This window comes from Elaeis guineensis, chromosome 10 (assembly GCF_000442705.2).
Source record: "Elaeis guineensis isolate ETL-2024a chromosome 10, EG11, whole genome shotgun sequence".
In the NCBI taxonomy this organism is placed as follows: Eukaryota; Viridiplantae; Streptophyta; class Magnoliopsida; order Arecales; family Arecaceae; genus Elaeis; species Elaeis guineensis.
In genome coordinates this window covers 80,064,930-80,129,088 of record NC_026002.2, presented here as the reverse complement: position 1 = coordinate 80,129,088, position 64,159 = coordinate 80,064,930, and the positions used below count along the sequence as shown (strand labels likewise).

Sequence of the window (64,159 nt, the reverse complement as noted above, 5' to 3'; positions counted from 1 at the left end):
ACACCGATGCCTCCGCGCAAGGCGTCCACCCGGCGGTCCACGGCCTCCCGCGGCCAGATCCCAGGCTCCGACCTCCCCTCCGTTTCTCAGCCTCCTCCTCCTCCCCCTCCGGCAGCGGCGGTCGGCGCGGAGCAGTTTGACTTGCTGGCGCAGCAGGTCAAAGGCCTCGTCGAAGCCGTACAGCAATGCAGCAGCAGCAGCCACAAGCGTCGACGCTTCCGGAGGGGCATCTCCGGAATGCCAGAACCTGGCGGTGGGGTGGGCCACCTGGGCCAGCCACCCCATCCTTCCTGGGAAGGCGAATCCGAGGGTAGAGAGCCCTCAATCGGACCACGACTCCACCCCTGGAAGATCCCTGCCCCCATTCTGCCAAAGGACCCTCGAGACGCGAAGTCGAGAGGATTCCTGGACTGGAGGCTCCAGGAGATGAACCGGCGGATCGAAGAACTCTGCCACACACCTCCCGCTTATGGTGAGGATATTTGCACTGACCCTCCCTTCTCCCAAATGATTATGCAGGAACCGATCCCGCCGAATTTCAAGCTTCCCCAGTTCGAAAGCTACGACGGGACGTCGGACCCGGTTGATCATCTGGAGGCCTTTCGAACGATGATGCTGCTTCACGGTGCTCCTGACGCCATCTTGTGCCGGGCTTTTCCGTCTACTTTAAAGGGAGCAGCAAGAAACTGGTACTCGACTCTGAAGTCGGGTACCATATTCTCCTTCGATCAAATAAGCCACCAATTCGTGGCCCATTTTGTCAGCAGCCGACGTCCCCGGAAAGGTTCGGAGTCCCTCATCAACATCAAGCAGAGGGAAGGGGAGTCCATATGGGCCTACGTCAACCGCTTCAACATCGCGGCATTGGAGGTCCGGAACTTGGACCAGTCAGTTGCCATGGCCGCCCTGAAAGGTGGCCTTCAGAAGAATGATCTCTTGTACTCCCTGGAGAAGAAGTACCTCAGAGATTTTGCTGATCTGCTGGCTCGGACTGAAGGATACGCTCGAGCGGAAGAGGCCTTCAAAATGAAGGACGAAGAGACTGCGAGGGAGCGTCAGGCGGGAGATTCTGGTAAGCCCGCAGTTGAGAAGAGGCCAAAGGAAGCCCGGCCTCGCTCCCGATCCCCTCCTGGACATAAGCGTGCCCATACTCCCCCCGGGCACGCAGGCAGAGAAGCCCGGACAACAGGTTTCGGCGGAGTTTCCCGCCAGGGAAATTCCGCAGCTACGCCCCCATCAACGCCTCGAAGGCCCAGGTACTGATGGAGGTCAGGGAGCAGCTCCCTAGGCTGGAGAGGATGCGCACACACCCCGAGAAGCGCAACCCCAACAAGTTCTGCCTCTACCACCGCGACCACGGCCACGACACGGAGGAATGCATCCAGTTCCAGGATGAGATCGAGGAGCTCATTCGGTGAGGTCGACTCGACAGATTCATCCACCGCAGGCCTGAGGATAGAAGAGACCGGCCAAGAGCCCTCCCGCCGCCTGAACCGCAGAAAAGAGAGGAGCAGCCCGGGGACCGACCGCCCATCGGGACCATCGACTCCATCACCGGAGGGCCTCAAGAAGGAGCGGGAATACTGTAAATGTATCGCTTACTATTTCGCTTTGAATCTACTTTTTCTTTTTAGCTAACATGCTCCTCCCACCTAGCGTGGATGTATTATGACTGGATATGATTCCTCCAAAAACACGGCCATGTCAGGAACAGGAGGAGAACCTCGTCCTGACATGAGCAAGGTCAAAGGCCCGATTCTTTTAGATCGGATGGGGGGAGAGGCCTCACAACGTCCTAATGTGCCCCCACAGCCTTGTTAGGGACAGGAGGAAAACCTCGCCCTAACATGAGCAAAGTCAAAGGCCCGATTCTTTTAGACCGGATGGGGGGAGAGGCCTTACAACGCCCTAATGTGCCCCCACAGTCCTGTTAGGGATAGGAGGAAAACCTCACCCTAACTTGAGCAAAGTCAAAGGCTCGGTTCTTTTAGACCGGATGGGGGGAGAGGCCTTGCAACGCCCTAATGTGCCCCCACAGCCATGTCAGGAACAGGAGGAGAACCTCGTCCTGACATGAGCAAAGTTGAAGGCCCGATTCTTTTAGACCGGAGGGGGGAGAGGCCTTACAGCGCCCTAACGCGCCCCCACAAGCCAGGCTGATAACGAGAACCTCACGCCGGCTCAAGCAAAATGGAAGACCCGGACTCCTACGGGAGCCGGGTTCCGCCGCCAAGGAAAGCTTCACCCGGACTCCTACGGGAGCCGGGTTCCGCCGCCAAGGAAAGCTTCACCCAGACTCCTGCGGGAGCCGGGTTCCACCGCCAAGGAAAGCTTCACCCGGACTCCTACGGGAGCCGGGTTCCGCCGCCAAGGAAAGCTTCACCCGGACTCCTGCGGGAGTCGGGTTCCGCCGCCAAGGAAAGCTTCACCCGGACTCCTACGGGAGCCGGGTTTCGCCGCCAAGGAAAGCTTCACCCGGGCTCCTACGGGAGCCGGGTTCCGCCGCATGGGAAAGCTTCACCCGGACTCCTACGGGAGCCGGGTTCCGCCGCCAAGGAAAGCTTCACCCGGACTCCTACGGGAGCCGGGTTCCGCCGCCAAGGAAAGTTTCGCCCGGACTCCTAAGGAAGCCGGGCTCCATCCGCTACTTCGCCAGCAAGGGTTAAAAATGGTGGCGAGACTTGGCCACATGACGAGATCGGATGGAAGGGAAGAGCCCCTTCCCACGACGACCTCTAAGCCAAACAAGCCAAACGACGAGAAAGGGTCAATGGACGACAATATCGGTGCTACGCGTGGGCAAGGTAACACAAAGCACTTTTTCTTCATTTCCGATATACGTACTACAGGGCCAGGACGGCCAGGGAAAGAGGGACAAAACGATAAGAAGAAAGCAGCTACAAAAAGGGGGTGACTACGAAAGAACTCTAAGGAGGTCATGCTCCCTCCGACCTTGGGTTATCACCTCCATCCCTCAACCAGGACTGCCTCAGGTTCTCCACTGCTTCTTCTAGTTCTTCCTTCTTCCACAGCGTATCCTGGAGCGTCTGACGAAGATGTCGGCTCTCTGCCTCCGCTTCTCGATGCCGCTTCCACAGAACTTCAGACTCCGCCTCTGCATCCGCGACAGCCTTCCGCTCAAGCGCCAGTTGGATTTTCACTTGCCGAAGTTCGACTGTCTTCTCCCCAAGGGAGACAGAAATCCCCTCGATAGTGCCCCTCAGGGCCAAGAGCTCTTCGGTATCTTGGGTGTTAGCAAGCTGTGCCCTAGTAACCAACTGCCTCTGGAGACGAACGACCTCGTCCGCCGCTTGACAGAATCTCCCTTTGTACTCTTCTACCTGCCGGCGCCAGCTGGCCCGCTGCACATCGTGGCTCATCTCAGCATCTTGAAGCTGCTTCTGGAGGTCGGAAACCTTCTGTGACCATTTCTGCTCATCCTCAACCCGCGCTGCGAGCCGGGATGAGTTCCCCTCCAGCTGGCCGATCCTCCTCTTCGCAGCTGATAGCTCCACCTTAAGGGTGCTGATCCTGGCTTCTTGAGCCCAAGTACGATCGCTGGCGCTCTTCGTACATTCCTCGAGCTCCTTTGTGAAGTTCGCCTTCCTCCGGCTGTAGTCCATGATTGCCTTCACTTGGAGACTCCTGAAGTGAGCAACCTCAGCGGCGGCCTCGGAATAGCATTTTTTCGACTTGCGGAGCTCGCCCTCCGACTTCTTCAACTTCTTCGTCAGGTGGAGGACCTCCTTTTTCAGCCGTTGGATAGTTGACTTCAGCGGGACCCCCAGGGGCAAGGAGAGCGCTTCGGCAGGGCACTGCCATTGGAAGACACAAACGTCAAAGACCGACTCATTACAAGAAGAAAGGCAGAAAAGGAGGAGCAGGGGGAAGGAAAGGTCGTCCACAATAAGAAATTCGACTTTATTGATTAATTTAGAAGACAAACGGAAAGGAAATATGACGATAAAAGAAAGATACAAGATCGGAGGTCTCAGACCTCGGGGGCAGGGGGTGGAGAGCTCGGTGCGGGGGGTACGACTGCAGTAGCGGCGGACGCAGGGCCGGCCTCATCGTCAGACTCCTCCAGAAAGCCGAGATCAAGGTCGGGGTATCTACTGGCCACCCTCTCTCGACAGAGCTCGAATCCCTTGGTGAACGCCTCCAGGCCGAACTGGACGTTCAGTTCCCTCATCTCCGTGGAGGCCTTGAACTCCTCCACCGCAAGGGTCCTGGCCTCCGAAACCAGAACCGGAGTCTGCTCGGCCAAATGGGCGACCTCGGCCTCCGCCTTCCTCGCCGACTCCTCCAAGCTTCGTCTCTCCTCCTCCCGGGCTTGTCTTTCCTCTTTCCGGTCTTGCCTCTCTCTCTCCAGGGCCTCCCGGAGGGCGGCTACCTCAGCCGTCTTCGCTTGAAGACGAGCAACCTTGTCCTGGCAGCGCTCCTCCACCTGAAGGAGGTCCCTTCTCATGCAGCTCGATGCCTCGACATAAGCGAAGAGCTGGTGCCCGATCTGCAAGGACGGATAGAGAATTACAACAAAGACCGAGCAACCATGCAAATAAACATCCGCTTACCTCAAGAAAGGACCCCAAAGTATCCCAGGCCCGCTGCTCGGGATCGACGCGGTCGATCCTCTCCACGACATCGGACAGAATGCAGCCATCGAGCAGCCGCCTGATCAGAGCCTTGTCGTTGAAGGGGTTCTCCGATCCCCCCTCGGAGCAGACAGACTCGTCTACAGCGGCTCGGTGGCTGCTCACCCTGCGGGCCACCGATTTCCTCCTCCTCCCCGCGGCGGGTGCCTCCGTGGGGCAAACCCCCGGAACGGGGACCCCAGTCGGCGGGCTCCTTGAGGAGGCCCGAGGGGCCGCTGGCTCGGCATCCGAAGGAATGTCGATGGCCGGGGTCGCCTGGACGGGCGCGGCCAAGCTCGTCTCCTCCACCCTGGCCCTCTTCGCCGAACCAGAGGTCGTCGCGCCCTTCCTCTTCTGAGCTCTCATAGCCTTGACAAGCATCCGCGTGGCTTCGACGTCCATTGCTAAAAAAAAAAAAAATAGAAAAAGAGAAAAAAGAAGAGAGAAAGAAAGAGGAAGAAAAGAGCGAAAAAAAAAAAAAAAAAAAGAGAAAAAAGAAGAGAGAAAGAAAGAGGAAGAAAAGAGCGAAAAAAAAAAAAAAAAGAAGAAGAGAGAGAGAGAGAAGAAAAGATAAATACTTGCTGATCTTGAGGGCTCAGGCCGATGTTGAAAAGAAGCTGCCCCCTCAGAAGGTTAGGAAGGGAAGGAGCGGGATAACTCAGAAGCTTCTGGGCAGCCTGGAGGTCGTCCTCTCCCAGGCTGGGAGCCCGGCGGACGGAATCCCTCAGAGACACCCAAGGGGGCAAGCCCAGTTCCAGGGTCGGGCAGTAGACGAAGAGAAATTTTCCCTTCCAGTTGTGAATCGAAGAAGGGGCGCCCTTCAGCAACCCCTTCTTATCGAACTGGGGGGAGAAGTACCACCAGTCCTTCGCTGAAGGATGGCGTTTGAAGGTGTAGAAATGCCTGAACAGGGAGAGGGATGGCTGGACCTCGGCTATATGGCAGAGAGAGAGAAACCCTATCAAAAACCTAAAGGAATTCGGGGCCACAGAGGCGAGAGAAATGTCTAAGAAGCGAAAAAAGGCGGCAACAAAGACAGAAAGCGGAAGCCGGAGTCCAGCACGAAATGCCTCCTGGTACAAACAAAAGCGACCAGGAGGGGGAGCGCTGGCCCGGTCGGAGGGGCCAGGAAGCTTCAGGTCGTACTCCGAAGGAACCCCGTACCGAGCCCTTATTAGGAGGAGTTCGTCCGGAGTCGACGAACATGGAATGGCGCCCGGTGCGAAAACCGGGCGAGGCCCTGCCCCGGACGCGGGTTCGTCTGCAGAGACAGGGGCCTGGGGGTTCGAAGCAGAAGAACTCCCAGAACTGACGGGGGCAGAAGAGTCGGAAGACATTTTTCGGGGGGAGAACCTAAAGGATCCTAGAAAGGCAAACCGAGAAGGGAATGAGACGCCGAAGGTCAACTCAGAAGAAGACACAAAAGAAATGAAAAGAGGAAAAGCCCCTAGGCGGTAAGAAGAAGGTGGGCACTAACCTATCTTGCTCTGAGGACCTGGGGAGCGAGAAACGGGAGGCGCCTACGGCTCGAGAGGGCGTTCACTAGAGCAGGCTCTCGGAGAGAAGACAGACGCCAGCAAGAAATCAGAAATGGAGTAGGACGCCTGAAGGGGGGAGAACGGGTTTAAATAGACCCTGGGATCCGGCGCCATAATGATCGCGAATCCCCCCAGGCCAGTCCGCATCCGACGCGTGTCCCACTCCCCGTGGCAGACGGCTAAAGGCGGCTGGCAGTTGGCAGGGTCATAATTACGTCGTACCTAGGCCAGCATACCTGTGGGGTTTTCGAAGCGTCCCCTCGTACCGCCCCAATTCGAAAAGACTCCGGCACGCGCTCATTTAATGCCAAAATATCTGGGAGCGGCAGGGCACAGAATTCGAAGGGATGGTTCCGACTGTACCTCTGTGTACTTCCTTCGTTTGAAATTCAAACTCGGATGTAGGGGGACTGGTGTTGGGTATAAAATACCCACAGCCGAAACCCTCAACGGAATCGGCATCAGCGCAGCTCCGCCCGGACTCCTACGGGAGCCGGGTTCCACCGACGACAGCAAGTGCAGCTCCGTCCGGACTCCTACGGGAGTCGGGCTCCACCGCCGACAGCATGTGCGGCTCCGCCCGGACTCCTACGGGAGCCGGGCTCCGCCGCCAACATCAGAACAGCTCCGCCCGGACTCCTACGGGAGCCGGGCTCCGCTCTTAGTATCAACTGCTGGTAAGCTCCATCCGGACTCCTACCAGAGCCGGACTTCACCCTTAACTTTGATTGCAGTGCAGCTTCGCCCGGACTCCTACGGGAGTCGGGCTCCACCGTCGACAGCAAGTGCAGCTCTGCCCGGACTCCTAGGGAGCCGGGCTCCACCGCCGACGGCAAGTGCAGCTCCGCCCAGACTCCTGCGGGAGCCGGGCTCCACCACCGACAGCAAGTGCAGCTCCGCCCGGACTCCTACGGGAGCCGGACTCCACCGACGATAGCAAGTGCAGCTTCGTTCGAACTCCTATGGGAGCCGGGCTCCACCGCCGACAGCAAGTGCAGCTCCGCCCGGACTCCTACGGGAGCCGGGCTCCGCCGCCAACATCAGAACAGCTCCGTCCGGACTCCTACGGGAGCCGGGCTCCGCTCTCAGTATCAACTGCTGGTAAGCTCCATCCGGACTCCTACCAGAGCCGGACTTCACCCTTAACTTTGATTGCAGCACAGCTCTGCCCGGACTCCTACGGGAGCCGGGCTCCACCGCCGACAGCAAGCGCAGCTCCGCCCGGACTCCTACGGGAGCCGGGCTCCATCGCCAACATCAGAACAGCTCCGCCCGGACTCCTACGGGAGCCGGGCTCCACTCACGACCCCTACCGCCAGGAGGACCTCTCCCGGACCTCAACAGAAACTGGGCTCCGGCCGTTGCCGAGCTTCAATCGACAGATCCACGCTCCCTGACAGGCCCTCAAAACGGCCACGACCCTGCTCCACTTCCTGTGGCAGACTCCGTGCAGTACCATCATTCCCTGACAGGCCGCAGTAACCATAGCCACCCTGCTTCACTTCCTGTGGCGGACTCCGCACAGCTCCACTATCCCCTGGCAGGCCACAGTAACGGCCACGAACCTGCTCCACCTCCTGCGACGGATACCATGCGATTCTCCTATCCACTGACAACGGACGCTGCTCCACCCCTCATAACAGATTCCATGTGGCGGGCCGAGGTGATGGCCACGTGTCTGGTCCATTATCTTTCGCAATTAATTCCCCTGACCATGGGCGGCCCACTACCAGGCGGTTACAAACGTCGCCATCAATCTGTTGCCTCCTCCGTCTATAAAAGGGGGATCCAGATACGTTATTCTTTAAGCTCATTTTCCTTATCTCAAAACTCTGCTAAATTCTCCGCTCGAGCACTCCATTCTTGTTGAGGCAGAAAACTGACTTGAGCGTCGGAGGATCTTGCCGGAGCAACCCCACCTCCGGTTTAGACTTTCCTTGCAGGTCCCGGCGGCGACCGCGGCTTCCCCGATTCCAGCTTCTCCGGCGCAAGCGGATTTTTGCACCAACAGTACCCATCCAGTAAACATCCTAAAATAGATAATGTCAGTAAATCCTATCTTTGGCATTATAGGCTTGATCATGTGAACAAGAATAGGATTAACAGGTGAATCAAGGAGCGTATCCTTGAAATAGATGATTGTGAATCATTACCAACTTGTAAATTTTGTCTACTTGCTGAGATAACTAAATCACCTTTTAAGAAAAAAGTGAAAGAGCCAGCGATGTCCTAGGTCTAATACATACTGATTTATGCAAATCTATGAACATAAGTGTTAGAGAAGGATACTACTACTTCATTATGTTTACAAATGATCTATCAAGGTATGAGTATGTCTATCTTATGAAATATAAATTAGAATCATTCGAAATGTTCAAACGATTCAGTAGTGAAGTAAAGAAATAGACTGAAAAGAATATTAAGATCCTTTGATCAAATCGAGAAAGTAAATACCTCACCAGTGACTTCCTGACATATCTAGAAGAGAATGAGATTCTCTCATAGTAGATCCCTCCTGATACACTACAACATAATGGGGTGTCAGAAAGGAGAAATTGAACCTTATTAGACATAGTCTGATTAATGATGGGCTTTGCGAGTCTGCCAATCTCTTTTTGGAGATATACTCTAGAAACTGCCTGCTATATTCTGAATAAAATATTGAGCAAGTCTGTCAATAAAACTTCGTATGAGATATGAACTGGGCATAAGCTGGTGCTCTCACATCTTAAGGTCTAAGGGTGTCCAACCTATATCAAGCATTTAAAGATAAATAAGCTTGGACCTAAGTTCGATAAATATCTGTTCGTAAGGTACCCAAAGGAAACTAAAAGGTACTACTTCTACCTCACTGAAGAATAAAAGATGTTTGTCAGTAACAGGACAGCCTTTTTGAAAAAAAAATTCTTTAGAGAAGAAATTAATGCCTGTAAAATTGAACTTATGAAGTTCATGAGGTGGAAGGACTGACACACATAGAATCAGATTTGATTGGAGAATCAAATTTGGAGCCAGTAGAGGCACCATTAAGAAGATCCGGTAGAGTACCACATCAATTGGATAGATACTGTGATTTTTTGATCCAGGATGGTGACCCCATCGAACTAGATGAGAACGATGAGGATCCGATCACCTATACGGAGGTCATGCAAAGGTCTGACTCTCAGAAATGACTTGAGATCATGAAGTCCGAGATGGAGTCCATGGAGATCAATGATGTATGGATACTAGTTGATCCGTCTGAAGAGATAAAATTCATAGGGTGCAAGTAAATTTGCAAAAAAAAAAGAGGAGCGGACAGAAAGATAGAGACTTATAAATTTTATCTAGTTGCCAAAGGTTACCGTCAACGTTATGGTATTGACTATGACAAAACATTCTCTCCTATGGTAATGCTCAAGTCCATCCAGATTATGCTTGCTATAGCTGTACACTTAGATATGAAATCTGACAAATGATATCAAAATCACTTTTCTTAATGGGAAACTAGAAGAAGAGGTGTATATGATACAGTATGAAGGGTTCACATCCACAAATGAGTCTAAGGTGTGCGAGCTGAATAGATCTATTTATGGACTTAAGCAGGCGTCTAGGAATTGGAACATGTATTTTGATAAGATGATCAAAATATATGGCTTTGTTAGGAACAGAGAAGAGCCTTGTGTCTACAAATGGGCTAATAATTCTATGGTCATCTTTTTTGTATTGTATGTGGATGACATACTGTTAATAAAAAATGACATCTTGACTTTGCAGAGTGTGAAGTTGTGGTTATCATCATAGTTTTCGATAAAAAATTTAGAAGAAGCATCCTACATCCTAAGGATGAAGATCTATACAGATAGATCTAGAAAGTCACTTAAATTATCTCAATCCACGTACATCGATACTATACTGAAATGTTTCAACATGGAGAATTTTAAAAAAAGCTATCTTTCGATAGGCCATGAAATTACTCTTTCTAAAAAGGATTGTCCGACAATCTCTCAGAAGAGAGAATGTATGAGTAGGATACCATATGCTTCGGCAGTGAGATCTATTATGTACGCTATGATGTGTATGAGACCATATGTGGCCTATTCACTAGGGATAGTGAGTAGGTACCAGTCTGATCCGATTGAAAATCATTGGAAGGTTGTGAGATAATCTTAAAGTATTTGAAAAATACTTTATCTATGGAGACACTAATCTAAAACTTGTGGGATATACTGATTTTAATTTTCAGTCAAATTGTGATGGTAGTAAAAGCATATCAGGCTACGTATTTACTCTGAATGGAGTTGCTGTTTGCTGGAAGAGTTTCAAGCAACATACTATGGCCCATTCTATATACGAAGCAGAATTTATTGCTGCATCTGATGCTGCAAAGGAGGTGGTGTAGTTGCAGAAATTTATCATCGATCTGGGAGTTACACCTTCTATTAATGGCCCTGTCCTGCTGTACTATGACAGCATTGGAGTCATAGCTCAGGCGAAGAAACCAAAGTCACACCAGCACACCAAGCATATTCTACATCGCTATCATCTGGTAGGTGAGATCATGGATCGAAGTGATGTCAAACTTCAAAAGATCGATGGAAAGAAGAACCTAGCCGACCCCTTCACTAAAACTCTCAGGATCAAAGAGTTTGATGATTTCAAATAGAAGATGGATATTAGATACTACTCCGATTGACTTTAGTTCAAGTGAGAGTTGTTGAAAAATATGTCATAAAACCAATCATATGACGATTGAGTTTCTTTTGTATATGAATTATTCATTGATAAATAAAAGTTATTCTGACATTATTCATCACAAAGTTACATCTTCCTTGTAGAATTCTTGTGTTGTGATGAAGTCCTTAGCACTATATTAGTAATTGATTAAAGAAGATTTATCGTATAGTTCTTAGACATGTTCGCGATCAAATGATACGTCATTATAGGATGATGACGTTTATTGAATGAAAATCGTTGTGTGCCATATAGATTGGTTGTTTTTTTAACCAAAGAGTGTGGTGACACTGATATGACATACAAGTGAGATGTAGAAGTATATCATCACTGAATAAGTAACTCACCTGCTCAACATTTTACTGTCAAGAGCTACTCATGAAGCATATGGACATAAGTATCCCTCAAATTTGAGATCACCATAGTGACTTGCAAGTAACTCACTGTACTTTGGTGTCAGACTATCTACATTTTTAATGCAGTGATAGAAGGCAATTAGGTACAGTCAAGTACTTGCGAAGTCTGTGTATGGAACAAGATGAGATTGACCCCTCCAGATTATAGGAGCCGGTATATCGTTGTATTTCAATTTAGTAAAATCTTAATCGGGATAATTCATGAGATGAATTTGAAAAGTTGAAATATAATGTAGATGAAACACTCAAGGTTGATAGTTAACCCTAGATCATCCTAGAATATTCAGGGTCAAAGAGATAAATTATGTGGTAACTATATGCATAGGTTTTGAAATATTTTTTTACGATTATTTGACCTATCCAGATGTCGAAAATCATTGCTAGATGGTATCTTCGATTAGTATAGAAAATAATTTCTGTGCTACCGACTTAATATTCGAACCTAAAGAGTCACGCACAAAAGTCAGATGACGTAAGAATGTATTGGCCTGTATTTATATGTCTAATTTAGAAATACTTGATTTGATTGAACATATAGACTAACTTGATTGAAAATTAAGTTATGGATCAAACAGGATTGAAGAGTTGACTATGTCTAGCTAGCATTATACATAAGATTCAGATTCAATCTCAAAAATGAACAGTTTATGATCTATAATCCAAGAAGCCTATGAGAGATTGAATTTAAGTGTTAATTAATTTTAGATTAGATCTAATTTAATTAGACTTAGTTAGATTCAAAATTTTAAGTTAGACTTGGTCCTCAATCCTAAACAGTTTAGGATTGACAACCTTCCAAAATTATTTCAAATCAGCTTCGAATTGGATTCGAATTTATCTAATTTTAGATGATATCTTTAGAGTCTATTTTCACTAAGACTCTCTCACCTTTATGACCGACCAACACCTGGTATAGTGCTAGTTGTGGGCTGTCCCACATGGGTATGGGCATGGGTGCAAAGTAGATGCCATGTTGGGCACCAATTCTTTCTTATATAGGAGTCTTTTGATAAGTTATGCACTGATTCAAAGCTTGTTTGAATTAGGAGTCCTATTCTTATTGGATCATGAAAATCATCTATAAATAGAGAGGGTCCCTACCTATGGATGTATAGAAATCAAATTGAGAGGAAGAGAGAAGAGAGGCGTGAAAGCTCCATGGGCATCCCTCTTGGCCTCCCCCTCTTGCCGCCCCTCCTCCTCTTATCGTGGGCCCTCCTTGGGCATCCCTCTTGCTGGTATGAGGTGTTACACCAGATCTTCTCTCTTCTTCTTTGGTTGCCTTATGAAGGTGCTTCAATCTAAGACTTCATCTCATTTTTCTATAAAGCCTGACATGCGCATGAAGTAAAGGAAGTGCAGATCCAGGCCTACATGAGTGTTTGAATCCAGATTTCAGAGATTTGATCTCTATTCCACTGCTATCCAAATAAAGATTTGATCTTTAGTTAGTTGAACATGTAAAAAATTTTTAAATACAACCCTAGTAATCTGCTAGAACAAATTTCTTTCCCTTCAATGGGGACACTAACTTGAAACTTGTAGGATACATTGATTTCAATTTTCAGTCAGATAGTGATGATAGTAGATGCATATTGGGCTATATATTTATCTTAAATAGAGGAGCAATATATTGGAACAGTTTCAAACAACATACTGTGGCCGATTCTGTATGCGAAGCAGAATATATTGCTGCATCCAATGCTGCAAAGAAGGCAGTGTAGTCACAAAAATTTATCATTGAGCTTAGAGTGACATCCTCTGTTGATGGGTCTATTCTCCTGTACTGCGATAGCACTAGAGCCATAGCTCAAGTGAAAGAACTAAAGTCACACCAACGTACCAAGCATATTTTGCGTTGTTATTATCTTATACGTGAGATCGTGGATCGAGGTAACATCGAGCTTCATAAGATTGATGGAAAGGAGAACCTAGCGGACTCTTTTACTAAAGCTCTTAGGATCAAATAGTTCGATGATCACAAGTGAAAAATAGGTATAAGACAGTGCCACGATTAACTTTAGTTCAAGAAGGAGTTATTAGAAAATATGTCCTAAAACCAATCGTTTGGACGATTGTGCTCTTTTTGTAATATGTATATGAATTATTTAATCATTGAATAAAAATTATTTTGATATATTTTATCATAAAGTTACATCTTTTTTGTTAGAACTCTTGTGTTGTAATGAAGTCCTTAGAACTATATAGTAATCGATAAAAAAAGATTTATTGTATAATTCTTAAACATATTCATGATCAAATGATACGTCTTTAAAGGATGATGATGTTTATCGAGTAAAGATTGTTGTATGTTATATAGGTTGGTTGTCCTCTTAACTAAAGAGTGTGAAGACACTGGTATGTTATACAAGTAGGATGTAGGAGTACATTATCACGGAACAAGTGACTCATCTGCTGAGCACTCTACTGTCAAGAACAGCTCGCAAAGCATATGGACAAAAGTGTCTCTCAGACCTGAGATCAGTATAGTAACTTGCAAGTAACTCACTATGCTTGGGTGACAGACTATCAGTATTTCTAATATAGTGATGGAAGACTATTGGACATAGTCAAGTACTTGCGAAGTCTGTGTATGGATCAAGTTGGGATTAACCCCTCCAGATTATAAGAGCTAATATATTATTATATTTTAATTTAGTAAAATTTTGATCAGGATAATCCATGTGATGTATTTGAAAGGTTGGAATACAATGTGGATGACTCTTTCAGAATTGACAGTTTAACCCTAGATCGTCCTAGAGTACTTAGGATCAAAGGAATGAATTACGCGGTAACTATATGCATAGGTTTTTGAATATTATCTTACAAATATTTGATCTATCTAGATATTGAGAACCATTGCTAAATGGTAACTTCGATTAGTATAAAAAATAGTTCTTATGCTACTAGCTTAGTGTTCGTACCTATAGAGTCACGTACAAAGTCAAACGACGTAGAAAAGAATTGATATAAGTCTATATATTCAATTTGAAAGTATATAACTTGATTGAATAAATAGATTGATTTGATTGAAAATTAAGTTATGGGTCATACAGGATTAAACAGTTGACTATATCTAGCTAACACTGGATATGAGATTCAGGTTCAATTTTAGGGATGAACAAGATTTGATCTATGATCCAAAGAGTGTAGAAGAGATTGAATTTAAGTACTAATTAATTTTAAATTAGATCTGATTTAATTAGACTTAATTGGATTAAAAAATTTAAATTAGACTTGGTCCTAAATCCTAAACAGTTTGGGACTGATAGCTTATTTAAAATTGATTCGAATCAGATTCGAATTGGATTCAAATTGACCCATATTTAGATTAGAACCTTAGAGTCTAATTTTGCTAGGACTCTCTCACATCATGGCCGATCAAAGGAGGGTGGGGGTGCTGGTTTTTCCACCCTTCCTCTTGGGTGTAAGCGTGGGTGCATGGGGGTGCCAGGTTAGGCACCTATCCTATCTCAATTAGGACTCCTTAGATAAAGGATGGAATAATTCAAAGCTGATTTGAATTCTAATCTATTGGGTCATGGAGAATCATCTATAAAAAGGGAGGACCTCTAACCATCAAAGTATAATAATTAGATTGTATCCTAAGGTAAGAAAGAGAGAGAGAGGTGGCGTGCAAGAGAAGAGAGGCGTCTCTTCTCCTTGGCATGAAGACTTGGGCATCCAATCCCTCTTGGTGTGAAGAGGCCCTGGCATCCCACTTCTAGGTGTGAGGCATCACACCAAAGCTCTTCATCCATCCTCCTTTGCTGTCTTGAGAAGGAACGAGGATCTGAGGCTTCATCCTATTTTCCTGCGAAACTTGGTGTGCATGCGAAGTAGAGGATTTGTACGTTCAAACTTTTGCGATGATTCAGATTCAAGAAATCTTTTTAGATTTGATCTCTATTCTACTACCTATCAGATAAAAGATAAAATCTATGTTAGATTATTATTAAAAAAAATTAGATTCTCCCTAGCGATCCGATCTCGAATTGGATTTTTTTCTTCACGAGCATATGCAGTCTGGGCCTTATCTTCAAGCTAGGTGTTGAGCCACACAAAGGCGATCAACCCCTCATACAAGAGTTATGTCGTGTGCCAACTACAAAAGGAAGAAAAATTTGTTAAGTCACTTGCTCGACGGATACAACTATTCGACAAAAAGAAGATAATTCAATGTCGAGAAAGAAAAGTTGAAGACTTACAGACATCAACGACATGTAGGAGCCCGAAATAATCATCGTGACTGGGTGAACTTTTTCATCTTCCCAATCAGCAGGTAGCATCACCATTTTCATCAACTCCCTAATAAGTCAATGATCTCAGAGTGCTTGATTGGTCATCTTGATGTACATATCGAGGGTGATGAAGCTCTCTCCAGAAGAGTCCAAAGGATTGTAATCGATGGTGAAGACAGGGGGCATTGGAGTTTTCTCCTTGTCGGCATCTCTCCGACCATTTCCTCGGTTGCCACCCATTTCAACTTGAGCCGACAGGGCTTGGATTGCACTGATGAGCTTGGTCAGGGCTTCGACGATGATGACATCATCGTCAATCGAAACAACTATGGTAGGAGGTGATGGTGAAGATCGATCTAGCGGAGGAACTCAGATCGACGACGGTGGCTGCGTGCTCCTCGATACCTGAGGAGGAGATTCTTCTCTTGACTTCTTCGATGGATCTCGAGAAGGTCCGTCAAGCTTAGAACCTGACCTCTTCCTGACAACATGGTGGATAGATTCGATCGAGACCCTCATGCTTACAGATCAAAAATAGAAGAAAAGTTAGTGCATAAGCAAAAGAAGGAAATCAATGAAAAAGACTTCAAAGTATAAACAAAAAGAAATCTATCCAAATGACTAGTCGGGCTTATGCCAACGTCGTACAATGACTGCTCCTCAAAGAGCTCCCATTGCAAAAGAACCTGGATGCTGAACAGAAGATCGTATTGTTCCCTATCTTCCTCCAGGACTACTTTATTCTTATTCGGGGAAAGACTAGATGTAGTCTAAATTCAATCAAAGCCCCATGGGTAGTCAACAGCTACATAGAAGAATTTATTCTTCCACTCGTGGATGGAAGAAGGAAGTCTGATAATAAACTAATGATGGTACTGAGGATTGAAGAACCACCACCCTCATTCCCGAGGATGTTTCTTTAGCATGAAAAGAGTGCGAAAAGGAAAAATTCATGGCTTAAAGCGAAGAAGATGGCAAAGAACAATGAAAGAAAAAAGAATCCTAATGGAGTCGGGGGTGAGTTGGATAGGAACTACTTCATATAAGTCAAAAATATGGGCAAAAACTGGATGAAAAGAAAATCAGAATTTCGAGTGAAGAAACTCCTCAAAGACAGTAATGTAGCCGTTTAGAGGGCGAAGAATCCAACCATCTTCACCGAACGCCATCAACCGATATCGACTAGGGATATGGTAGTGATCCCTTAGCCATTCCATATCAGCATCAGATAACTCAGACCCCTCGTAACGAGGCCTAGGAAGATACTCGAGAGCTGGTCATTCATCCAACTCCTACTGATCAGGATGATCCTATTGAGAAGAAGCATCTTCAGGATCATCCCGAGGAACATCCTTGTCTCCCGTCGAGCAGTTGAAGTCTGAGAACCCTGATCTCCTACCATGTTCTCGTTTGCAGGCTCTTTACCAGAAAAGGCCATTCCTAAGTGAAAAAATCAAGACAAAAACCTAAAGAGAGGAGATAAAGAAGTTTAACCTTAGGAGACAACTGACAACAATGAAGGAGGGACTGACGACGATGGAGAAATTGATGACAACGATAGAGAAATCGATGAGAAAGAAGAAAGCCGATGATGAAGGAGCCAAGAAGTCTAGACCACCCTATGGGAACAAATCCTATACTTTATTGGAAACAAAAGCAAAAACTCTGAACTGGAAATGAAAGCTCTGGGAACAAAAGGATATCTAACGAGGAAACAATTCCTTTTTATAGATTCCTTCAATGGCTACAATCATCGCAGGAAGTTGCGACCTCTTCAGAGATTTTGACACATAGTAGAAATCTCAGCCGACCATCCTCTCAATTTTTTGACGCAGCATCATTAAGATCGTGTCAGATAAGCCGAATCCTCGTAACAACAAATCGAGCAAATGACTAGCTGACATGTAGAAGACTCAGGCTGCTCAACGAATTATTGTCTGACCGTCCGATCTTCTACAATCCTTATGGAAGATCGCCTTGAATAATCCACGATATTTATTACTGTACGACCTACGATGCGATAGAGCCACTGCACATCTTACAAAATAACAAAACAACAGCTCGCTCTATGAAATGACAAAATAGCTAGACACGGCTTTTGAAGCAACATTAAGTGAAGGTTGTCGAGGAAAAGCAACTCGGATTCATATGACAATTAACTTCTTTCGCTCGATTAAGACTACAGAATCGGACTCAGAAGTTGAAGGACAAGTATTGGGATAGATCCTGATTGCTTAGCTGACTAACTCTCATTTTCGCCTCCTCACCGACTAAGTGAGCAACGACCATCTCTTTTCATCATCTCTGCACCGACTAAGTTTACTACATCACGGATCGAGCCGACTAAGATCGACGAAATTTGACTTAACCAACTTATCTTAGTCGGCATCCGACCAACTTTGTCTGACATATGACCAAAGACTAGCCTACATAGTTCGATAAATAGTCAGCACATGATCGACGACCTATTCGGCTCCATATCGACTATCTAAATCCTGCATCTCTGAGGTTCAACGACAGTTATTCAGTACGAGCATTAACTACTTGTGAACGTGAAGTGCAATAGTTGCCCACAAGTGGCTCATTACTCGACCTTAATGGTGGTTAATGAAATAACCACCCACTAAATACCATAACTCCCACGTCCTAAATGTTCGTAGGTGAGAGTTACACAGTAACGACTTTACTTGCTCTTTATAAAGTGATAAGTTACGGAAGATCAGATAAGCTAAGCTAAATATAAATTTTTGGGTTCTCATTTTTGGCTCTTAACTGTTCCCTTTTTTCTGACTGACTTAAGTATCGGAAGATCTCCCGCTGGACAACTTCCAGCAAGAGAATTTATTTTATCGATTTTCTACCATCTATCGTTCAAGCGCGGCAACTCGACGCATAGTCAATTATCTCACCAAAGATAGGCTGCAATATTTCCTAATAAGAAATTAATCAAATGATGGTTGATTAGTAGTCGAATGCTACCTGCCTTGCAAAGTTCCAACTTGTACCGAAATAGCTGTTGTAATATCCATATCGTTACTCCTGATCTCCGTGCTTGAGGTTGAATAGCCAAGGTGAGAATGGTCGAAGTGGTGTTCTCGCTAGAACTCTGTCCGAATATCTGCAAAAAGTTCTCATCGGGGTGTTCTCCAGTGAAGACCCTCCAATGCTCAAGTTAAGAGATGGAGAACAATGAGAAGGAGAAAGTGAAAATAGAGAACTTACTTTAAGGGTCTCTATGCCTCTTTATTTATAGGGGAGGAATTGAAATCATATACGTCTCGGAGTCTTGATTCCTTTCCGGATTTGGTATGCAGATTGATTCGGAGAAGTTATCTTCTTTTACAGGAGACTCGATCGCGAAAGAATCTTTTTTATCTAAACTTGCTCAATTTGGGAGAGAGATGGATTCTGTCAGGAAAGACCGTAGCTCAAACATGAACGACCTAAAATAGCTCATCCAAAATCGAGGTGAGATCCTCGATATAAACCGAGGATCAAGGAGAGCCGCTACCAGCACAATATGGGATGTTTAGCAATCTTTGGATCCGTTGTGGATATATGGTTCAACCAGTGCCTATCTTCCATAGTTTGGCCGAAGCTGATGAGGATGCATCTAGCTGTGGCCGAAATAAAGATCTACAACACATATTATGCCCTCAAAGAGCTGGAGTAGATCGATCGTCGAATGAAATGATGATCTATACTATTTTGCCATCGTGCATGACAGAAAATCTTAAGCAACATTTGGTGAGTTATTAAATGAATCCTAGAGGATGCTTTTTGCTCCCCCACTTGCTTCGGAAAAAAAAAAAGGGTGAGTTAACAATTTAAAATTTGCGCATAGAATGCACCAACCATGAACGGCATGCAGTATACATTGCCAGATGGATTCAACAAACATCTCTAGATGATGGCTGCGGGCAGTATGTTGCATACGAAGTCAGCGAGCACGAAAAAGCAAGTAGCGTCTAAAATGTCAAGACCATAGATCATATATTCTGGCGCGAAAGAGAGCGTGGATCGCCATAAATTGTTTTTAATTTTCCTGTGAAATGGCACAATGAGCATGTTTCAAGCTTGATTTTTAGCCGAAAACACAACACCACAAGCAAAAGCATTGCCTGTCGAAGGACTTACAACACTAGATACTCCTACCAAGACTACGAAGAGTCATTATATCAAACATCTGACTGAATTGGAAACGATTCGCATATACCGGCCCTAAACCCCAACTTTAATCAGAAACCTGAAACCCGAGAACAGTTAGAGGCCTAAATGATCCAAGCGGCCCAGCCCCGTCATGTGTGATGCTAAAACGCAAAACATTTTCTCCCTTCTTTTGTGGTGCCATTTGGGTTACCGTTCAGCTCGCATGCAAAGACCAACGGGCGCGAGTCAGACATTGAAAACGAACCTCACGTGCGCCTTCCTTGTCATCATCATAATTTTTTTATGTGCGCCCCCCTGTAGCAACTCTTTATGCCTCACAACCAAATCGAGCTGCACAGTCTGACCTTCCGAACATTAAAAATTAGAGTTGCATTCCAGAACTTTGAGTTTGTTGGGACGCTTTAGGCTATACGTCTCAAAAGTGAAGTCTGGCCGGGAATAGACATACCTTCCAAATGGGAGTCTTGTACCGGCCTAGTGACTCCCTTCGACCGTAGGTATGTATCTAGTTCCAGGCCTGGATTTGGATCTCGCCTCCTTGCTCTTTAATTTTGCCCATCATAACATCAGCTTCGTCAACAACCCTTGTTTTTGTAAAACAAAAGCTGCGCTGCCGGACCCTGTGTTATTACGTCTGTCAGTAGTTTGTGTTTTTGAGGTGATGGTGACATGTTATATTTCTGTACTTCTTCGTGTCTGAATGCTAGAATGATTGATGATGCAAAAATGATGACTAGTAACAACTTCGAAAAATGTTGCACCTAATCATATCACCAGCCGCATAACAGGATACTAGGAAATATTGCAGGGTGGTTATTGGTTAGACCAAATCCGTCGAGCTCGCGGACCAGTCTAACCACAAAATAACACGCAAATGACGAATGCAAAGGATTGAAAAGAATATGATACATGTGCGTCTATGCATATTGTTTTATTGTTGAATTGGCCCATCCATTGAGTGATAGACCTCATCTAACTAAAGATTACAGAATATCGCATGGATATCTGTAGGTAAATATCCTCTCGCCTTGTATTTCCTTTCAATCAAAATATTCTTGATACAAGCACTACGTTGAGTGCCTATTCACAAAAACTTTTGCCGCTTCATTCCTAAGCTCATTCACCAATTCAAAAACATAGGATATTATCATATTCAGGTAACTGACTTTCTGAGAAAACAAATTCAGGTTCTCTGGAAAGAGTTCACCCGACTTTCCTCTATTTAATTAATGCAATATAACCTGGTCTTGACTAGCTAGATAGGGAGAGAAGGAGGCCACACTATAATACTTGCAATAGAGGTGAGAATGATATGGATATTATCCGTTTGGATTTGTTTTCATATCCGAATTAATCCGGATATGAATAGAAATTTGAGAATCCGACTAATATCTGTGTTCGTATCCGTATCCGTCAAAGAAAAATAGATATGGATAGACAACTATCCGATCCATATCCGAATATCCGAATCAACATGTAATCTTATATAATTTTATATAGTATTTATTAATTTTTTTAAAAAAAATATACAACCATATAAATATGTTATTAATTTAATTTATCATTTATTTAGTAATATCCTTAATTTTATAGTCATAAAATTTAGTTATCTTGATTATATCTGTAATTATATCCACACTTCTAATATCCGAATTATATCCGTATCCATTTCAAATAAATATGGATATAAATTTTTGCATCCGAATAATATCCATATCCATATTTGTATCCATCAGACAAAACAAATATAAATATAGATACACAAGTATCCGATCTGTATCCGATTCGATTTCAGTCCTATCTTGGAGCTATTGAAAGGCATGAATTTTAGAAACTTTCGGAATCACTTGCCAGGTCGCTCGTATCATTAGGCAGTTTAGATGCTGCTCATTATGCTAATTTACAATTTTGATTCTTCCAGGTCGAACGGTTTTAGTTATAAATTAGTTACATAAGAAGTATACACAATGGCATACATATGAAATGAATAAGCTTGCAGTTTGGAGATCTCCAATGTGTAGAGGAATGAAAAACATTGCTTGCTGGTAGGCCAAATATCTAATTCGAATAATGGACTGTATATTAATCTTTCGTGCACTTAGTAAGTAGAAAACAGAAATGGAATGAGAATTTTCTAACCAAACAGATAAAAATCAAATGCTAGAGAAAAGAAAAGGAATGACAGATGCAACAATCAATAGAATCAAAACAAAAGCAACTTATGAAACGTTCGGCCTTAATTTTCCGATCTTCTTTCCTTGATTCCCAGCTGTCCGCGGCCTTCTTCGGCTTCTTCTAACAAGTGGGAAAATCCGGAGGCGGTGGGGGGAGGGTGGATTCCGGGGTGGGTCCATTCTCCACCTCAAAAGCCGTCGCCAACCCCAACGACAAGTGGGCATCCAGGTGGCAGTGCATGATCCATACACCTGTACCATCAAATCATATGGGCAAAAAAAAAAGTCAAAACTATGCAGTTAGTTACACTGTCCCTTTCACCTGGTCAACGAGTTTAGCTTGCTCTCGTGCCCGTGCGAGAATGAGGTGTACCTGGATTATTGGCGATGAATCGGATGACGGCCCAACCGCCCGTGGGAACGCTGATGGTGTTCCTCATCTGTGGGTCCACCAGGTTGTAGCTCTTCTCCGCGGCGGCTTGGTCGTAGTTTCCGAACCCTTGCGCCACCACGAAGAAGTCGAAGCCATGGAGGTGCATCGGGTGGCTCTCGATCCCCAGTATCGCCGTGTCCTGCAGCACCATCTCCACCGTGGCGTTGTACTTGATCTTCTTCACCTTGGTAGCCTGGGACGTGAACATCAAGGGTTGCAGCGCCGGGACTGCGTTCACAGAGGCGTTCGTGAAATCGAAGAACACCGGTGGCTTGTGGGGAAAGTCGGCCGTGTAAACCCCCTTCACACCCTTAAAGTGTGCCTCCAACAGCGACATGGTGGTGGGGAACTGGAAGGACACGTTGTTCATGCTGGCGGCGAGTGCTCCCTGAGTCTGGTTGCACAGCGATTGAGTGGGCTGGCAAGCAACGAGGCCCAGCCCAACCGTGATGAACATGCGCTCGTCGACGTGGAGAGGGACGGTGCGGTCTTCAGTCCTACAGAGAGCGGTTAGCTTGGAGAAGAAGCGGAAGGCCACAGCATTGTCGAAGAAGGAGGGCATGGTCGGCATCACGGGATGCAAAGATGGCAAGGCGGATTTGTATTGGACGATGCCGGTGGTGGTTGTGTTGTCGAAGGCTGGCCGTGGGGGAGGTGGGTTGGGGGTGCTGATATAGGGGAGGGCGGCCATGTAGTAGCGTGCCGGGGCTGCATCGGCGACCATGAGGGCATCCACGGTCTGGCCCGGGGCGATGACGATCACATCAGTCTTGTAGGGTTTGGTATAGCTAGCATCCGCGGCTACCACGGTGAAGTGGTGCCCGGCAATCTTAAAGAAGAGCTGATTATCGAGTGCAGCGTTGATGATTCGGAGCAAGTAGGTCTTGCCTTCCTCCACTTCAAGCTTGTAGGTGTCTGCAGGCCAATACGAGGCTATTTAATTTGGTCACTAAAATTAACGTACACAAAACATGGGCCATTAATGGTATATTAAGTACTTACGTTTTTTGGAACATGGGTAAAGGTCACCGGGTTTTCCATTGATGGTATATGCATCGGAAACGTTGGGGGTGCCGCCGGTAAGAAAGGCTTGATTCGCCACGTCGACCAAGTTCGGATTCCACCACTCACCTGTACGTTGATGTTTTGGTCATCCAACGATTGTGAAATTGGTGAAGAGAAACTTGGAAGCAAGAAAAATCAGATAGCTTTCATAAAAAAAAAAGGGGGTAAAATCAGATAGCCGAGTTTTTTTTTTTTTTTTTTACCCCTCTAAATATGGATATAGAAAAAAAGAGAGGGGGTAAAAGGATATACCGAGTAGAATGGGAACCTCCTTGTCGGGTTGATGGAAAGGGTAGCCTTGGGTGCCTTGTCTGGGTCTGATGAGGAGAGCACCGTAGACTGTTGCTCGGAGGAGCGAGGCATGGGCATGCCACCAGAGGGTGCCCTCTTGGCCGGTGACGGTGAATTTGTAGATGTAGCTCTTCCCGGGTCGTATCGGGCATTGGGTTATCATATTTGGCCCGTCGGCCCAAGCACTTAGTATCTGAAATATGCCATGCCTGCAGCGTACGTCATAACAATGAGAACTTGAGATTAGCTACCTTGTTGAGATATTGCTTTTTTTCAATTTTTTTTCAGATGACTATAATATTATCTTACCAGTGGATTGTAATGTTGTAAGGCGAGTCGTTGATGACATTAACGACTAAGGTATCACCCTCGTGGACGTCTATGGTTGGCCCCGGATATCGGTCATTCACGGCAGTGATCACTTTGCTGCGGCACAGCCGTCTTACCGTCAGGTTTCCCACCTACTCATGACAACACCGTCAAACATATATGTGGATAAGTCCCATCAATCATCGGCAAAATTTGTTAGAAAGAATACACCATCTAGGCCAGAACTAACATTACTAAATGTCATTCCAAACCGACTAGAATAAACCTTTGAAGTGGTATGATTTTGGAATTTATCTGAAAAATTTAGGATAAAAGTTGAGATACTGCATCTCGGATCCCAAAGATTCGGACTAAACTGTATGATCATCTGGTAGGAGCCTGCAAGCTAATATATCTTAATGACCTGGTTATGTTGTTGGAAACTTGTGAATTCTGGTCATGTCATGTGGGGAAATAACTATTTGTGACTGTCTGTAAATTGTTGCCAATTATCCTGATTGCTAACACGTGTAGTCTCCCATAACATAGGAATTAAAGATATATAATTGGCAATGAGGGATGATGTAGTTCAAGAAACATGGTCAGAATGGAGCAGTAGCACGGTGATACTATCCTGATATCCTCGACTTCACCTCTCATCAAACTGTGCTTTGATTATATCTAGTTTTTATCTTATGAAGTATGCTACGTGACAAAGGATACTAGTTGTATCTTTTGTGCGAAAGATGGTTTTCATCTTTCTTTACATGAATCTATCGTTGAATCATGCAATAGCCGCTTTAAGATCTATATAGGTAGATGAATGATAAAGCTCAAAATATTTTCAACAGGTTGCAAAAAAAAAAAAATAAATAAATAAATAAATAAATAAATAAAATAAAGAAGAAGAAGAAGAAGAAGGAAAAGAAAAGAAAAAAAGAAGAAGATCAATCATTCTTTTCTTGCGCGAAGGATACAACTCGAACACCATTGCGAGCTTAAATGAGAAGAATGATGAAAAATTTAACGTTTGGAAAGAAACATTACTTTTGTCAAGTGGTCCCCACATATCAGAGCGTAATGTTTCTTTTCAAATACAAGAAGAATTTATCGACGATTCACAAAGTTTCCTACAGCACCGAGAATTTAAACTAACACAGAAGAGAGGAGAGTGCTTGGAATAGAGAGAAGATAAAGGTTAGATTACATGGAATGTGTGCTCGACAACTGCAGCATCCACCATCGAACTAATGAAGGCTAGAGCGATCGCCAATATGAGCATTGACCGTGCCATTTCTATGAAACGATAGGAAAGAGGGACAAATAGACAGAGGATTGCCTTGTGAGATGGATAGGAGTCTCCACTTGATCTTGGCCAAAAGTCCAAGAAAGGAGTCTCTTCTATCCCCCCCACCCCCCCCGCGCAAAAAAAAAAGAGAGAGATGGATAGGAGTCTGCAAAAGGGAAGCGAAAACTCCTCTCCTTTTTTGAGTTGTTACCAATGGACAAGCTATTGGAGTAATGTGTTTCTTGGGTGACCGAAGTTCTTATATATAGTGTTTATGAATGTGTCTAGGATGTTGGAAGGCTCACCAAATATATAGATTATTGCAAAACCAGGTCTTTGCCCTCCATTTGCGTAAAGCCCAAGCCATAGGCCTAAGAATTCAAACCATTGTCTCATTTCCTTCATTATTCCTCAAAAAAATAAAAAACAAAGAAATTCAAGCCATTAGTTTGGTGTTCGTTATTTTGCATTGCTTGTCAAACAGCTGAAAGTTTGGTTAAGTTTTAGATAACAACGCAATGTTCCGCGACCAAGGACGAGTTCTTGCCGTCTGGCTGCTGGCTTCCTTTCGTGGGTTTGTTTTCTATGCATTATTAATCAACATCCAGTGTCATTTCAGTCCTTTCCACTTTCTAGTTAGTCGACTTCTCTCCTGGCAACAACTCAGCTCTCTGATGTTGATAAAAATAAGCTATAAAGTAATGCTCCAGGGCTTTACTCGGCACCGAAACATTTCCCTGAACAATTGGCATGCTACGTGGCACAAGGGGATTGGTACCATACACAAGTTGGAGCAAGGATTAGGTGACACAAAGCGCCAATCTCATCCTGCCGTGCAGCATCCTGCCTTGCAGGGAGAAAGTTTGGGACGAATGTTGGGCCTCGTAGCATATCTCCAAGGGAGTTTTAGACGTCCACTTCCAGTTGCACCTTCCTAATTGGCTTGATGAGTTCCCAAACAAGCATCTCCAGGATGTCCACATCCATTCGGATATAAAAGTCATCGCCTTCCCAAATAAATCTATATTAAAATGTACTGGACCACTCCTAAGGCTCGATCGTTATCCAGTGTCAGTTTTCCCATTTGTTTTTACGTTGCGTTTCTAGTTTTCTTTGGAGGTTGGAACGTCTTCGTCGTTGGGTTCGGTGAGTGTGTACTAATCATCACGCGACCTAGGATTATTCCTCTCTGTCTGGTTGGGTAATTTTATGACGTCTAAGATCATTCTTGCATCTAAGAATTCCTACTTGCTGCTCTCTAAGAATTGTAAAAGCTGCTGCTAGGCAGTAGGTGAAGACCGTTGTCGCAGGTGTGTCTTCCTGCCCACTTTGGGTGAATTCGAGCTCATCGTCCGAAGTAGGAGAGATACCCTGCAGCAAACTATATATCTGTTATTGGTTAGTCTGAGAGGAAGAATTAAATCAGTTTGGAAACATACAAAATAGCAATTAGATATTCGAACACGATGTAGAAGATGAAATTCTAAACCAGGGAATATGGAAGAAATAAAGAATATAATAATGATAATAAGGTGGATTTAAATAGGCATGAGCTAAGAAACAGATCAACAACTTAATATTTAGCAATTCTGAAAGGGATGGATATAAATTTCCCAGTGAAACTGTCTAACACGGTTGGTATATGAGGCTTTTAGGTTTTGTGTCACTTCATTCGACATGTCTCTCTAACGATCATATATAGAGTAGATAAACCTAGTCAGCTAGCTATCGATCGATGCCATTCGTTTCTCGGGTGAAAAAGGGAGATGGTTGAGACTTGGTAAACTACTCAACCAGCAGATCTTGACACTCTTACTTGCATCAACGTAGAGGGAAAGGCCATAAGATCATGTGTAGACTCCATATCATCTCTCTTATCCAAGACTGGGACGTGCATGAATCCGTTACTCATCGATCACTTTCGACGAAGAGACATGTAACACATGCAAGTTGCACCACGTGACCACCAATTTGGACCAAAAATCCTCATTTTACACGCTTGCCCAGACCATCACATAAATTTCAACCCTAGCTCATCTTCTAATTATTTTACAAGCTCAAGAAAGACAAACCAAGGAAAGAAATTGTTGTGGTTGAGGTTGGAGTAAGTACTCAACCCAACCTGCATGGCATGTGCATAGGTCGCCATGGATACCGTCCGATGGAAGCAATAGATCGACATTGAACTTATATATCTTATCTTATCCTTTGGCTTGATCTGGATCATTATACCTCAAAAAGAACTTGACCTGGAGTATGTCATTAGCTGGTACGCTACTGCTTTGAAAACTTCTCATGCATCAAAAACCCAAGAATGCAATGTCTTGCGTTGACGAAGCCGATTGCACTAGTCTGTGTGCGTGTGTGTGTGTGTGTGTGTGTGTGTGTGTCCACTTGGCTCAATAATTATAAATTGTGATAATTAAGCTTCTTGAAAATAATGATAACTGAAGAACAAGTTGACCGTAAATATAACATGAACAAGTTTTGTCAGAATCACACACACACACACATGAGAAAGAAAGAGGATGGGGTTTAAGGAGTGTTGATGGAGACAGGAAATACTTGAAATATGCCGACTTCCACAGTCACTTGAAGTAGTTAATATTAGAAGATCATGCTTGCATAAGGAGATACCATTGTCTATTGAATTTTTCCATATCAAATTTGGCTACCTACTTTAGTGTCCGATATCCAGTAAATCATCTAGGAGATGTGACATATTTCTCCAAAATACCTTTTTCTAGGTTAATGCGTTCTCTTTTCATAGTGGGAGTTTGGAAAACAGAATTGTTCAGGGGTAGCTTTCCTTCCTCCAGAATTCATCCTAATCATTGACTTTTTTCTTTTTTTCTTCTTCTTCTTCTTTTTTTTTTTTTTTTTTTTTTTTGCAAAATGATGGGCAAGCTCATAATCTTCATTTAACTGAGAACGACTATAATCTTCGAATTCCTAACAGTGAACTGGTGCTGCTTATTCTCCCTCATTTTTAATATAAATAAAAATAACTTTAAAGGTAAAATAAGTAACAATATTAATATATATATATATATATTGATGAAATAGGAGGTGGAACCATCCAGAATTTAATTGAAATTCATAATATTTACAAAAGGAGGAAATGAATCAAGCTGAGGAGGCTCAATTCAGTGCAAAACCAGGATAGTTTTAGAGGCTAATTACAGATTATCAGGTTAAAGTAATTTAGAGATTCAGAACTGTGGGTTACAGGCATTCAGATTTTGAAGGTGAGGAATAGGACTATCAACTTCTAAAGATCAACTGCTGAAGATCAGAGTGCATTGCTGACTAGTGCGGAGTTATGGCTTGAGGTAAGATTATGGTTGGGCTATAAATAATTTGATTGTAGCTCTTAACTATGTCAAGCTGAATGTGAGTTGTGACTATCAATGTGAAGATATCCTTGGCTCTATTCTACTCCGCTCTGATAGCAGACATTTCAGAAAGTTGAGCAAGGATTCAGTTAGCTCCTGTTTCCACCATTTAGATGCCTTGATCCATTCTGTTAATAGAGTGGAACAAGATTCCATTATGTTTCCATGAGAAATAGCCTTGAACCTAAAAATTCTTCTATTTTGCTCTTTCCACACATACCATATTACTGTCGAGATTACACATTGTATTTCCTGCGTAGTAGCTGTTTTGAGATTAGTCGTCCATTCAACCAGTAGGTCTTGAACATTATGTGGTGGAGAAGGGAGAGAGAGTCGACATATAATCTCATCCCATACCCGAGAGGAGTACCGACATACCAGAAGTAGATGGTCGACACTTTCGTCCATTGATGAGCACAGCAGGCATTGCTAAGGCGTTGAAAATTTTCGCTTACGTAAGTTATCAGCAGTGAGGATTTTGTTGTGGAAGGTAAGCCATACAAAGTTTTTGATCTTGGTCGGGATAGGCAGAGACCAAATACTCATAGAAAACCGTGAGACGATCCCGCTATGGGTGAAGAAGTTGTAGGTGCTGCTAACGAAGAATTTACCATTAGCTGTCCACCTCCAACGTAAGACATCAAGTTCTGAAGACAGGCGAACAGGTGTTAGAAGAATCTGCAATTGACTAAACTCTGTTCTTGCAACTGAATTAAAGGGGTCATAGAAGTGTTTGTAATCTACCTGTATCTAGAAGAAACTCATGCACGGTGATCCTTGACTTGAGAGTAATGTTGAAGAGATTTGGGAACTGATTTTGCATACTTTTTCCTTCAAATCAGCGGTCAGACCAGAAAAGAGTTCGTTCTCCATTTCCGATTCTACTCTCAGTACAAAAGTGAAAAAGTGGCCAGAACTTCAGTGTACTTTTCCAAGATTGGGAAGCCTTCAAAGATCCCGAAGTTGAAGCTATAAGGACATTCCTGTCTCTGTAGTACATGTTTTGTATCAACATTCTCCAACTCTTCGTAGATTCGTTCGTGTATCTCCACCACCTTTTCAGTAGAAGGCATTTGTTGAAGATCCTAAGGTTTATTATACCTAGACCTCCGAGTTTCTTTGGTTTGCAAATGCTCTCCCAACTTACCAGACAATGGCCACCATTGCACTGCTTTTCTCCTCCATTGGAAATTCCTTCTCTTTCTATCAATCTGTTTGATCACCGTCGTAGGAAGGAGGAAGCTTGACATCCAATATGACAGTAAGGCTGTTAATACAGAATTCACCAAGGCCAAGCATCCACCAAGAGATAACAGTTTACCTTTCCAGGAGGCCAGCTTCTTATCTATCTTCTGCAACAAGAAGTTTCAGTCAGTTATTCTCATGGAACCCACTGAAAGAGGAAAACCAAGATATGTGGTGGATAAATTTGAGAGCTTGCAACCCAGCATCGCTGCAAATCTTATAGCATGATTTTATGAAAGATTAATTGTAAAAGGCGCACTCTTATCAAAATTGATCTTTAGTCTGAAAAAGATTTCAAAGGAGTAAAGCATAAATTTGAGATGTTAGACATGCTGGTAGTTCGCATCGAAAAATAGAAGAGTGTCATCAGTATATTGCAAGCATGTGATTTTTTCGATGATGGATGGCGGGCCCATACCAGCATCAAGGCCGTTTCTAGCTGCATGCTTGAGGATCTGATTCAGAACATCTATTACAAGAATAAATAAAATAGGTGAAAGAGGGTCTCCTTGTTTCAAACCCCTCCTCATTTTGATCCATCTCAATGGGCTGCCATTTAGCTGAAGGGCAACCAGCTTGTTTGTTCTAAGAATACAGTCCACCCATTTGCACCAGTTATGGCTAAATCCTCATGCCTTTAGGACTGCATGTAAGAAAAGCCAGCTCACATGATCGAAAGCTTTCTCGAAGTTTGATTTTAGAAGAACTCCTGGGACTTTCAACCATCGACGGTAGGAAAGAATCTCTAAAGCTGTTAAAAAACTATCGCTGGATTGGCGTCCTTTTATAAATGCTACCTGATCATCTGGAATAATATCTATGGAGATTCTTGATAGTCGGATGCTCAGCACTTTGGATAGGATTTTGAGTATCCCATTCATCAAACTGATTAGACAGAAGTCGCGGACTGTTTTGCATTCTTTCTTTTTAGTATGAGTGTTAAATAAGTGTAATTCAGCCTGAAAATATCTATTTTACAAGCATGCAACTAGTCAAAGAAGGTGCAAATGTCAGTCTTGATTATCTTCCAATAGTTCTGAAGAAATTCGTTAGGGAATCCATCTGGGCTCAGAGCCTTTCGCTTTGGAAGACTGGAGATTGCTTTGTATATTTCCTCCTCTGTAAATGGATTATCCATCTCCTGAGTTTGTAACACTTGGACTGGATAGAGAGACTTCCAATCAGCTGTTAATTGTGCAGAAGGAGCTATGCCAAGTAGTTCGGAGTAATAATTTAGGAAGGTGTCTTTGATCTCTTTGGGCGTTGAAGTTATTGATCCCCCATGTTCAATGCTTGTGATGAGGTTTCGCCTTCTTCTCCCATTGGCATAAGCGTGACAAAATTTAGTGTTATGGTCACCATACTAAAGCCAGTTAACATGGGATCGTTGCTTCCATAGGATTTCCTCGACTTGCAAAATACCTTCCAGATGCTCCTTAAGTGCTTTCCGTTTGCATTGTTCTGCAGCAAAAAAACTTCTGATCTCTTCCTGCTTATCAAGGTCTAAGATTTGCGCCTTTAATTGAGTTTTTTTTGCTCAGTATGTTTCCATTAGTAGTTCGGTTCCATGCCTCCAGCCTCCTTCTCAAGAATCCCAATTTCATGACAAAAGTGGCTGATCCATCAGAGGAGTTGGGTGCATTCTTCCACCAATCTGCAATCAAATCCTTGAGTTCAAACTTCAGACTCCAAAATAATTCAAATCGAAAAATTTTTTTGAGTGGAGGTTGCTTATGGAAATCCAATTTGATAGAAAAGTGATCAGAGATAATTTTTGGGAGGGGCATGAGCACTGTCAATGGATGATGTTCAATCCACTCAATGGAGACTAGGCAATTGTCCAGCATTGACATTGACGGAGAGTCGTGGTGGTTAGATCGTGTGAATAATAATTGATTCATCTTTAGCTCTATTAGCTCATGCTTTTCTACAAAGGAGTTGAACTCTTCTGAGACAGAAATGCTGTTATTTTTAACTTTCCTTTCATTTAGAAATCTGATAGCATTAAAGTCGCCAATTACGATCCATTGCCTTGACCATTTACTTCGGATGAGAGCTAGTTCGTGGAAAAATTTTGGCCTGTTGCAACGGTCATTGGGTCCGTAGACATTGGTTAATAGCCATTGCGGTTGTTCCAGTGGATCCTGACGAAGGTGATGTAGGGAACTAAGGGAGTAGGTACCTTGGTGGAAGGTTAAACCATTGACCAAGGAGGAGTTTCATGCTGTAAGAAGGCCACCAGATGTCCCATTAGCACTAATCATGCTCCAGTCATCAAATCTAATTCCACAGGAGGTGGTTATACTCCTACTTGTTGTTTCACTAAGCTTGGTCTCTTGAAGACAGATTAATGCATAATTGGCTTGTGTTATCGTGTCTTTAACCAGCCTTCATTTTGATGATTCCCCGAGACCTCTGACGTTTCAAAATAACAGGCTCATTTATCCTTAAGATGAAACCAAACACCCTTCAGAATAGAGAACTGTAGCAGATAGGTTAATAGGGTATACAGTTTACCGACAAAACTTGGTCAAAAAAGCTCTTTAAAGCATCGTGAAATACCAATTTTACCAATCAAAAATAGGATGATTAAAAACACAGACGAAGTAAAAGAAGTCCTATATCTAAGGTGTGTAACACCCAATCTATTTGGGCCCTAGACCAAGCCCAAAGCCCATATAAAAAAAAAAAAGAACGAAGAAGACTCCTGCTGTGAGTCTTCTTCCATCCCAAATCATCGGAGGAGAAGTCGAATCCGAGGGGGATTCGACCTCCCCTCCACTCTATAAGACCCCCCTCTCCCCCTCCTAAACAACCCACGATGATCACCGATCTCTCTCTCTCCTTTCTCCTTATTTTCTCTAATTGAAATCGAGGCCTCCCGTACCCACGCTCGTCGGAAATCGGAGCCGACGATGCTGCTAAAGCTTGAGGTAAGCCCTTCTCTTCCTTCCTCTCTTCCTTCCCCTCCTTTTCATGGCTTCGTGCACCCTTGCCGGCCTTCGGGATCGCCGAAAAATCCATGAAAAAGGTGAATCCTATTTTGCTCTGTTTCGACCAGACCCTTTCCTCTCTTTTTCAGCCACCGGCGCTGTCAGTTATGGCGTTTCATCTCTAGGATAGGACCCTTATCCCTCTATCCCTCTTCCTTGAAGGTTTTGGCCGCCGGTGACCGGCCAATGATCGAAAAATAAAAAGAAAATGGGTGGATCCCCTATTTTTCAAATCCTTTAAATATCCTACCGGCTGAACCTCATTGCCGGCCATCCTTTGCTCCACCACCGCCTCCACCTGCTATCGGACCTCCGACGAAGCCGTCGCCCTCGTCAGAGCCAAGCTGGAGCCCCCTCATCCGTCCCCTGTTTCGGCCTAAGGGAGGCCGTGGGAAGAAAAGGAAAAAGAAAGAAGAAGAAAGAAGAAAAAGAAAAGAAAAAGAGAAAAAGAAAAAGAAAAAAAAAAAGAAAGAGAAAAATAAAAATTAAAAAAAAAAGAAGAGAAAAATTTTCTCTCTCTCCTCTCCCTCCTTTCTCTCTCTTTCCTCTCTCCTCTCTCTACATTCTCTCTACATTTTCTCTCTCTAGATTCTCTCTCTAGATCTTTCTCTCTCTCTTTATGGATTTTATCTCTCTAGTGTCTTTCTCTCTCTGATTTCATCACGAATCCTAGGATAAAATTGATATGAAAATAGGATGATCTGAGATTACTCCGAAATTCATGCGGTAGATTAGATCCCGATCCGATCTTTATTCGAAGTTGATAACATCAATCATGCTTAATTTATATTGAGTCATCCTGATATGACCTCTGATGATCTCGACTATGATTACCTCATCGAAAGGATACGAAGATTCTCTCTCCATTTTCTCTCTCTAAAATTTTCTCTCTCTTCATGAATTTTTTCTCTCTAGAAGTCTTATGGATCAGTGAAAGATCCAGATACTTAGACAAACCCTAATTTTGGTTAATCCTGAGAGAGGTCCTAGATTTGTGTTATTAGGATTGATTATCGGATAATTTTTTCTATATATGATTTTTATATTTGATTAGGGTTATGAAGAGATGATTATCTGTATATGATATCGAGTGGAATATTTTGTTAAAGAAATTCATAAATCAAAGAAAAATATTGATTTCTATGTTTGGATCAGTCACCGGTAAAGATAAGAATCCCTATACATGATCACCATTATATATATGCTATTTTACTGTTAGTCTTACATTATTGGTTTTGCATCGTCGGATTTGAGATCGATAAATTTATTATATCTGAGATATTATTATTTGATTTTGAGTATGAGTATGTTATGTCAATATATATGTATCAGAGATTGATGGCATGATTATATGGATATGATATATCTGAATTGATCATAATGCAAGTCGGAATTGATTTGATGAAATCAACACATAATGATTAAATAAAAAGAAAGAGATATATGATATGGACTAGTCTTGTCATGTGGAACAGTCGGTCAGGAGCTTATGGCTGGGACAGCCCGCCAAGAGCTTATGCATGGGACAGCCTCCACTGGCTAACAGGTGGATCAGTCGGCCAGGAGCTCATACTTGGGACAGTCCGTCAGGAGCTTATACCTGGGACAGCCTCTCACGGGCTTTCGTACGTGGGACAGCCGGCTAGGAGCTCATCCTGGGACAGCCTTGAAAGGCTTTTATGTGAAAATTAATTCGGATGATGACTGAGGTATAGACTTGGATAGTCCAGAGCCAGAAAGAAAAGGTTAAAAATCATGTGATTATGAAAAGAAAAATAAAAGATAAGACATAAAATAATTGTTGAATAAAAGTGTTTCACCTGTTAACATATGATGATGCATCTATTTTAACAAGACAGTAAATTTATGGATGCTTGCAGTATTCTGAATATTGAACATGAGATTTTATGTTTTATTGCTTATTCTTATTTTCAGATTATATTACTATATTAGTGTGATATGAAAATTCTTACTGGGCTGCAAAGCTTACACCTCTTCATCTTTCTTTTTCTTCTCAGAGTTATAAGACGCTTATGATTGGCTATTGCTTAGATTTACGGATGAGCAGAAGGATAAATAGAGTGTCACAGTATCTGATCAGAGAATTGAAGAAATTTAAATTATAATTATGCAAGTTTTATGAATTATTATTGAAATTAAATATTATGGTTGATAAGGTTGTAATGATTTAATTTGACCTTGCATATTCTTTAGGATTTGCTCTAAGGAGTGTGCGGCCATCACGTATAAATCTGGATGTTGGGTTCGGGGCATGACAGAATGGTATCAGAGCTTAGGTTATGATCATTGGAAATTATGATATAAATGATTAGGATGTGATAGAATAATATCAAAGCTTATGTTTAAGATCACTAGAGATTATGAAGAGATATTAAAACTTTATGTAAGATCAGTAGGATGTGACAGAGTGGCATCTGAGCTTAGAGCTTAGGTTATGTTCATTTGGAGACAATGATACAAGTGATTAGAATATGATAGAACAGTACTAGAGCTCAGGTTTAAGGTCACTAGGGATTGTCATATAAGTGATATCAAAACTTTGGGATTATAATCAATAGAGTATGATTGATAATATCAGAGTTTAAGATTATGATCATTAAAGGTATGATAGAATGATATTAGAGTTTAGGTTATGATCACTAGAAAATATGATTTAAGTGGTATTTGAGTTTAAGATTATAATTATTCAGAATTATAATTTTAGTAATATCTGAACTTAGGTTATGATTATGAGGAACATGATAGATATAAAAGAGAAGATTCAATATTTAGATTTCAAATCAATAGATATTAAGATGAAATTTATGCATAAGTGGCATATGATATCTATAATAGAATTGACGAGTTATATCTTGGATTTCAATTAGTAGGATGGCCTGAATATAAGAAGAGTTGACCTTGAAAGAAAGTGGGAGGTATTGATATGTTATGTTGAGTATACTCGATAATTTTGGAATGCTAAACTTATATGGATGGAAATCATGATAATTTTTTTGATTTTGATGTTAATTATCTGAGCATTACAAATTTTAAATTTATCAGAAGGAAGTTAGGATATGATCTAAGAAGAAATTTTATCATATGAGAGAGAAATATTTTTGAGTATTGAACCTATAAGAGGATCATATATGAAACTCAATCTTAGATGAAAAATATATTTGAATTTTATTATGAGAATATGAGATACACATCTTGATGAAATTTTTGGTTACTCAAAATATCATATTCTGAATATGATTCCTTAATCTTTCAAGTTGCATTGAATTTCAAGTCAAAAGTTTACTTTTCTAAATAGATCAAAAGTATTTTGATATTGTTATTAAATTAAAGAAAAAAAATTATTTTGTCAGAGTATGATATACAGGTTATGATAAAATCTTTAATAATTCATATTACTATCTGTGGATTAGTTTTTTTTTAATTTTTCTTGTGATTGTTGAAGATGGTCAAGTGTATTAATTATTCAAGTCAAAGTTTGAATTTTTTTTAAATTGAACTAAGACATCTTGCTAGTGTTAAATTTTGAATGACTTATACAAGGGACAAGATTTTGTATGGATTTATTGATTAATATTAAGGGTTGTAATAAAGAGAGCTCTATAAGAAATAATCAAGTTAATTCTACTTAAGGATGTTGGCTTGAGTTCTTCTAGTTTGTCAAGTTAGAATTAATTCTTTTAAAAAGAAAGATTGATTTAAAAATTATCTAAATGATTGTAAGGTAAATCTAAAATTAACTCCAATTGATTCTAGACATATTGAATTCTTGAAGAGTGATGAAACTTATGTAATGATTTCAAACATAGAAAGTGGATCAAGATTTAATTTTTATATGCTATACCTAAAGGTAGTAAAGATAAAGAAACTTAAAATTTTACCCTAAGTCTTATATGAAATTTGACGATTTGATCTATCCTGGATTAATCTAACATATAAGGATATTTTTATCTTTGATAGACTTATATAATTTGATAAATTAAGATCAGAGTGCGCAGCAAAAGCGTAGTGGATTAAATTGATTAGAAATATTAATCTTTTAAATCAAAAGATATTACGATGAAATACATTAGTTGCAAATAAGGAAGGATTTTATCGATAATGAAAGAATACTATAGATCTTGATCTAATCTAATCATAGCCGGATAATTTTTATCAGTAGATTATTTTATTACAGATAATGCCAAGAACCTTAGACATCTCAAATTTATTATTAACAGCTTGATAATTCTGATATTAGTTCAAACTTAGAATGTCTTGACATAAATCTCATATTTTTTTTAAAATTTAATATTGCTACTTGGACTGATATAGAAGATTGAAGTTTTCTTAAGATGAGAGTCTACATATAAAATTTATTGGAAGGTCAAGAGAAGAAAGAAATCGATGATTGTGAAGAGTGTCCGATGTTTGACTTTTATTTATTTTTCTATCAAGGATAGTCTGAGATAATTATGAATTTTGAGTGGAATGTATTAGACAAATAATGGTGGTATATTAATACAAATCCAAAATGTTACAGTTCTTCAAAAAGTTGAGAAATCAATAAAAAGGGATGAGTTTGAGATTTCAAATAATTTTTGTTATAACAAGATCATGAGAAATAAAAGACATGATGTATATATATATATATATATATATATATATATATATATATATATATATATATATATTTAGAATATATCTCAAACAACATAACTTAATTTCGAGGATGAAATTATTTGAAAGGGGGGAGAATGTAACACCCGGCCCATCTGGGCCCTGAACCAAGCCCAAAAGCCCAAAGCCCATATAAAAAAAAAAAAAAAAAATGAAGATGGGAGTCTTCTTCCATCCCAAATCATCGGAGGAGAAGTCGAATCCGAAGGAGATTCAACCTCCCCTCCACTCTATAAGACCCCCCCTCTCCCCCTCCTAAACAACCCACGATGATCACTGGTCTCTCTCTCTCCTTTCTCCTTATTTTCTCTAATTGAAGTCGAGGCCTCCCGTACCCATGCTCGCCGAAAATCGAAGCCGACGACGCTGCTGAAGCTTGAGGTAAGCCCTTCTCCTCCTTCCTCTCTTCCTTCCCCTCCTTTTCATGGCTTCGTGCACCCTCGTCGGCCTTCGGGATTGCCGAAAAATCCATGAAAAGGGTGAATCCTGTTTTGCTCTGTTTTGGCCAGACCCTTTCTTCTCTTTTCCGACCACTGGCACCGTCAGTTGCAGCATCTCATCTCTAGGATAGGACCCTCATCCCTCTATCCTTCTTCCTTGAAGATCTTGGCCGTCGGTGACCGACCAATGATCGAAAAATAAAAAGAAAAAGGATGGATCCCCTGTTTTTCAAATCTTTTAAATATCCTACCGGCTGAACCTCATCGTCGGCCATCTTTTGCTCCACCGCCGCCTCCACCTACTGCCGGACCTCCGACGAAGTCATCGCCCTCGTCGGAGCTAAGCTGGAGCCCCCTCATCCGTCTCCTGGTTCGACCCAAGGGAGGTCGTGGGAAGAAAAGGAAAAAGAAAGAAGAAGAAAGAAGAAAAAGAGAAAAAGAAAAAGAAAAAGAGAAAAAAAAATAAAAATAAAAAAGAAGAGAGAGAATTTTTTTCTCTCTCCTCTCCCTCCTTTCTCTCTCTTTCCTCTCTCCTCTCTCTACATTCTCTCTAGATTCTTTCTCTCTAGATCTTTCTCTCTCTTTATGGATTTTATCTCTCTAGTATCTTTCTCTCTCTGATTTCATCATGAATCCTAGAATAAAATTGATATGAAAATAGGATGATCTGAGATTGCTCCGAAATTCATGAAGTAGATTAAATCTCGATTCGATCTTTATTCGAAGTTGATAATATCAATAATGGTTAATTCATATTGAGTCATCCTGATATGACCTCTGATGATCTTGACCATGATTGCCTCATCAGAAGGATACGAAGATTCTCTCCCCACTTTCTCTTTCTACTTTCTTTCTCTATAATTTTCTCTCTCTTCATATATTTTCTCTCTCTAGAAGTCTTATGGATCAATGGAAGATCCAGATACTTAGACAAATTCTAATTTTAGTTAATCCTGAGAGAGGTCCTAGATTTGTGTTATTAGGATTGATTATCGGATAATTTTTTTCATATATGATTTTTATATTTGATTAGGGTTATGAAGAGATGATTGTCTGCATATGATATCGAGTGGAATATTTTGTTAAAAAAATTTATAAATCAAAGAAAAATATTGATTTATGTGCTTGGATCAGTCATCGATAAAGGTAAAAATCTCTGTACATGATCACCATTATATATATGCTATTTTACTGTTGGTCTTGCATTATTGGTTTTGCATCATCGGATTTGAGATCGATGAATTTATTATATCTGAGATATTGTTATTTGATTTTGAGCATGAGTATATTATGTCAATATATATGTATCAGAGATTGATGGCATGATTATATGGATATGACATATCTGAATTGATCATAATGCAAGTCGGAATTGATTTGATAAAATCAACACATAATGATTAAATGAAAAGAAAGAGATATATGGTATGGACTAGTCTTGTCATGTGGAACAGCCGGTCAGAAGCTTATGTCCGGGACAGCCCGCCAGGAGCTTATGCCTGGGACAGCCCCCACTGGCTTACAGGTGAATCAGCCGATCAGGAGCTCATGTCTGGGACAGCCTCTCACGGGCTTTCGTATGTGGGACAGCCGGCCAGGAGCTCATCCTGTGACAGCCTTGAAAGGCTTTTATGTGAAAATTGATTCGGATGATGACTGAGGTATAGACTTGGATAGTCTAGAGCCAGAAAGAAAAGGTTAAAAATCATATGATTATGAAAAGAGAAATGAAAGATAAGACATGAAATAATTGTTGAATAAAAGTATTTCACCTGTTAACATATGATGATGCATCTATTTTAACAAGACAGTAAATTTATAGATGTTTGCAGTATTCTGAATATTGAACATGAGATTTTGTGTTTTATTTCTTATTTTTATTTTTATATTATATTACTATATCAGTGTGATATGAGAATTCTTACTGGGCTGTAAAGCTCACACCTCTTCATCTTTCTTTTTCTTCTCAGAGTTATAGGATGCTTATGATTGGCTATTGCTTGGATTTACGGATGAGCAAAAGGATAAATAGAGTGTCATAGTATCTGATCAGAGAATTGAAGAAATTTAAATTATAATTATGCAAATTTTATAAATTATTATTGAAATTAAATATTATGGTTGATAAGGTTGTAATGATTTAATTTGGTCTTGTATATTCTTTAGGACTTGCTCTAAGGAGTGTGCGGCCATCACGTATCCGATCCGAATGTTGGATTCAAAACGTGATAAGGTACATCCTGATACTATTTATCTCTATTTTCCTCGTGATGCGGAACCACCATGCTGTAGAAAATCAGAGGTATACTCTTCATCAGTTGTTTGCTGTAGCCAGTGCCATCCCACACCTCTGAATTTCTACTTTCTTGAGCTGGATGATGTCCGAGGTGTCGGTGTTGTGGAAGAGTGTACCTTCTTTTTTTCCGAGGACTCTAACTTCTACTGGAGTGAGAGAATTGAGGAAAAGAGTATCAGATGGGTTCAACTCTTTTTTAATCATCCCAAGGCTTTTCACCTGCTTCGCCTAGATTCTGGTGCTCCTCTTGATCGGTGTAACAAGAATCTTCTTAGGGCACCGAGCGTTAGGGCTAGAGATTGTGGGAGGGAGTGACTAACTCGTAGGATGATTTTTTAGAGAATCTAGGATGGACAAAAACACCCTTGAAAGCACAATGGTTGCTTCAGCTCGCTTGAGAGTAGGTTTTGTGGGAGAGGTTAGGGTCTTGATGATCCCTTGATCAGGTGGAGCGGTGCTAGTATCATTCATTCCAGGAAAACAGGAAACTATAGCAGAAGTTTTGAAATCTCTGAGTTTGGGGGTGTAGCTATTGCAGGCTAGACTCCGAAAGGGAGGGCAATCTTTGAGGTCTTGTGATGCATGTGCTGATATCCCAAGTTCGTTTCCAAAGTCAAGTCGAAAGATTGTGATAGAATGGAGTTAACGGCTCCAGAGAATTTGAATTTTGAACCAGAAAGATCAAGTCAGTTAAGCAAACTAATCTCATGGGGAAGTGTGAGGATTAGAGAGATAATGGGCATTTTATCCATGTTGCGAAGCACGAGTGAGTTGTCGGATGTTGTTAGGATTTGACGTCTCAAGATTCAGTCCACATTGAGCCCACAGCGAGGTTCACGACGAAAAATGGAGTCCAACGAGATCAAGATCATCCGAAACGGAGCTCGGATGGAAAAGATACGAGCTTTTGAAGTCGGCACGAGACCCGAGGCGGTGGAGGACCGCCGGCGGTCGGCGGCAGCGGCGCGGGACGCGCGACCCAGGTGCGCGAGATGCGCGACCCAGGCCCGCAGTCGAGGCGGGCGGGTGGCCCAGGCGGGCACGCGGCCCAGCCCGTGCGCGGGCGCGGGCCGGCCCAAGCCCAGGCGCCCTGCCTGGGCCCTGTTCTTCGGTCCACCGTGGACCGGGCGGTCCACGGGTGGGTCTGTGGACCGCGTGTGCGTTTTCTATGCATTTCTCGCAGTCCACGGCATAATTTCGTGGACCAAAACGCGATCGGAGGGCCCAGATGACTCCCGGTCTTAATCCGACGGTCTGGGACATTTTTTGGGTTGATTAAGGAGTCCTAATCATGCTCTAAGTCGTGATTAAGGCCTATAAAAGGCCCTGTACATGGAACAGAGGCAGTGGGATTTTGGTTTTGCACTGTGGACGCCATACGGAATCGAGGAAGAAGCGCGCGTTGCTGAGAGAGAAGGAGCAGGAGGCTCCTGGACAGCGATCGTCAGGCACTTCAGGAGTTCAGGGGGTCTTCCAAGAGAGAGAGAGCTTTTGAGAGAAAAATTTCTAGAGAGAGAAAATTGGATGTACAAGGGTTGAGGGTGAGATCTCCTCTTGTAAAATTTTTTTTTCATAGTGAAGTTTGCATGTCCCATGGAGACGAGCCCTTTTGTGGCTGATCCATGTATTTTGATTATTTTGTTTTGTTTCTTCTTTTTTCCTACTGTATCGTATGGTACTGAAAAAGCCTTGAAATGTAATGTCTAGGCCAGACATCCATCCAACAGATGTTTTAGATAAGAGTTGGTTGGATCAAACCAAATTTCTTGCTGTATCGATTAGGTCCAACCGGTGGTTTGGGCCTCCTCGATTGTCGTTGCTCAGGTTTTGCTGGTCAGCCATCTAGTTGTCGTTAGAGAAGCTGAACTAGCATCTCCAAGCATCATTGCAAAGTGAGTGCCCCGCAGGGCCATTCCAGAACTCCTAATCTTTGCCCTCCTCATGGGAATCATCTTGAGAGTCTAAGGAGGTATTTCTGAACTTCGGAGTTTGCTCAACATAGTTCACAATCAGTGTAATCAGGTAAGTGTGAGGGCCTACTATTACCTCGATGGTTTCTGAAATGTTCTTAAAATTTTCGCAGTAGAACACCACATCAAATGCAGACAGGTCTTCCCATCGAAGACTGGAGCGACTAGCTCGATGTGGCACTCCGAAGTCAGAGATGATCGTCGACACGGTCTCAGCTGTCCAGCAAGAAAATGGCAAGTTATGAAGGGTCCCATATATTTTGAGCTTGAGGTTGTGTCGTGCCCCTCCTCTGTACTGGTTCCTGTGATTGACAGTCAAGGTGAACCCATCTCCTCGAATGTGCCCTTGAGACATGAGTGATTGGATACTGGATTTATCTGGGAAAGCCACTAAGAACTGATTGGGAGATAGTTGTCCGGTGGTCCATAAGGCCTCCCTTCTTATCTTGTGGGCAAGGGTTGTCGAGATGTCGTCGACTTTAATTGGACGACCAAAGGACTCAATGAAGGCCGCCCACTCCAGATATTTTGAGATTTCAGCCATCTCACATGACACTAGAACAAAAACCTTTTTAGAGGAAGGGCGTTGAGAGGTTTGGTGTTGTGCGGCTGCATGATGCAGTGAATGCTGCATGTTGTGGTGGGCAGTGGAGTGGTAAGCTGCTCAGGATGACCCCTCGAAAAGCTTGCAAGTTTTGGTGGAGTGGCCGAGTTGTAGACAAATGAAACAACGGATGGGGTTTTTGCAGGAGAGCTTGTGATGCCCGCGATCTCCACAGTGGAAGCAAACCCCGACTTTAAAACCAAAGGATCTTCTCTACAAAAAAGTGATCAAGCGAGTGTGATATGATGACTGTGACGATCGGCGCCAGCTGTCACAATTGCTATCAGCTTGCAAATGAACGGATTTAATGTTGTCTTCCTTTACAACGTCGGCGTAAGATCGACGCTGCCCCACACGTGATTGGTGGCGATCATCCTGGTAGATATGCTTTTCAGTGCGTTGTTGAGATGTCCCAATATTTTGTGGAGCAAAAGTGTGAAAAGGTTGCTCAGTAGTTAGATGAAGATTCCACAGATTTTCTACGGGGAAGATGGGAGAAGCGAGATTGTTTTGCAGGTGCCGCCCATTTTTAGGTGGTGGAGGAGGGTTTCTAGAGTCCGTGTCCATGTCATGTGGATGTGCAAGCGAGTGGAGGTTAGGTGGCAACTGGTAAGGGCCTGGGATATTCGAGGTTGCCAGGTTGCGCTTCAACAATACTTTTTGGGATCCAAGGGGAACCAGGTTAGCTCCAGAGAGAGATGGCCCAAGGGCGGTGACCGATCTAGTCGATCTACCATTTTGGTGGTAACCTCGGAAGCTTCAGTTTGTTTGGAAGTGCAGACGGGAGGATTTTGGATGCCTGCAAGCTTGAACAGTAGTCCAGACGATTGTAGAGATTGGCACAGGGGGTTTCAAAAATTGGGAGCTACTGTTGGGCAGTCGGCTGGCATGGATCTAAATTCCATAAGTTATTCTGCAGTGGCGGACCTTCTGTCTCCGTGAATATTGGTGGGTGGCGGCGCGTGAAGGAAGAGGCTCCTTTTCCCATTGAAGGTCTCTATCATGGGTTGAAAATTTGTTGATCTCCAGATGAGACCCATTTCTTTGATTTTTCTCTTGTTTTCTCCCAGCTTGATGAGAAGAAGCTTTCTTCCATTGGTACTGGTTGGGTTATCGTAGTCTTGAGGGCGAAGGGAATGGGATACTCTTTAGGTGCTTAAGGGTGTATAGGTTTTTCTCTCTAAAATCATCAGAGCTCCTCTCTCTAAAAACGTCCATCTCCTACTCCAACAATATTAATATTAATATATTTTCGACCTAATTTATCTTTCATATGATGGTATCTTGGACTCAATGATTCATAAAGTTTACCATCCAACTTATATCTATATCTATATTCTTACTATCAATATTTAGTTTGCATTCATTCAAAACAGATAAAGATATGGATTTTAGCATATGATCATCAATATCCATATTCCTATACATATTCACAGCTAAAAATGGATATATATATATATATATATATATATATATATATATATATATATATATATATATATATATATATATATATATATATATATGTATGTATGTATGTATGTATGTATGTATGTATGTATGTATGTATGCATGCATACATGCATGCAGATATACGATTATCTGATCCATTCTTAGCTGTAACATATAGGTCCTTATATGACCATGGCAGATATAATTAGCAAGCTCTACACAAGTTGTGGTTGGGTACATATGATCTGTTTTATGTCAAATATACTGATTTTGATTCCTAATAGCTATGGCAGGTCTGTACAATCCGATCTAGTAAAATACTCAAAAAGTTATCATTGATTGTATTGTAATAAAATATGTTGGCTTGGATTTTTATATTGAAACGTAGGGATAGAGAGAGGGTTGTTCAGGTCTTATAGCAGATGTTCAATAACCACTAAGCGTGCGATTGGAGATTCGAACCCATGACCCCCAACTCTGTTACCATGTATGTATGTATGTATGTATGTTTGTGTGTATTTGAATCTCCAATACTTAAGTTGTTAGAGAACAGGTCAGCAATATATATTAAGCTTTAGTAGTAGATGATGAGACCATTTCGGAATTGAGGCTAGGGAAGGAAGGTTTGCATGGAATCTACTATTATAACTTACAGTCAAATAAAATCACCCTTTTCCTAGTTGGAGAAGGGATATAAGTGCTTCCAGCGATCAACTGAACAGGACATTGGAATTATCTGGAAAAAAAAAGGAGAATCTCAAGAAGAACAAGGAGAGGATATGGGACCATATATATATATATATATATATATATATATATATATATATATATATATATATATAGGCTGCTTCAAACCACTAAGTCTTACAGCCCTCTTTAAGGCATATCTGTCTTCAGCTTGCGCTTTCTGTTTTGGTGATTAGATTCCAAGTATAGACATTGAAATGTTGAGAGAAATGCCAATGCAATCATGCAGCAGCATCTTGGGTAATTCTTGACGCATCGCATGGCTGTGATTCGACTAGCTGATGCGGCCAACAGCAGAAGTATTATAGTGTATATTTAATGGAATATTATCATGTACTTCTACATTTAGATGATATGTTGATAACTATACTATTAGTTAACAATAAATTTCGCATCCGTTATGGTGTAGAAAAAAAGACATCATTAGTCCTATATTGATTGGAAGCAAGAGAGAATCTAGCTTGTATAGAAAAGAACCATCCTTCTCATGTAAAGTGCTTTTTAAAGGACGTGAGATCCAAAAATAGCCCATATAGCCCTCGAGCTATGGACCGTGGATCAAAGTAGATAATACCTCATGTATCGAGCCATAAGTTCGAAACGCACCGTCCTATGAGAGTACACAAACATGGTTTATGGAGTACACAGATTCTCCCTTGATATGTTGTGATGTAGAAAAAAAAGCATCATTAGTCCTATATTGATTGGAGTCAAGGGAGAATCTAGCTTATATAAGAAAGGACCATCCTTCCTACATGAGGCATATTTTAAGGAGTAAAATCGTGAGATCCAAAAATAGCCCATATAGTTCTCGGACTATCGGTCGATCAAAAACGAATAATATTTCACATGTCGAGTCAGGAGCTTTTGACTGTAACAGTACTAATTAAATATTTTGCTATATACTAAAATTATAATCTATAGTTTTTATTATTATTATTATTATTTTGTCCCAAAATAATTGATGCTTTACTCCCAAACAGGCTTTGCTAAATGAAGAAGGGAATGTACAGCAAGTCACGGTTTGCAGCCCAGCAGCTGGATTGGTTCAAACCCCGGGTTATGTAGCAGTTGTCTTCCGGATCTATTGCAAGCACAAACTCAAGTATTTAGAGTGCTTCACAAGCTACTATAGTGGATTATTTTAGCATGTTACAGAATCACAATACATAATGCAATCGATTAGGTTTCTTCTCATATTGCCATCACTTTGGCAATGTCATGTGGCACTCTATTTCTGAGACCCCTAGAAAACTTCGGGATATCATGCACGCTGGTGCTTTTCATGATGATGATGATGATTATAATTAATTATAATTATAATTATTAACATTATATATATAAACTCAATATGAAGATATTCCATAGCCATTTTTGCCTTTTAAATGCAATGTAATTAATTTATTTATAATTTTTAGAACTCAAAAAAATTCCGATTTATTGATGGCGATGGCTTGGTTAATTTTTAGATTTATTAACTTGCATTTTTTTATGATTCCCTTGTTTTTTGTGTTCCAGGTTTTACTTTTTAATATCTCATCGTTCACTGTCAAATGAACACTATTTAATTAGTGCCAGAGTATGCTCGACGGTTGTACAAGCAAAAAGAAATACCATTGCAGTAGACCATGTTTTTTTTTTTTCGGGTTATAAAAAGTCGGCCACTTATTTAATACACAAAAAAAGCTCACTGCAGGGACGATCTCCCAAACAATTCTACAAATATAAGCTGTTGATTAGAAAACGAGGGATGATCTAATGATGCCATCTGCAGCGAGCTATCATGATGCTTACACAAATGGTGCAGTTGATAAAAGCCCATATGCAATAAAAAAAAGTTGCTAATAGTCTGCAGAAAGTTTGTAGGCCTGCTTCGTTCCTTACTATATGATGATAAAATACTACATACCTGTTGGCAGGGAGCGGTAGCATCAACATTAGGTTATTTGGACCATGCATCCACGAGACAAAAATTAGCCTACCAAAGAACAAAACATTAAAGAGCATTGCATCAAATAGTTGCATGAGAGATGATATTGCGCATGCGCACTTATGGGGATTTAGACGGATGCCTTCACTTATCCAGTTTGGATCATGATCCGAATGAAGATGTATTTTTGTTTTCATATTTTATCAACAAATATAAATATAGATATGGGTATTAGACAGATACCAACATTAATAACCATATATATTCAAAATGGATGCATATATGAATTTAACATTGAGCATACCCTGTTCATACTAAACAGATCCAGGTACTTTTACCAACAAAAAAAAAAGAGGATTCAAATACAAGTTGGATATTAATGTACATCCATTAATTCATATTTTATCTTATTCAAATATATTTATTGTGGTCAGGGGACTCCAGGACTCATACGAATAGAGAGCTCACCCCAGCAAGAGATGTTGTCTACTTTGACTGCATGTATACCGTAGCTTATAGGTTTGCAACCCTTAGACCGTATCTGGTACGTTTGCAATTACCGTAGCTTATTAGTTTGCGGCCCTTGGGCCGTAGCTGATATACTTGCGGCTGCCAAACCTCACAATTTTTTTCTCTGAGCTTTGGCCCAAAAGATGCCTCTTGAGGATGGAGTGTGCTCCTATCTCATATAAGGCAAAGTATTCCTGACTCACAACTGATGTAGGACTAAATCCCCTCACAACAGTAGCCCCTCCAGTCAGGGAACTCTATCTTATTGGAGGGCCCCTTCCTTTATCGTCATTTGTTGTAGTCAGAGGACTCTGAGACTCATACAGGTGGAGTGCTCATCTCAGCAAGAGATATTGTCTGCTTTGGCCATGTATATACCATAGCTTATAAGCTTGCAGCCTTTGGACCGTAGCTAGTATGCTTGCAGTTGTCATAGCTTATAGACTTGCGATCTTTGGACTGTAGCTGGTGCACTTGTGGCTATCGGGCCTCACAATTTTGTCCTCTGAACTTTGACCCAAAAGGCGCCTCTTGAGGGTGGAGTGTGCTTCTATCTCATATAAGGCAGAGTATCCCTGACTCACAACCAATGTGTGACTAAATCCCCTATTTGTTGTGATCAAAGAACTCTGAGACTCATACGGATGGAGGGCTCATCCCAGCAAGAGATAGTGTTCGCTTTAACCGTGTGTATACCATAGCTTATAGGCTTGCGGCCCTTGGACCGCAGCTGATATGCTTGCAGTTGCCGTAGCTTATAAACTTGCGGTCTTTAGGTCGTAGTTGGTATGCTTGTGGTTGTCGTAGCTTATAGGCTTGCAGTCCTTGGGCTTTGGCCCAAAAGAAACCTCTTGAAGGTGGAGTGTGCTCCTATCTCATATAAGTCAGAGTACCTCTAACTCGCAACCGATGTGGGACTAAATCCCCCCACAATAGTAGCCCCCACAGTCAGCGGACTCTATCTTATTGAAGGTTCAAACCCTTTTTTTAGTGCCATTTGTTGTAGTCAGGAGACTCCGAGACTCATACGGATGGAGGGCTCATCCCAGCAAGAGGTATTGTCTGCTTTAGCCACGTGTATACCGTAGCTTATAGGCTTGCGGTCCTTGGGCCATAGTTGATATGCTTACGAAGAAACTGTAGCTGAACCCATAGAGGAGAAACCCTAGACATCCTAGAGTTTCAAGCTTTGGGCATCTCTAGCGCCTCCAAGCCTTGCCTCACTACCTTAATTGGCTTTCCAAGCCTTGCTGCCCCCTTTCTTGGTGATTTTTTTTTGCTGCTGGTTTCAAGTCTCTACGACTCCAAGGAAAGACTCTAATAGTTGGTATTAGAGCCAGGTTTCGCATGAAAAGGAGGGAGAAGTCAGAAGCAAGAAAGATCATCAAGTAGAAATTCTGTAGCATACCTCTTCCAAGGTATTTTTTTAGATCCATCTAGTGCATAGCTACATTTTTTGATAGGATCCAACCATAGGAAGCAGCATTAAGATTGATTTCAAGAAGTTCGATGAAAAAGAAAGCTTCTTTATATGGAAGGTCAAGGTGGAAGATCTATTGGTCTAACACGGGTTGGATCTGGTGTTGGAGGAGAGGCCAAATGGAATGATGGATAGGCAATGGATGTCCTTGGAGAAGAGAGCATGTTCAGCCATTAGAGGGTATTTAGCGGACTCAGTGTTGTATTCAATGCTAGAAGAGAGGACATCTAAGGGGTTGTGGTCGAAGTTGTACACCATGTACATGAAAAAAAAAATATGTACAATAAGTTGATGTTGAAGAAGTGGTTATATAGCCTTCAGATGCAGGAAGGTGGAGACATCGTGATGTACATTTAGAAGTTCGACCAAATAAGCAATGATTTGTTGAACCTTGGGGTGAAGATGGATGAGGAGGATAAGAGTTTGCTCTTGCTATATTTGCTGCCCTTTTTCTATAATCCGTTCATGATGATGCTGCTGTATGGAAAGGAGATATTGTTCTATGAAGACATAGTCTCAATACTCAGATCCAATGAGCAAAGAAAAAAGTTGACCAACGAAAGAACTCCCCAAGAGGATTTGGCCGTGGGGGAAAGGTTTGGAAGAGGGAAGGATATATAGAAGCAAGCAAATGAGATGGTTTAAGTCCTGAAAAGATAAGAAAGAGGCAAAATGCTTCAAGTGCAATGAAGCAGGACACTTCAAGTGGGATTGTCCGCTTTGGAAGAAGAAGTAAGAAGAAATGAGTGGATCTGATTTGCTAAGTGTCGTGGCTGATCTCAAGGTGGAGGATGATCTCTTGATGGTTTTGGATGGTCACAGAAGCAACATAAAGATTTAGACCCTAGATTCAGTCTATTCTCACCACTACACACTGAATCGGTCTTGATTCGCTACGTACACCAAAATCGATGAGAAAAATATGACACTTGAAGACAACCATCCTTGCAAGATGGCTGGTATTAGAACCATCAGAGTGAGAATATTCGATGGGATGGTGCAGATCCTTACTAATGTAAAGCACTTCCTGGAGCTGAAAAGAATTTGATGTCACTGGGCTACTTGGAGCGAAATGGCTACAATTTCAATAGTCATTCCAGAAGTGGAGTTCTGAATATTTTCAAGGGAGCTATGGTTGTGATGAGAAGAAGAAAGTTGTAGAATAATCTATACAGAATGGAAAGATCTGTGGTGATTGAAAGATCCAAGATAACAGCAGCAGCACAGGAATAGCATTTTGCATATATGTTGTGGTGGCATTTCCACTTGGGCCATATAGGAGATCGAGGTATGAAAGTGCTGAGCAAAAGTGGGATTATCTTAGATCTAGATGATGGTATTCTAGAGGTTTGTGAGCCATGCCAGATGAGCAAACAGCACAGGATGATGTATGCCATTAGTACAGCCCGCAGTGTAGGTCCCCTGGAGTTAGTGCAAACTGATGTGTGGGGACCGGCTCTAGTTTTGGCCAGGAATGGAGCGAGATACTTTCTAACCCTAATAGATGACTTCTCAAAAAAGGTATGGGTGTACTTCTTAAGAGAAAAGATGGAGGGCTTCTCAAAGTTCAAAGTCTGAAAAACTGAAGTGGAGAAGGAGCAGGGTTGTAGTGTGAAGTGCCTGCGGTCAAACAATGGTGGAGAATTTACCAGTAAGGAGTTTCTAGTTTTTTGAGAGGAATGTAGCATCAAAAGATATTTCTCAGTAAGAAGAACTCCTTAGCAAAATGGATTGGCCAAGAGGATAAACCGAACTCTCATGGAGAAGGCTAAGTGCATGAGGCTGTAAGCAGGGCTTTTCAAGATGTTCTGGGTAGATACAATCGATGCAACCTATTATCTGATGAATCGATCACCTCATATCAAGTTAGATGATAGAATTTCAGAGGAGCTATGGTTTGAAAAGAAGGTGGAGTTGATCCATCTCATGGTGTTTGGGTGCATGGCTTATGTGCACGTAGATGCTGGTGAGCAGAGCAAGTTGGATGTTAGGTCAAAGAAGATAGTGTTCATAGGATATCTGCATGGAGTTAAAGGATACCGACTATGGGATCTTTTGGAGAAGAAGGCCATCATCAGTAGGGATGTGGTCTTCAACGAAAATTCAATCCTTAAGGGGCAAGGAGGCATGAAGGAACAGTAGGTGCTGCAGGAGGTCCAACAGGCCAAAGTTGGACAGCTCATGTCATATTCTGCTTTGTCTTTTATAGGTGCGCCAGGAGGATTTGATATTTAGGTGGAGCACCATCCAGAGGTGTCTCTACATGTGGAGGGGCTGAGACATATGGTAGTGGCCAAGAGGTTCAAAGGGAGATGGTTGAATCCAAAACAAATATCAGGGTTGCACTGCACAAGCCTAAGTGGAACGTGAGGCAACCGGAGAGATATGACTTCGGAGAATCGATATCTTATGCTTTGGTGACAACAAATAGGGACCCTTATACCTATGAGGAGGTGGTTGAAAGTCAAGACGGAGATAGGTAGGTCCATGCAATAATTGAAGAGATATCCAGACGTGGCGGTTGGTGCAGTTGCCATAGGAGAAGAAATTCATAGGTTGTAAATGGATTTACCAACATAAGGAAGGGCCTTTAGAGCAGGGAGGTATCAGATTCAAGGCTAGGTTGGTGGCCAAGGGGTACTCTCAGAAAGAGGACATTGATTACAATGAGGCATATATCAATTCAGGTACTGTTAAGTATTGTTGCAGTCTAGAACCTGAAATTAGAGTAGATAGACATCAAGACAGCCTTCCTTTATGAGAATTTGGAGAAGAAGATCTACATGGAGTAGCCAAAGGGGTTCGAAGAATCAAGATCAGAAGAGAAGGTTTACCTGCCACAGAGGTCACTATACGAGTTGAAGCAGTCACCGAGATAGTGGTACAAGTGCTTCGACACATATGTGAGGAATATCGATTTTACCAAATATGAGTATGATCCTTGTGTGTATGTCAAAATACTTAAGGATGAGTCTAGGTTATATCTGCTCTTGTATGTGGATGACATGTTGATAGGCTGCAGGAGTAGAAGTATAGTGCAGGACTTAAAGGCAACCTTATCTCAGAAGTTCGAGATGAAGGATTTAAGTCCTGCCACAAAAATCCCAGATATGGAAATCCTCATGAATAGAACTAAGAGGGTGCTGTATTTGTCTCAAGGGTGTTATATTTGAAAGATATTAGAGAGATTTGGCATGAAGGATGCAAAACTGGCAATACTACCATTAGCCGGTCATATCAGCCTTTCGAAGTCCATGTCACCCCAGATTGAGATGGAGGTTGAGGAGATAGAGAGGATATCATATGCTTCATGTGTGGAAAGCCTCATGTACAATGGTGTGTTGTAGGTTGGACCTTATCCATGCAGTAAGTCAGGTCAGCAGGTTCATGGCGGAGCTTGGCAAAGAGCATTGAAGGGTATCTTCAGGTACTTGATGGGCATAGTTGGAGTTGGCATTTGCTATGAACAGCAGGGTGATGTTGAGGGATGCTCCAACACATCCAAAAAAGCTTAAGGTCAAATATTTGGGTTTGTGGATGCAAATTTTGGAGGAGACATGGACACCAGGCGTTCTACCATAAGATTTGTGTTTAGTTTGAATGAGGATTCAGTTTCTTAGAGATTATGCTTGCAATTCATCATGATATTATCTACAATTGAAGTAGAGTATATCGGCATTACAGAGGCCTCAAAGAAAGCATTATGGCTAAAGTGATTGGTGTTGGAGATGGGGTTTGCACAAGAAGCTATCAAGGTGTACTGTGACAATCAGAGTGCATTGTTTTTGTTCAAGAATTCGATCTATTATGCAAGGACCAAATATATTGATATTAGATACCACCAGGCCAGAGAGTTAGTTGAAGAAGATGAGGTGGAGCTAATCAAAGTTCACATGAAGGAGAATCGAGCTGATGCACTCATGAAGATTCTTCCAAAGGACAGCTTTCACAGGTACATGGCGCTAATGGGGCTGATGGATATTTTAGATTTTGCAGTGGCTTTAGGGCACCAAGATGGAGAGTATAGGCTTAGATGTGGTGCTCCCAAGCTTCTGATGGCTAAGAAAAAGGCTAAGGTTTAAAGTCCATGAAGAATTCATGGAGGTTCTAGGATCGGTTTGGGTCCTAGGATGGAAGCATTTAGCTCTCCATGCCCAAGAGACTTGGGCCTTAAGGGACTGATCCACATTTGGGCTAGGTTTGAGTCCAAGGAAGGTGAGAGCATGCAAGTCATGGGTACATATGAACTTAGATGAGTGCAATCACACGTGGCTTAGCATTGGGAGTTTTTTTGAATTTGATCATGTTGACTATTTGTATAAATATACAAGTTATAATCGATTTTGATTGAACCATGGAATATGAATCATTTTCTTTCTAACATTCTCTCTCCTCTTTTTCTCTCCCTCACATCCCTCTCTCCCAAACCCAAGCCACCACCCATAGAGGAGAAACCCTAGATGCTCTAGGGTTTCAAGCTTTGGCTGCCCCATCTCTAGCACCTTCAAGTCTTGCCTCACTGTCTTAATTGGCTTTTCAAGCCTTGCCACCCCCCTTCTTGATGGTTTTTTTTTCTGCTAGTTCCAGATCTTCACACCTCCAAGGAAGGAGTCTAACAAAGCCAATTATGGCTCGCTTCAAGATATTTTAGATGGAGTCTTATGACGGCTCCACCGATCCACTCAACCATTTGGAGAGCTATAAAGCTCTAATGTTGATTCAGGGGACTTCTGATGCCCTCCTCTGCCTGGCCTTCCTGCCTACTCTTCGAAAAACTACTCGAGTCTTGTACTTTGGATTTCAATCAAGAAGCATCCAATCTTTCGAGTAGTTCAAGTAGTTGTTCGTGGCACACTTCAGTACTAGTAGAAGGTTACCACAAATTTTTAACAACTTCTTCTCCATCAAGCAACAAGAAGGAGAATCATTGAGAGAATATGTGGCATGCTTCAACGCTGCCACATTGAAGGCCGTGACCTCAATGAGTCGATGGCGATCTCGGCCATGAAGAGGAGACTTCAGAATTTTAGATTTATATATTTCCTGGATAAGATATTTTCCAAATCATATGTTGAATTTTTTGAGCACATGCAAAAGTATATACACACTGAGGAAGGTGCTACTGACCAACACCAAATCAAAAGAAAGGGTCAGAAGAAACAAAAGAAGAATAAAGTTTTAGTGGGACCCAGTAGGACCCAAACCAACAAGGAAGCCCCACCTTGTCGACAAAGTCTAAAACTAAAGAACTTCGGTTATAGGTATGAATTCTAGACCCCCCCCAGCTTTAGAGAAAATACTGTCAGTTCCATCACGATCATGGCCATGACTTCGAGCATTATATCTCGCTAAAAGATAAAATAAAACTCTGATTCATCGGGATTATCTAGAAAAATATCTTACGTGACCATCTAACCCAGCTCCCTGTCGATCAGCAACCTTAGCTGCAGCCTGAGAAGATGAATAATAATCATCCTACGGTAGAAGTAATTAACATGATTTCTAGAGGAATCTTACTCGGGGGCAGAATGCTCGAAGAACTCCTCAAAGTGTCTATAAGAAAATAATGCTATTACTTTCTCTGATGAAGATCTTCAGGGAGTTCAAACTCCTTATGATGATGCAGTTGTCGTATCTATGACAATAGTAAACTATGATGTAAAATGTATTTTAGTCGATAATGAAAGTTTCACTGACGTGTTATTCTATGATGCTTTCTCCTAGATGCAATTATCTACTAATTGACTAAAACCAATCAATACATCTTTAATCAGATTCTCGGATGATTCGATACAGGTAGAAGGAGAGAGAGCTCTTCCAGTCACTGTCGGACTGACATCTCAACAGACAACCATCCTACTGAACTTCCTCATAGTCTGAGTATCAATGACCTATAATGTGATACTGGGATAACCTAGATTGAATGCATTGCAAGCAATCATTTCAACTTACCATCTTCTTGTTCGATTTTCGATAAAGAATAGAGTTGGTGAAGTGCAAGGAGACCAACAATTAGCCCGATAATATTTTATGACAATAACTAAAGAGAAGAAATCTTTGGAAACTCTTCCAATTGACGGGTTAGACTAAAATGAGAAGGAAATTAGAGGAAAACCCACCGAACAACTTATCTCAATTTCTTTTAAAGAAGAGGACTCGATGAAAATGATCCAAGTTGGCTCCTTGTTGAATGAACACCTTCGAGAAAGACTCATGGTTTTCTTGCGAGAAAATGCTGACATCTTTGCATGGTCAACCTCAAACATGCTAGGCATACCTCCTGACATAATCGTTCATAAATTAAATATTGACCCGAAATGTAGGTCGATGCAATAGAAGAAAAAAAATTTGCTCCTGAAAGATAAAAAGTGACTGATGAGGAAGTCGACAAGTTGCTAGCCATAGATTTTATCCAAAAAATAAATTATGTGGACCGGCTAGCAAATGTGGCAAGGGTCAAGAAAGCAAATGGTAAGTGAAGAATATGTATCGACTACACCGACTTCAATAAAGCTTGTTCAAAGGACAGTTTTTTACTATCAAAAATCAACCAACTGGTCGATGCAACATCAAGCCACCAACTCTTAAGCTTTATGGACATTTTCTCCGACTACAACTAAATTTGGATGGCACTCGAAGATGAAGAAAAGATAATATTCATCACTGAAAAAGGCTTATACTATTATAATGTCATACCTTTCTGTTGGGTATAAAATACCCTCAACCGAAGTTCTTGGTAGGATCGACCCTCGCAAGTCTCTTCCGACTTTCGACTACTGTTGGTGAACACCCGTCGCTCCGCCCGGACTCCTACGGGAGCCGGACTCCGTCCACAACTTCTACAGCAAGGAAGACTCCGCCCGGACTCCTACGGGAGCCGGGCTCCGTCCACAACTTCTACAGCAAGAAAGACTCCGCCCGGACTCCTACGGGAGCCGGGCTCCGTCACCGACTCCAACTGCTGGTAAGCCTTGTCCGGACTCCTACGGGAGCCGAACTTCATCTTTGATTTCAATTGCAGGAAGGCTCCGCCCGGACTCCTACGGGAGCCGGGCTCCGTCCACAACTTCTACTGCAAGGAAGACTCCGTCCGAACTCCTACGGGAGCCGGACTCCGTCCACAACTTCTACAGCAAAGAAGACTCCGCCCAGACTCCTACGGGAGCCGGGCTCCATCCACAACTTCTACAGCAAGGAAGACTCCGTCCGGACTCCTACGGGAGTCGGGCTCCATCCACAACTTCTACAGCAAGGAAGACTCCGCCCGGACTCCTACGGGAGCCAGGCTCCGTCCACAACTTCTATAGCAAGGAAGACTCCGCCCGGACTCCTACGGGAGCCGGGCTCCGTCACCGACTCCAACTGCTGGTAAGCCTTGTCCGGACTCCTACGGGAGCCGAACTTCGTCTTTGATTTCAATTGCAGGAAGGCTCCGCCCGGACTCCTACGGGAGCCGGGCTCCGTCCACAACTTCTACTGCAAGGAAGACTCCGCCCGGACTCCTACGGGAGCTGGGCTCCGTCCACAACTTCTACAGCAAGGAAGACTCCGCCCGAACTCCTACGGGAGCCGGGCTCCATCCACAACTTCTACAGCAAGGAAGACTCCACCCGGACTCCTACGGGAGTCGGGCTCCATCCACAACTTCTACAGCAAGGAAGACTCCGCCCGGACTCCTACGGGAGCCGGACTCCGTCCACAACTTCTACAGCAAGGAAGACTCCGCCCAGACTCCTACGGGAGCCGGACTCCGTCACCGACTCTAACTGCTGGTAAGCCTTGTCCGGACTCCTACGGGAGCCGAACTTCGTCTTTGATTTCAATTACAGGAAGGCTCCGCCCAGACTCCTACGGGAGCCGGGCTCCGTCCACAACTTCTACTGCAAGGAAGACTCCGTCCGGACTCCTACGGGAGCCGGGCTCCGTCCACAACTTCTACAGCAAGGAAGACTCCGCCCGGACTCCTACGGGAGCCGAGCTCCGTCCATAACTTCTACAGCAAGGAAGACTCCGCCCGGACTCCTACGGGAGCCGGGCTCCGTCCACAACTTCTACAGCAAGGAAGACTCCGCCCGGACTCCTACGGGAGCCGGGCTCCGTCCATAACTTCTACTGCAAGGAAGACTCTGTCCGGACTCCTACGGGAGTCGGGCTCTGTCACCGACTCCAACTGCTGGTAAGCCTTGTCCGGACTCCTACGGGAGCCGAACTTCGTCTTTGATTTCAATTGCAGGAAGGCTCCGCCCGGACTCCTACGGGAGCCGGGCTCCGTCACCGACTCCAACTGCTGATGAGCTCTGTCCGGACTCCTACGGGAGCCGGACTTCGCATCTGACTTCTACTGTAAGGAAGACTCCGTCCGGACTCCTACGGGAGTCGGACTCCATCCACAACTTCTACAGCAAGGAAGACTCCACCCGAACTCCTATGGGAGCCAAACTCCGTTCATAACTTCTACAGCATGGAAGACTCCGCCCGGACTCCTACGGGAGCCGGACTCCGTCACCGACTCCAACTGCCGGTAAGCCTTGTCCGGACTCCTACGGGAGCCGAACTTCATCTTTGATTTCAATTGCAGGAAGGCTCCGCCCGAACTCCTACAGGAGCCGGGCTCCGTCACCAACTCCAACTGCTGATGAGCTCTGTCCAGACTCCTATGGGAGCCGGACTTCGCATCTGACTTCTACTGCAAGGAAGACTCCGTCCGGACTCCTACAAGAGCCGGGCTCAGTCCACAACTTCTGCTACAAGGAAGACTCCGCCCGGACTCCTACGGGAGCCGGACTCCGCCTACAACCCCAACTGCAAGTAGACTGCATCCGGACCTCTACAAGAGTCGGACTCCGTCTTCTATTCCGGCTGCAGGAAGATCTCGCCCAAACTCCTGCGGGTACCAGACCTCGCTACCAACTCCAACCGAACTTCGGCCGACAAATCTAGACCCCTGACAGGCCGTATTAACGGCCACGACTCTGCTCCACTCCCTGCGGCAGACCCTGCGTAGCTCCATTACTCCCTGACAGGCCGTATTAACGGCCATGATTCTGCTCCACTCCCTGCGGTGGATTCTGTGTGATTCCACCACTCCCTGACGAGTCACGACAGCGGACGCCGCTCCACTCCCTGTAACTGATTCCACGTGGCGAGCCACGATGATAGCCACGATCCCGCTCCACTACCCTCCGCAATAAATTTCTCCTGACTCTGGGCGGCCCACTGCCAGATGGTTACAGGCGTCGCTATCAATTTGTTGCCCCCTCTGCCTATAAAAGGAGAACCCCAGATACGTTATTCGATAAGCCCCATTTTCCATCTCAAAACTCTGCTAAAATTTTCGTTCAAGCACTCCATTCTTGTTGAGGCAGAGAACTGACTTGAGCGTCGGAACCCCACCTCTGATTTAGACTTCTTTTGCAGGTCCCGACGGCGACCGTGACTCCCTCGACTCCAGCTTCTCTGGTGCAAGTGGATTTTTGTACCAACAGGATTGGCGCTAGAGGAAGGATGCTGTGTCTTCGCAGTATCCTTGTTCTTAAAGGAGCACTCAACGGGGCCGCTTCCGGTCATCTTCTCCGACACCCGCTCCTCCTTTCCCCCACTGGGTCCTCGCCCGATTTCTTCTCGCGAAGCATCTGCACAGCTACCCACGGTCTCCGCAGCCATATCTCAGGCCCCGATCCCGCCTCTGGTTTCCTGGGCCCTACATCCTCCGGCAATGGTCGTCGGCATAGAGTGGCCGGACAATCGGCCTCCGATGGATTTCGCCAACACCGTCTCGGGAGGATCCCGGCAGGAAGCAACCAACGTACCACCCGTACCCCCCAAGCGGCAAAAGACTGAAGAGCCCATAACCTTCACTGAAGAAGATGCCCAGGGAGTCCAATTCCCTCATAATGGCGTGGTCGTAGTTTCCATGAATATAGCAAATTACGACGTCCGTCGCATTCTCATCGACAATGAAAGCTCGGCCGACATCTTGTTCTACGACGTCTTTTCAAGAATGTCCATCCTTGACGGCCACTTGAGACCGATTAGCTCCCCTCTGGTAGGGTTTACCGGCGATGCCGTTCTGACGGAAGGAATGATAACTTTGACTGTGGTCGCAGGTCGATATCCAAGGCAATCCAGGGCTCTGGTGAATTTTTTGGTGGTGAAGGCGCCGTCAGCCTACAATGCAATCCTCGGCCGACCTGACCTCAATGCTCTTCGAGCCGTCGTGTCAACCTACCATTTGAAGTTGAAATTTCCCACCAGCCAGGGGATCGAAGAAGTCTGGGGAGACCAAGCCCTGGTCAGGCACTGCTACAACATAGCCTTGCAAGGAAGCGACCAATCTGACCTCTGTCCCGTTGATGGATTGGATGCACGCGATGACCTCACCGAAGAGAGGGGCACCCCAATTGAAGATCTGGTACCAATCGCTTTGAACGACGAGAACGTGGAGCAAGTAGCGATGATCGGCTCCAACCTGGAGGAGGGGGTGCGGATGCGTCTCATTGATTTTCTACGAAGGAATGCGGACGTTTTCGCTGGGTTCCAGCAGATATGCCAGGGATTGAAATGGAAGTCATGGAGCATCGCCTGGCCGTCGATCCAAAGCATCGACCGACGAAAGAAAAAATCCGAAGTCATGCACCGGAGAGGCAGAAGGCGATAGCCAAAGAAGTGGACAAGCTCCTTAAAGCCAGATTCATTAAGGAAGTCAATTATCCTGATTGGATTTCCAACAACATCCTAGTCAAAAAAGCAAACGGCAAGTGGAGGATGTGCATAGACTTCAAAAAACTGAACAAGGCCTGTCCAAAGGACAGCTACCCCCTTCCCAGAATCAATCAACTGGTGGACGCGACCTCGGGGCATGAGCTCCTCACCTTCATGGATGCATTCTCCGGCTACAATCAAATCAGAATGGCACTGGAAGATGAAGAAAAGACCGCTTTCATCACTAATCGTGGTCTTTACTGTTACAGGGTCATGCCTTTCGGCCTCAAAAATGCGGGCGCAACCTACCAACGATTGGTGAACAAAATCTTCAAGGAGCAGATCAGCTGTAACATGGAGGTCTACGTGGACGATATGCTTGTAAAAAGCAAATCTTCCAGAGATCACGTCACCGACCTCGAGGAGACCTTCGACGCTCTTCGAAAATATAGGATGAAGCTGAACCCAACTAAATGTGCCTTCGGGGTAACCTCGGGAAAGTTCCTGGGCTTCATGGTGTCGGGGCGCGGGATCGAGACCAATCCAGAAAAAATTCACGCCATCCAGGAGATGGCCGCCCCAAAGTCAATAAAAGAGGTTCAACACCTCACGGAGAGGATAGCGGCCCTGAATCGCTTCGTCGCAAGCCCGGAGGCTCCGGCCCTACTTTCAAGGGCACACCGTGACGCTGCTCACTGATCAACCGATCAAAGCGATTTTGCACCAGGCGGACGCCTCTGGAAGGATGGCAAAGTGGGCGATCGAGCTCACGGAATTCGACATCAACTATCGACCCAGGCCAGCAGTGAAGGCCCAAATACTGGCAGATTTCATAGTAGAGTGTACTATCCCAGAGGAGGCTGAACCTGAACAAAGCGAAATTGACGACTTGAAGTCCCGACCGAACTCCCCCAAAGAAGAAACGGATCCCCCTGATCACTTTCGGACCCTCTATGTGGACGGGTCTTCCAACATGTCAGGCGCGGGTGCAGGCCTAATCTTGGCTAGTCCAGAGGGAATCATCGCGGAGTACGCTCTGCATTTTGAATTCTCCACAACAAACAATGGAGCGAAATATGAAGCTCTGATTGCAAGACTGAGGGTCACCAAAGAACTGGGAATAGACCAGCTCCGGATCCACAGCGACTCTCAACTAGTACTGGGACATGTCAGCGGAAGTTACGAAGCGCGGGAAGACAGTATGGCCAAATACCTTGAGAGGGTAAAGGAGCTCGTCCCCGCCTTTAGCAGCTTCAACATCAAATAGATCCCAAGGTTGGAAAATACCAGGGCTGACCTTCTCTCCAAACTGGCAACGCTGGCTCCGGCCGAACTGCCCAAGGGCGTTCTCTTTGAAGTTCTAAAGTACCCGAGTACAGAAGAGTCGCGGCCCGTGATGGAGATTATCTTAAGGAGCTCGGAAGAGCCGACCTCCCACGACCATGGAGCTCGGAGAACTTACGAATGTACTACCAATAACTTCATTTTAACTAAAAATTGTATATTTGCATGTCTTTGGTACTATCCTACATCCACAGGACAATCCAAACAAATTATCTCAAAAACAAGAAGGAAACCTCGTCTCGACAAAGTCGAAGGCCCGATTCCTTTTAGACCGGATGGGGGGAGAGGCCCTACAACGCCCATACGCGCCCCCACAGCCCTGTTAGGGACAGGAGGAGAACCTCGCCCTAACTTGAGCAAAGTCGAAGGCCCGGTTCCTTTTAGATCGGATGGGAGGAGAGGCCCTACAACGCCCATACACGCCCCCACAGCCCTGTTAGGGATAGGAGGAGAACCTCGTCCTAACTTGAGCAAAGTCGAAGGCCCGGTTCCTTTTAGACCGGATGGGGGGAAAGGCCCTACAACACCCATACGCACCCCCACGGCCCTGTTAGGGACAGGAGGAGAACCTCGCCCTAACTTGAGCAAAGTTGAAGGTCCGGTTCCTTTTAGATCGATGGGAGGAGAGGCCCTACAACGCCCATACGCGCCCCCACAGCCCTGTTAGGGACAGGAGGAGAACCTCGCCCTAACTTGAGCAAAGTTGAAGGCCCGGTTCCTCTTAGACTGGATGAGGGGAGAGGCCCTACAACGTCCATATGCGCCCCCACAGCCCTGTCAGGGACGGGAGGAGAACCTCGCCCTAATTCGAGCAAAGTCGAAGGCCCGGCTCTCTTTAGACCGGAAGGTGGGAAGGGCCCAACAACACCCATATGCATGGCCACAGTCGTGCTAGAGACAAGAGGAGGACCTCGTTCTAACCAGAGCCGAGACCTGTTGCTACAGGAATGGGAGAAGAACCTCATTCCGACGTCAATTAAAAGTTCGATCGTTCAAAGACCAGAAAAAAAAAAAAAGGAGAAAGAGGGGGGGACTTCCCCCAGCGGCCCCCTAACAACAAAACTCCGCCCGGACTCCCACGGGAGCCGGACTCCATCACCAACTTCGACTGCTGGAAGACTCCGCCCGGGCTCCCACGGGAGCCGAACCACGCCCCGACTTCGCCTACGGAAGCCGAACTCTCGTAGCCTCCTCAAGAATGGAGGAAAAATTCCAAGCGAAAAAGAAAAAAGGAAGGCGATAGGTCACGTCAACGACAAATAAAAAACAAGCAGCGTCCAAGATACTGAAAACCCTGTCTCGGCAAGGACTGAGACTCTCGTCAAGAACCCCAACTTCCAAGGAAGCTTTCAACACAAACCCAAGGTAAGAAGAAAAAGAGAGAGGAGGAGAAGGGAATGGAACAATAGCAGCGGCAAAGGAAAAAGCTCGGCAGACAATGGTTTGATGCAAAGTACGGACAAGGTAACAAAATCACCTCCTCATTTTTCGACTAACAAGATGTACGTTACAAGACCCGGAGGGCTGGAAAAGAATACATTATTACAAGGCTCGAGCACACGGCTTGGAAGGGATACACCGGAGGTCACTTCAAGCCGCAAACTCCTCTTCCCGTTTCTGTCCTTTCCAGCCGCATTTTCCAGTGCGTGTGACAAGCTTGTCGGCTCTCGCCTCCACCTTGTTCTGCTCCACCTCCGAAATCCCAACCCTAGGGGGAAAAGGATGGGATAGATTCCAGGGGGCAATAAGGGCAACGGCAGCATCGACGAAGATCTGTTTCAAGAAGAACCGGAGTTACCCCGGAGGCAGCAATGGTGCCAGAGATATGCGCTGTCACCGAATGCTCCATGGCAACCACCGTCCTAAGTGTTCCGGCAAGGTCGGCATGCGCTACTTCCACCGTCCCCGCAACAAGTTTTACTGCCCCACCATCGGCGCCGACCGCTTCTGGTCCCTCGACCCCGACGACATCAAGGATCCCGCCACAGCTTGTGACGATAGCTCTGCCCTCTTGACCGGTGTCACCCCATCCTGCTACTCCAAAATTCTCAGGCAGAATGCCTTCACCGACTGTCCCCATTATTAAACCCCTATTGTTGATGGAATTCTCCCTCGAGCCCCCTTGAAGCGACGAGAACCTTCAGCGGCCGCTCGATGATCGGAGAACTCGCAAGCTGCTGTTCCCCTCCTTGCCCTCCTCCAAGCCCGTGGCATCCTCTTGAGGATGGCCTCTGGGGCGGAGGCCCTGGCGGGGGAACCCCTTAGAGAGGAGTCGGGGGGCTGGAGACGGCAGGGAGACAGCAAAGGCCGGCGTGGAGGACGCTCGGAGCTAGCAGGGACACCGATGGAGTGGCTGGGTGGCAAAGCTCTCAGACGAAAGGAAGATGTCGTCCTTCAGGCAAATTAAAGCTCCCGGAGGAAGGGTGGGGGGTTTAAATAGGCAGCGGATCTTAGCGCAATTATGGTGGCGAGTGTCCCTAGACCGACCGATGCTCGCCACGTGTCCCGCGTGTCCCACTCGCCGCTACCGAGGGTTGACTGTTCTCAAATTTTTATGGCGCGATGTTTGGGATCACGTCCCGGTGGGAGTTCCGAAAAGACTCTTCGGGTCGCCCTAAACGGAAAAAGGGCTCCGGCATGCGCGCATTAAATGCCGACATATCCGAGGACGGTCGCGCGTGGACGTCAGGGGAAGAACTTCGGCTACGACAACCTCTCTGTACTTCCTTCATTCGAAATTCAAACTAGGAAATAGGGGGACTGGTGTTGGGTATAAAATACCCTCGGCCGAAGTTCTTGGCAGGATCGACCCTCGCAAGTCTCTTCCGACTTTCGACTACTGTTGGTGAACTCCCGTCGCTCTGCCCGGACTCCTACGGGAGCCGGGCTCCGTCCACAACTTCTACAGCAAGGAAGACTCCGCCCGGACTCCTACGGGAGCCGGGCTCCGTCCACAACTTCTACAGCAAGGAAGACTCCGCCCAGACTCCTACGGGAGCCGGGCTCCATCCACAACTTCTACAGCAAGGAAGACTCCGCCCGAACTCCTACGAGAGCCTGGCTCTGTCCACAACTTCTACAGCAAGGAAGACTCCGCCCGGAC

General features: G+C 43.9%; 1 protein-coding gene across 1 annotated transcript; it reads right to left on the bottom strand.

The window, feature by feature from the left end:
* Positions 1–21,769: 21,769 nt before the first annotated feature.
* LOC105052147 (laccase-7) lies at positions 21,770–26,902 on the bottom strand. The gene is made up of 6 exons (XM_010932856.4): positions 25,192–26,902; positions 23,985–24,136; positions 23,637–23,884; positions 23,322–23,450; positions 22,260–23,234; positions 21,770–22,138 (listed from the first exon to the last, which is right to left on the bottom strand). The coding sequence occupies exons 1-6, from the start codon at positions 25,276–25,278 to the stop codon at positions 22,008–22,010; spliced, it is 1,722 nt and encodes a 573-aa protein (XP_010931158.1). The 5' UTR covers positions 25,279–26,902; the 3' UTR covers positions 21,770–22,007.
* Positions 26,903–64,159: the final 37,257 nt, after the last annotated feature.

Excerpts from the sequence above, each read along its gene's own strand:
- LOC105052147 (XM_010932856.4), bottom strand. The coding sequence starts at position 25,278 with ATGGCACGGTCAATGCTCATATTGGCGATCGCTCTAGCCTTCATTAGT. Across the intron at positions 23,451-23,636 it reads GGAGGTTCCCATTCTACTCG|GTGAGTGGTGGAATCCGAAC; the intron begins GTATATCCTTTT and ends ATCAACGTACAG. Across the intron at positions 22,139-22,259 it reads ATTCATCGCCAATAATCCAG|GTGTATGGATCATGCACTGC; the intron begins GTACACCTCATT and ends TTGATGGTACAG.